The following is a 72,089-nucleotide window of genomic DNA, read 5'->3' on the forward strand; positions in this document are numbered from 1 at the left end:
AGTCATTTCAAAGTGCAAACAACAGTGCTAGATTAACCCTTTGTGAGGCTCTACCTTCAAGTCAAGTTTTTTCTTAAAATCTGCAGAACCACATCTAGAATGACTTAAGAAAATGTTTTGCATTATTCTCAAGAAACTCAGCAGAATAGATCCTGAGAAAGAAGTGGTACATACCACTATCTTTAAAGCCGGGCATGAAAAGTGGTACGCATCTGTATTGCTGTTTTCGGGCAGAGTCAAAATAAAAAATTAATGGCCACGAAAATTATTTTTTAATTCAAGGAGGCTGTTTACTTTTAGATTGTTTCAAGCATTCAATGCAAAGGTGAACTTGGTATTTACCACACAGCTAGCTGCTGTGCAATTATGCCTAGCCCACGTGAAGGGGACCTGCGACAGTTATACATTGGCTAAGGTGACCTCGTAATGGGAGTAATTAGCTATACCTAAAGCAGACAGCAATTAATGCTGCTTTTGGAATTGGAGTGTGTGCTACAATAAAAATCACTACACATACACAATTGATGTGTGTGTAGTCAGTCCTGAAAATTGTTGCAACCAGTCAAATAGAAGCTGGTATACACTTTTAGAGGAGAGTGACAAGCCGGTTGCACTCAGTTAACATAGGTGGGACACTAATGGCTCAACTAAGTGCAGGAATTGGGAGAGTGCCCAATTCCTGCACTTAGTTGAGCCATTAGTGTCCCACCTATGATTTTGCAGAGCCTCGTGGCTGTAGTGGGAACCACTACAGCCACGAGGCTCTGCAAAAAAAAAGATGGTATGCACACACTCAGTGTTTCCAATCAAGACACCATGGCACAGAGTCATAGGGTTCGTCGATTGGTTAGTAGCAAGCATTTGATTTGGCCCACAGAGAATCATGACATCGGAAAATAGCATCAATGGACTATTGAAAGTATTCGAAGAGTACCAATGTGTCAGAAGGTAAAGGACATGAGAGGGCACAGAGACTCTCCAGGGCTATCTCATTGTTTTCACTGACAAGGCATATGCTTCAAATTCAGCCAAGCACTATTTATAGAAAAAATTGCGTTGCACCTCCTAAAATTAGTAGAAATGTCTTCGAGATCAAAAGTAGAACCATATTAACACAGTCCAAGTACCATCTAGTCTGCACCACGTACCATTGTGGAAGTAGTGAAATTTTAAAGTACGCCACAAGTGATGCGCTCCTAGATGATGAGATAGCAGCTCCTCCATTGACTATCAGTGGTTAAGTACCAATGACTATTTGAACAAGGATAGCGTAGCACATTGTGCATGGTGGTGAAATTTACTGGTAAGGTCTCATTTTTTGCTTATGTTCACCTTACTTTCTCACTTATCATTGCACTGTTTTCAATGATCTTGATTGTTGAAGCTGCTGAAAATTTGTCTATTGATTTAGCCAAAGTCGTCTCTTAGTTTCTCTTTAAAAATAAATTCCATGTAACTTTACAGTTGCCTTTGCAGAAGGCACAAAGCTAGTCCAGAGGTTTTGACTTCATTTTTTTATATTTATTCATTTTTTGAATATTTTACAATATTAGAAACCTCTTTGGCTGGCCTCCCTCAAATGTTTTAAATGGCCCTGCATATGGTCAAAAGCTTGTCTTGACCTTGCATGATCTATGATTGCATGATCTATGATAGCTCAATGAAAATGTTTGTATGAACTGTATGCCTATCATGGAGGATAAGAAAAAGGAACTAGGACTGAGTGTCATGTGACAATCTGTGAAGTCCAGCAAAAAGAAAGAAATGGTGTCATGTTGGGAATACTGCCATGAGCACAAGGAGCAAGCTGCTTTAGCGGAACTTGGCTTGTGGGCACTATGCACTCTCTCTTCGCAGTTTTTGTTGTCCTCTATTGCCTTATATCATAATTGTTTATGCTCATATTTGCGATGCACAGCCAAAAGTATATAATTCTTAATTGCAATTTTCAGTTATTAATTTATAGCGAATGTACAATGTGGAAAGAGAAATATTTTATACCAAACACCAGCTCGTCATGTGGTGGCTCAACTTCACTAAACTACTAGTGCACTAATGGCAGGAAAGATCACTACAAGCATTTGCCTGCTTTCAAAATATTCCAACAGACACAGAAAAAAATAATGCCTGAACTTCTTTGAGCTTATGTAAAAAAAAAGTCACTTGCATTTAGGACAATAACGTTCTGTGTCTGTCTGTCTGACTTGCATTTAGGAAAATTTGACCTAGAGGGCAAAAGAAATCACTATAGTTACAACAAAAGTGGCCATTTAGATAGAACAAAGGTTATTGCTCATTTTAATAAAACAAGATTTTACTGCTTTCACATTCAAAATAATCAAAATATCTTAGCATGAATGTTCAAATCTGTATAACAACTTGCTGTTATCTCATGTGCAATAATATGCTTTTTTAAAGCATTTTATAGGTGTAATCATTTTAAATGCCTGGCATGTCTGCTTTCATCATCACTTTCATTTGGCTAATCCATATGGCTAAAGCACCAATGGCTAAATCCAAATAAATTTGAAGCACACATGGTTTCTCATGAGGTTATTCAAACTTTTTTCAAATTCACAGGAAAACTTGGACAAGGAGTGCCCCCCAAAATAATTCTGCAGAAAATCCAGGCGTCCTCATCCACAAACAGTGACCGGATGAATCTAGTCACAAGAGAGGACCTATGGAACATCAGCGAAAAATTTAAGATTACAAAACAAGAACAGCGACATCCGGATGACTTTATAAGTGTTGATATGTGGATAGCTGAAATGACTGAAAATAATGGGGCAGAGGATGCAAATAATGACCTAGTAGACTTAGATGAAGCCAATCAGAAAGATAGACGCTGTCCTCTTCTTTACTACAAGAAGGTGGGAGACCCAAGGGAGAATGACGGAAACTTTGAGCTTGCTTTAATGACCTTCCCACAGATGCAACTCCTGCGCAAGCTACGCACACAAAAACTCTGCATTGATTCCACACATGGAACAAACATATATAATTCCCAATTAACAACCCTGCTCACCATAGCTGAAGATGGATCTGGAATCCCATGTGCTTACCTCATATCTAAGAGGGTGAATACAGAAACTATGGCAACATTTTTTGAAACCATCCAAAAAAAGGGTGGTGTCATGCAGTACCAGGCATTTATGTCAGATGATGCTCCAGTCTATGGGAATGCATGGGAGCAAGTGATGGGGCCTTTGCCGAAGCGGCTGCCATGTGCCTGGGATATGTTGTGTGATTGGAACGCACACATAAATTCAATTACCTACAAATAGTGCAGAAGCACCGTGACAGACATGTTACATACTCTGATGAAATGCACGGATGTGGCAGAGTTTGAGCAGATGCAGAAGGCATTTCTAAACTTTGGATCAAAAGAGCGAGAAACAGATAGCCTCACTCCCAAAGAGCTGGAACAACTTGAGAAGTTCATGAAATTTTTTTGCAAAGACCTGTACTACAAGAGCACACCAATGGGCTTACTGCTACCGGAGCAATGTTGGCCTGACTACGAACAATCACATAGAGTCTATGCAAAGCTCTGAAATATTCTTACTTTGCTGGCAAGGTAAACCAGCGGCTTGACAGGCTACTACTAGTATTATTTAGCTTCACAGCAGACAAATTATTCAGTAGGGCGATCGCACTTGTGAAAGGCAAAGGAGACCATCGAAAGACTGCGATTTTCAAGAAGCACAAAGCAGGACATGAAATTCTGCCATCAAACATAGTAAAACTTGGAGATGGTCAGTGGAAAGTAGAATCGCAAAGCAAGACTGACTCCCACTACACTGTAGAAAGGACACAAGTGATTTACACTGGCTGTGAGCTCCACTGCAAGCAATGCGAAGCTTGCCATCACATGTACGCATGCACACATCTTGATCATGTAATGCATGCACACCTGTGCAAGCACACTCATGGAGTCGCTTCAGTGGAGGTGCAGTCTTGCAAGCCGCAGCAAAATTCAGCCAGCTGTGTAGCGTTCCCTCAGAGCAGTGTGGGTGAAAGCTGCTCAATGATTAATGACCAGTTGCCTTATGGAGAGTGCTCAGATAATAATACAGGGCACAAAGCAGCATTCGAGCGAACAATTAAGAGCCAAAAAACTCAAGTCATTTAAAGTCCAAGCAGAAGCCACTTTTCAAGGGCTATTGAAAAAGCTCCCTTCAGTTACATCAGAAGAGCTAGAAAGCATGCAAGAAGACCTAGATAAATATGCTGCGAAGCATAAGCTTGCAAATCCAGAACAGCCCTGAGAAAGATGACCTGATCTGGTGCCCGCCAACAAAAACGCTGAAAAGCAGCCGAGACATGTAGCACCAAAATGCAGCAAACGTAAACCTGCACTTGGTCATCCTCCCACAATGCTGCAGCAAGACGCCATCAACCGGCGGCTTCTGTCCCAAGATCAAGAAGAAGAAATGTTAATCATACACACAGGGAACGACCATGATTATTGCAGACCACAAACTCATTAAACAACCTTCATGTTAGCCTGTGGTGAAAATTAAGAAGTACCATCAAATCTTATACTCTCTTATATGAAACGTGGAGGCAACTCTGGGTGATTGATAGATTTATATGTGGGGTTTAAGGTCCCAAAACCACCATATGATCATGAGAGACGCCATACAGGAGGGCTCCAGAAATTTTGACCACCTGGGGTTCTTTAACGTGCACCCAAATCTAAGCACGCGGGCCTACAGTATTTTTGCCCTCATTGAAGATTCAGCAGCCACAGCCAGAATTCGATCCCGCGACCTGCGGGTCAGTAGCAGAGTACCTTAGCAACTAGACCACCGCGGCAGGGCACAACTCTGGAAGAATTTTTGCTTGGGAATCTATTGAGACACAGTGCTTCACATGCGTACCCGTCGATTGCACAGTCCAGTGTTGCAAGAACCTACTTGGCACTGATGCATCTCTGCTTTTACGTATGCCCTTTGAGACTGAGAACCTATGCTGGGTGGTGGAATTCTGCATGAAAAAAATTTTATTTTCAACTGACACTTTTACAAGCAGCAGTTCGGAACAGCAATGGAAGCTTTTGTTTCTGTGCTTTCTGGTCTGTGCAAACATCGCCCTTGAACCATGAAACAAAAAATAAAAGAATAATTGCCTTCCTCAATGTTCTTGTAAGACGGTCAGCCAAAGGGCTTATAACCAGTGTGTATCTAAAGTCGACCCACATGGGTAGATACCTAAGGTTAGACACTCAGTTGCCGCAGCTCTTCTTTCTCGCGCAATGTGCATCTGCTCTGAGCCTGGTCTGCGCAAGCGAAAGCTAGCTGTGGTAAGGAAAGACCTCTGCAACAATGGCTACCCCTCACAGGTCCTGAGGACTCAACAATTGCGGTCTTCAGTTGCTTGCCCTGAAGAGGTTCGTGAAGCTGACAGGCGAAAACGTGCTGCTGTACCCTATGCGCAAGGCGTCAGTGAGGCGCTTGAAAGAGTGTATGGCACATATGGTGTAAAAATCACTTATGTGCCGACCACCAAGCTAAAGCAGAAACTCGCACGTGTGAAAGACCGTCTGCGAAACTCAAGATTTCCAGGGGGTTATCTACAAGATACCATGCAAAGATTGTGACGCATCCTACGTAGGTGAAACTGGAAATTTTAAAAGAAGAATCCAGCAGAACCAGAACCATGTCAAGAAAGGCAATGCAAGCTCGAACATCTCGGCGGATTATCATTTGAACAGTAACCACATCATCGGCTGAGATTCTGCGAGCATAATTGCAACAGAGAAGCGCCTGTCAACACAGCTACTTTTAGAATCATTGCACATTCAAACGACGAAAAATACAATTAACCGGACACAGGGTAATGTCCCAGAGATATATATACGCATTCTGCCCCACCCATTCCATAGTCACGCCCTCTTGCATGCTCTTCATTGTGAACAAGGGACCTGTAGTGTCCTTGAAACGTCAATATGTGTGTGTGTGTGTGTTTTTTTCGGACAAGGCGAGTGCCTCTTATTTTTTCCAAAGAACTTCAGAAACATGTATGTACTTACTATGCAAGGCCCCTTTTCAGTTTTTTTTTTTATTCTAACGATTTTTTTTTTGACAATGAAAGTGCAAATGGCTCTCTTGAACAATTTCGTGGCATCCCTCCGCCTCTATAAAAGACCCCTAGCACCCCCAGGCACAGTGCATGAGCTGAGCACATAATTCATCCTTGGATCATTCATGCAAGAAAAAAAAGAACGCGTGTGCGGCCATGTGTCCACTTCTTATTCATGGAATTTGTGCTAGTGAAAAAAAAAGATGTATTTCAAGCATCAGGTTCTCTAATAATTGCAGAGATTTAACATTCCAAAAGCACAATGCAATTATGAAGGACGAAGTAGATAGTAAAGGGCTCCTGAAAATTCAACTAGCTTTAACGTGCAACTAGATCTAGGTACACAGGCCTCAAGCATTTCTGCCTCCATTAAAAATGCAGCCATAACAGTCGAGATTCGATGCTACTACCTTCGGCTTGGCAGACGAGCATTATAACTGCAAGACCACATGCACCAAGTGCTACTGCTACAATGAAGATGCTCTGCCAGTGCTGTCTTGAAACATTTTTCTGTGCGAACGTTACAACTTACAACAAAACACTATGCTTTTATGAATTCCTTGTACAATTCCCAGAGAATATATGGGGTTTTGTGTCCCAAAATCACAATATGAGAGATGCCGTCATGGAGGACTAGGGAAACTTTGATCATCTAGAGTTCATTAACGTGCACTGAGATCCCATATTACACAAGTCTCTACTACTTTGCCTTTACCGAAATGTGACCGCCACAGCCGGAATCGAACTCGTGACCTTCGCATCAGCAGCCGAGTACCTTAGCCACTGATCCACTGTAGCGCACCAATTCCCAAAGAAGACTTCAAATCCATCTACTCCAGGGTCACCCATCTTCACACAGTGCAATGGTTCCAATGTATTTTCAATATTTCTTTCATATTTATTTTCTGTTGTGGCCATGCAAAGTGCATCTACAGGCAACTGTTCTATCTTTAATACATTATACTTGTTTTTTTATTGTTTATAATGAATATGTTTTAATGGTCAATGTTCTAGAGTAATACAGCCGGCCTCAATGAAAGACTATACTTGTGTGGCTTGAGGCATGCTAGGAAAATCTATTGCGTTGTCCATTCTTTCTATTCTTTACTTTTATCATTTATCTGTGCATAATGCAAGTATTTATCAGGCACTTGTTCGTCATCTATACATGATCATCATCACTTGTCGGGACACATCTTGAGATAGTTCTGTGCCTCAAACCTGATTGTTTCACTTCTATGTCACAATATTCTTTTCTGTATGGGTGATGATGAAGTAATCATGCCAGCCTCTAGAAGCATAAGCCAAGGTGAATGTGCACCTAAAAATTCCATTCAAAAAGTCTCAACAAACTAGTAATCAGACGAGTAGACTACATAACCTTAATGACTGGCTGGTGACAGTCACTATAGCAGAGTTGACATTTTTTGAACTTGCAGATAGTGACCCAGTACTTACCTATTAAATATATTAAGATATCAAAGCAGCTCACAAGAGAATGCAATGTATAAAAGAAATGAGGTACACTCACATTTTGTTCACTGCATATTGTCACTGCTTTTTGAAAGGACAACCATGTTAATCTAGCGTGAACAGCTCTAGACTTGCAATGTCCTTTCTATTCAGTTTTACTTGCAAATACCACAATCTGATTATGAGGGATGTTCTAGTGTAGGCCTCCAGATTCACCCAAGAATTTCTAACGTGCAGTGTAACGCAAGAAAAGTGGTAATTTTGGATTTTTATTTTGATTGTACCACGGCTGCCGCTGTGATTTCATTCTGCGGCCTCGACATGAGCATCGAGAAGAAGTGACACTAGAATCCTGTTCACGAATTCATCTTTATTAGACCTCTCAAGAATGACAGCTTGATGGGCGAAAGTTCAAAATCATTTGTGAGTGTTTTCCATGCCCTTTTATTTTGTTGTGCTGTGGAATAAGTCTTGCTGCAAATGTACTTGCACGTAGATACATCTTGTGCGCAAATATCTTGTGCTTGGAATATGTTTATGACGTATGAAATTATTGTATTGTTTTTGTGTGTAAGAAAATGTAACGAATGTGTGACTGCCTCCCCCCCCCCCCCAAAAAATCTTCACAGATTACTGCAGTGAACGTGCTTGTCCTCTCAATTCTTTTGATTAAAATTCACTTACGAAAAAATCAGTGCATGCACACAATCATTTCTAAGGAAACAGGCCTATTATATAGTTCCATCAAGATGCGCTGCATCATGTGTAAGATGTCATGAATAAATCCATGATGAACTATGAACTGAACATTTCATGAGCAGTTTCGCCATAGTTTTTTTTTAATCTTTCTTTCACTGTGTCTGGCATAGCATAGCCTTAGTTATTTCACACCACAAAACCAAACAAAACCAGCATTGTACAAGAAATATAGAGCAAAACAAAATACAAATGAGCACTCAAGTGGCGGCCAAAATAAAATCATTACATGAAAGGTTACCTGCAAGAATCTGTGCAATATATTTGTTAAATAGCTTTTCAAAGGCAAGATAATGTTGCTATGCTTGGCTTGACAGTAAGGATACAAATTATTTTCAGGTCTGTTTTTACAAGAGCACTAACGCAAGACAAAAATCAGCTTAGATAAATAAATCGTGCTCTAAAAACTTTACTATCATTAATTTCACTGCTATAAGCCCATTAACAGAAGAGAAAATCAAGGAAAGTTTCATTTTTAAATGTTGTGCCAAAATCTCAGCATGTGATGTCATGAATTTCGAAATGTTTTTGTATTTTGGCCAGAATGGTTCATTAAAATTTAGCAAAATTGGGTGTGCTAAATGCCTGGCCCCAACAGAGGACAATGTACTTCATATTTACCAATTGGGAACTACGTAGGCGACATCAAAATATACGACATCACGGCACAGGAACTTGAAAGTGGCATTGCCACCCACACTTTTTGTGTGGATTTTCTAGCGTACCAAGAGTCTTCTTCTGGCAAGCTTGGCAATTTATTTATTGTGACAGAGTAGTTTACTAATGTGAGGAAAATTGTCCCTCACAGTGTCCCTTACACAGGCTCCAGAGAATGTCATCTAGGATTTCCCTTAAGTTTTCACGATAGCAGTTTCGGCTCATTCAAATATGTCTCCGCTTAGCGTATTTTGAGAACTGTTAGTGCTATTAGCATTATTTTTTATTGGATGAACAATCTATATTTGCAAAAATGGCCCTGAGCAATGTTATGGAACAGTTCTAGGAGTACAGGACATATTTCATACATATATTTAAAAAAAAAAGCAGAAGATTGGACAGCATCGCAATGGTCATACATAGCAGGTAGGTTCAGCCTTCACTAGCAACACGCAATTTTTTTGTGCTTTTTATGGCACCATGTTGGCCCCATAGCTCTTATGTATTTTTAAGGCTTTTTAGGACCTACTTTCTCAGTAAGTACTCTATGTAAAGAGTTTGGGTTTGTTTCATTTTATTCCACGGTGTCTTCTTGCAATTAAACTACAATTATGACTGTATTTAAACACTTGACATTTTTTTCATCTTTTAGCAAAACAGGTAGTTTTTCTCATTATCTTTAAAAATAAAATAGCCAGAAAAATTAGAATCATTCCACATATGTGCATCATTATAGTTAAACAGCTTCGTATTCATGCTTCATTTATTCTTGTTAAAAAGCAGCTTTCTGCCTACAAAACTTGTTTTAATAATAGCACATATGTAACAAAAAGTTGATTGAAGGATATCGTAAGTTGAAGCTGGAAAACAAGTTTATTTCATGTATTGCTCGAAACGAAGATGTGCTATACAATTTAATTAATGGAAAAGTCTAATATTGTCTTCACACAAATCACCTTTTCGCTTTTTATGTTCTCTTACTTTATTGGCTCGTTTTGTCATATCTTGTGTGTCTCTGTTGGTCAAATGCTGTCGATCTCGCCCAACCATAGCGCAGCGTTGACCCTTAGTGATATGCCTAACGGCATCGAGAAAGTGCACTCAAGCTATGCATGCCTTTTTAAAAGTTAGAACCACTTCAAAGGTGGCAGTTCTGATGGTTTCCATTCCAAGGAACATTATCCATTGTGTTCTTTACAAGTCCCACAGATCCTTCACATACTGTGCAGACCTAATTTCCCATAATCATGGTTTGTAGAAGATCCACACAAATGTGAGCATTTAAATGTCACTACAAGTAACGTTTTGTCCTTGCAACAACACAGAATGAGGGATGACAAACCTTATTTGCTGAAGTACTTACACCAGTGCTCCCTGTCTCATATCTGTTAGTAGCGGAAGCGTATCGATTTCTGATTATACTGCACTTTATAAACAATTTCATTGATTTAGGAACAAAAGAATACCATTTACTGCCACAACCAATTAAAAGAAAGGTGCCACTAAACTCAAAATAAATGCACAGAACCCTGTCCCCATGTGCGTCTCGCACACACAAAGCAATTGGACTCTGTAAAGGCCACATATGTTAAAAAAGACTCCACCATGTGCTTTTAGGTAGCCAGAATACTTTCATATAAACCTGCTAAGCTCAGATAAACTACTGGTTTCCATTTTCAAATGTTTATGTGAGGCAGAAAGCTCTGGTTGCGCATGATCTGAGATAAGGGGGCTTGGCTACCCGTGACTTGGTCTCGAAAACCTGATCCTTATGGCTGAATCAAACTGCACAAATAATTGGGGCACTGAATATTGTTAGAGAATGTCTTATTCCAAACAAACAAAAAAACAAATTTCAATTTTTAACCATTTTACTCCACCATGTCCTTAAATTATTGATCTATGATACTATAATTACCAAATAAAACTAAGAACTTCACTTATCTTGCATACTATGACATTACTGTATGCACTCTTTTACTCAATAAAGTTGCTGGTTCTAAAGAAAAGCACAGGACTGTTTAGTTTAGGCGGTGCGCCTAGGGCTAACAGCACTGCCATGCTTGGCACTGTTGATGGCGACAACATTCTGAAGATGTACAAGTTCACCTAAAATGCTAAAATAAATATCGGTGGTGGTTTAGGGGCCGTTGTATGATGAGCTACCATTATAAACATGATGATAGTTGTTATACAGGGATTGTTTTAAAAGTAATGTCAGTGATTATGTTGTGAAGTATCTGTCTATACCTCACAACACACAGAACTTGTTCACATACATAACTGCAGTTTTATGTTCCTAAATCATGATATGACTAAGAGAGAAGCCGTAGAGGAGGGCTCAGGAAATTTCGACTATCTCGGGTTCTTTAATGTGCACCGACATCGCACAGTACAGAGACCTCTACCATTTTGCTGCCACCGAAGCGCAACCACTGCGGCCAGGATTGAGCACGCAACCTTTGGGTGAACAGTTAGGCATTATAAGCACTGCTCCACCACAGCAGTCATGGTCACACTGTTGTCTGCTACCATATAGAGAATAAGTACAGACTTTTACTTGAAACGCTTCTTCATTTCCCAAGCAAACCACAATGAAGCACTCATTTGGAGAAAAGATGAGCATCAAAAATAGGTAATCCTTTCAGTGGCAAGAAGGATTGACAAAGCAGTGTAAAACTAGGCAAGTCAACAGTGCGAACATGTCCAGCAATAAAGACAGCGTTTAGTGATAATTGTTAGAGCGTCAAATGCACCAGCAGCACAAGGCCTTTTTAAGAACACAAAAAGCTCAGCGATGAGCCCACGATGGACAGCCCTGAACAACTATCGGAAACAAAAATGTTCTGGCCCGCACCACTCATGTCGTCAGCCGCTTCCCGGTCGATTCAAAGGAGCCAAAGGTTCGTCAGTGTGACCACTGAAGGCTCGCCCACCAGCCGAAACGTATGTGAATAATAAAAGTGTTTCCTCGTTAGTCGTGCTTTTTCGCTTCCGTTTTTACTACGGAGCCAGTGCGCTTCCTTCCTCGCAACGTCTATATATATATATATATATATATATATATATATATATATATATATATATATATATATATATATATATATATATATATATATTTATGTGCAAATTTTTTGACAGAGGGAAGGCTACAATCAATGAAAAAGAAGCCAGAGTGCTTTATTTACTAATGGCTGTTGGCATGCAAACACGACACAGTGAAAGAACTACACTACACAAACACCACTTGTGACGTCTCATCCTTTTCTACCCCACCCCTTTCTTTTGTGATAAATACCTACCAATTAGCTCAACTTTCTTTCCTTCTAAACAGGGGCATCTGCAGAGCTTAATTGGGGTGGTGCATCCACAAGGGGAGGGGCATCCAGCACTGCAGCTTTTCTTTCACTGCAGACACATGATAGGCAAAATTAGTCGATAATGCGAAATTCAATAGAAATCATGAAGGCCAGGACCTGAGTGCGCTAATAAAGCTGTGTAGTTTAGCTACTTTATAAAAAATATATATCTAAAATTTTAGAAAGGGTGCATGCACCCTTCTCCCTGGAACCTTTTTCCGGACGCCCATGATCCTAAGCAAGAGTGGCCTTGTTGACTGGAGCCTAACACACATAAGCACTAGTTGGGCTGAGCTTTGAGGTTCATTTCACCACCTATGCAAATAATACACTGCTCAACATGTGCACTTACCAGCACAATATACATCCGTATCTCAGATTGCAACAAAAACAGCAACAGGAGAATACACACACCTTAGGTTTGCAAAAATGAGCTGTGGCTGTATTTAGCACACATGACACTGCTGGCACACATCAATAGAGAGACCAATGAAAATGCCTCAACCTAGCTGTTGCCAGTACCTTTGGTTTATTGGCGCTTCTCAACACAAAAAGGCCAAGATGTGTTGCAAGGCCAACATTGAATATCAAAGAATTCTATGGCACGCTGACCAGCATTAGCTCAAACTCAACCCACTCTTTGCACCATTAGTTTTTCAAATTTTTATAACTCTCAGCATAGAAAAGGCCAATCAGTGTTTCAAAGCCAACATTAATTATGAAAGTTTGGGGAACTTTATGGCACGTCGACCAGCATTAGCCCAAAATCAGCCCATTCTTTGCACCATTAGTTTTTCAAAGCTTTATAATTATCAAGATTTTTTTTCACCCCATGCTCTATTAATTCTTACACTGTTAAAGAGAGTGTGATTGTGAAATTATACTACCGACATTCCACATGAATTGTTTACTGCTTGGAAGCATAGCACTCGCTGATTGTACCAACTCAAGTGACATTTTTACTGTATGTTTTAGATTTGCAGTATCGCTCATTGTAAACATTTAATTAAGTGTCTATATAAAGCTTCTCAGTAAACGACCGGTAAACTGTATCAAGAGCATGGCGTAACGTATGATGTCCTTCAAGGTAAACTGGTCATGAAGCACTATGTCTGTGGATCGTCGGATGCACTACCTTAGACATTTTCTATTGCACAGCGCTACTAGTACACACGTCTGCAAAATACATATATCGCACATGTCCGCATCTGCCAATAACTTAGACCTAGCACAACCAAGCAGAATAGAACATACTGAGACAGCAACGGAGCAAGAAAAACACCACATGCTCTCGTGTCAACTTGCTTACACCGTCCCTGCCTCGGTGTGAGCTATTCCGCTTGCGTTACGTATGCACACGAACAAGCCCAAGCTACTCTTTTCGTGCAAGAGCATTTCTACGGGACACTTAAAATGTGTGCAGCTGCAAGCAACACAAGAAGAAAAAAAACTCAGAACACTTATCAAACCATTCACGGAAACTACGTAGAGTCAGCACACATGACACACATCAATAGAGAGACCAATTAAAATGCCTCAACGCAGCTGTTGCAGGTGCATTTGGCTTATAGGCGCTTTCTCAACAATTAGCACTTTACATTGCGTTCACACCTCACTTGCCTGTATTTTTTTTCCCATGAGTCGGTTTCAGTGCTAATGAGGATGTGTGGTTAAAACAGCCTGCCACGCTTTATGTAGTAACGAATTAACGCAACTTTACTAGCTCGGAAGCTGTGGACACACGTCCACCCCGTTCATGCTTCTCACACACACCCATAACACACCACGCGATAGTACGTGTTTCGCGTGTTCTGTTGTTTACCTAAACCGTCTGTAGACACACTCTCTGCTCCTAGGTGAAGAAGTACCTAGATGAGCTATCGCTTTGATCACATGACTTTATGTCCACGTGACCTGAGGATCATTCTCCTGCATTTACCGCCTCGCTGAGCAGAGTGGTGTCAGCGGCGTCTCTAACACAGCCGCAGCCGCCTCTCTGCCATTGCGCGCGTGCGACAGGCATCGATGGGCTCTCCCAGCCCACTTAGAACTGTAGAACAGAAGTGTGGTAGCTTGGGCTAGTTGGTATGGCATGACGATAGTTATAGCGCGAGAACGAAACGGCGACACAGAGACAAGACACAGGCAGGACACAGAGATAAGTCATCCGTGTCCTTCTTGTCTCTATGTCGTCGTTTTGTTCTCGCGCTATAACTATGTCGTGTAGAATGGAAGTTGGGAGGCGATGCGTAATCAAAGCAATATTCTTTCGTTGCACATTTACAAATATACGTACACCCCGTTATCAATAATGAGGTACACAATATTGACTGTTTGATAAAAATATGTCACTAAATGAATGAATACGCGTGGTTACTGGGGGAAAAAGTCAACTTCAATGAAGGTCCACAAAATTGAACAGTGAAACTTGCGGCATTTTGATTGATTTCATTAAGCCACAACATTTTATATAAGCCAATTCTATTGCTCAAAGGTAGGATGAGTTCTTCGCATGAATTTCAATTCTCCAATGATGAACTCATTAAACGTAAATAGCTTCAATTCAGAACTAGTAAGCGCCGAGTGCTATAGCGAGTATAGATTTTTTTTTTTTCATTTTTGAGAATTTTGGACATATTCATTGAAATACGCGGTACCGATGCGGACATTGTTGAGTGGTGCCAGAAATAATGATTAATAACGCAACAGCATTAAAGAGCTCATTTCGTAGAAATGCCGTTGTCGGCGACGCCAGTCTAAACGAGAAATCATTTAGGCCGTGAAAAAAAAAATTGAGAGTTGCAAATAAAATGAAGGATAAAAATTTTTGGGTTGAGTTTTTCACTGAGAATTCCACTGATGACACCCTCTACTGTAATTTTGAAGGAGCGCTAAATGTATCATTTAATAATGTGTCTCACTAACGACAGCCGCTAGCATTCAATCCTTTTGCTTTATGTTTTTCTTCCACTCGGCTGAGCATTCTAGGTCTGCAGAAGCACTAAATAATAAGATCCGCTCGTTGTTAGAGCAGTATCCACTCACACAATATGAAAAAAAGAAAAAGAGAAACGAACGCTGTCCTTGCGCCTCCTTTTCTGCGACGACATCCCGGTTTCGTGAAGAGACACAAGCGTGAACAACACACACAGAAAAGAAACACAGGGAAGACATGCGGTGTCATGCGCTATGTGCGCAACAGCAGAAATGCCCCTCAACTACACCACAATAGACTGGGTGAACAAACGCGTATCCGAAGTGCATACAAAGCGCAAGCGATGCGCATGAAACGCGCGCGCGACGCGCGCTATCGGAGCGTTCCGCCGGTCGGATAGCCGTCTGGTGGCCTCCGGAGGAAGGCATCATCGGCAGTGCCAGTGTCTCCCATTGGAAATGCTCAGCAGTCGGCACACTAGTAGGTATATTCTAGGCACTATAACTTTAGTATCGGTCGCCACCAACATGAAGTCACTGAGCACATGCGCGGCCTGCACTGCAGTGTCTTTCTCTTTTTTTGCTTTGAGCAAGACGATGGCTTTACACTTTTCGCAGTCGAATATTATGCACCAACTAGACCCTTTAGAAACTCGAATACGATGCCTCATTAAAGGCGACGAGATTCTAAGGCCTGCAGGCCTGCACACCTGCAGCGCATCAACTGTCGTGCAAGAACTCTGCCTGCAGACGTATCATGTCCGCTACTAGCCACACAAAGTGGAGTTCACATAAGGATCGCTAGCTTATTTTTCGTTTTCGCACTAATCGTGCTGGTCCGCAAGACATGCCTTTCATACACTGTTCTTCTGCGACGCAAAGTAACATTACTATTCTTCAGTGCTCTGCTCTGACCCGAACGTCGCCTGTTCGATCCCGGCCGCGGCTACAGTGTTCTAGTACACTCTACTGCAGCGGTCACTTTGCGGTATAGGTGGAATGCTAGAGGCAAAGTACCGTGTAATGTCGGAGCATGTTGCCCTCCACTAATGGCATGTCTCACGATCATTACGTGGTTTGGCATGTGAAACCCAAAATAGTGTTATAACATTCTTTACTTCCTTTCATGCCCCCAGTTTTGAGCCGATTTCGCTAAGTTATCACAATGTCAATAATTTTTACTCACTTTAATCAAACAATACCCATCTGCCACAATACTGGCATTCATTTATTGTCGCTAGTGCAGCTGTTTGTCATTCTATGTGAAGAGTCCGGACAAGAATTTAGTGCTTTGTGGTGTGCTACTTTGGTTTTCAGGGTCACTGTAGCTGCAAAGCAAGCAATTCACAACGCTGAAATAAAATCTTTGCGATGTGCGTGCAACAGTGATTGAAGTGCTCCAAACTGCTCCAAAAGCGAAATGCTGCTCCAAACAGTAATTGCTCCGAAATGACACTGAGAGAATAAGAATGAGGAGTTTTTACTGTTTCACTGACTCATAAGTCCTAAGGAAACTGAAAAAATCTGTGTACTATCATCCCAGTGTGTTACTAGTGTGCAGCATTATTGGCTCTGATGTCATTTTTATGACAAGAACTGGCATACTAAACATATATAGCTCATTTGGCTGTTTCATTTTTTTATTATCTCGACATGCAGGCTAGTGTGGTGGAATGTAAAAATGAGTGTGATTGCTTTTATCACGTAGGGATTATCAACTGCTTATTTGGCAACAGTCACATGGGACTGTTCTTACTTCTAAAATGTGGCACTCAGCTTTTACAGTTTGATTTCTGGCATGAATACTAGTATTTTAAAGAGTAGCTCATTTCACAGCACATTTCTGACAACCTGCCAATGTTTCCTTTATGAAATTTATATTGATTGTTGTCTGTTAAATATACTTCATAATAGATATTAATATCTACTAGATGCTTCAACAGTGTTTGAAATTCTTATTATTTATGAAAAATTCAACATCCGCACCTAAAACACCAATAGCTGCACTAACCTAACATTTTTTTCTGCTCCGAAAACATATATATGGCTGTGCCAAAGCAGTACCTTTCCTGCTCCAAAGTCAGGTCCAAAAAGTGGTGGTAAGTCACTTCCAACACTGTTGCAGCGACTACTCGTAAATGGGCAAGCTCAAAGGCTTTTCAGTATTAATTAAAATAATAATTTTGTAATATATATTATCATTTATTGATTGATGCATGCACTGAAACTGTGCCCATATGCATGCCCAGTTTGCTTAGACCCAAACCAAATGTGCTGCATTTTTCTCAAATCTGAAACCTGGAGCTTCCCCACACCACGCCTCATAAATGTATGGTGGTTTTGCATGTTTCATGCTGTAATCACAGCACACAAGCTTCAAAAATATATTTATTTGGCATGTGCCACTAGATTAACTAAATATTGCGCAGTAATTCCGCTATCATATGCACACATTTTCAAATGATATAAACCGTGAGAATGCATGCCTCACAGGTGCACGAGCACTACGTTCCGCTGAGGCTTGCATTCGTGACAGGTTGTCCATATCATGGTTCTCCGTGACAGGTTCTCCAGACAGCAGAGGCAAACACTGAGAAGGCACAGCTGATGATTTCGGAAGCCTCCTTGCAGGCTTCCATATCTGAGGGTCTGTATACCAAAGCACAAATTACAGCTTTACCAACGAATCTTCCTTCCTGGAATAGCTTTAAAAAAGTCATTATTTTTCACAACACAAGACGCCGAGTACATCTTTCACAAATTGTTACGTCTTTCTAAAGCATATGGCATGGCCTAAGCTGCTCGTTCCCTCTACGCTGACCACAACTGCGCAGCTCGAGCTCGTTCAAGTGATGGCATACAAGGTGCAGCCTATAATGCCAACATATGCATTTTTGATGAGGTGAGATGTAGCGGCAACCATAAACTGGGGCTTAATGCAAGCAAAACCTTAAGAGTCCAATACTGTACCACTGAGCCATGTCAGCGCTTGAAACTCGTTTCTAAACTGGCTCAATGTCAGGAATCGTGTTATGAGTAATAAGCATTTCAGAACATCAAACGAACAGCCAGGCGCCACACAATGTGAATTGCGTAAAAAGGGTCATCCAATGCTCCAACCCACACTTGTTCTTGACTGTGGCACATACCCACTTCAGACATAATATTCTTCATTATCCTCAGCCACTGCATCTAAATATGCACAAAATTCGTAACAAGTGCATAGCGGATACCACGCTTCTCCAATGAATGACTAAGGGTAGCGTAGTGAATGCTGGCCTACTACACAAATTATGATTATTTATGGCGTAGTTGGTACGAAACAGTGTGCTTATAGAAGTTACCCAAAGAGTGTTTAAAAAAGGCTCTCAAAGGCCGCTCTTCTAACTTTTGCTGCGACTGTGCTGTGCGTTCCGGGCTGGCCTGACATTTTTTAGCTTATTTACATTAATAAACTCGTTTCTGCATTCACACTTTTAAAGCCTTAAATAACACTGTGTGCACTGTCTGGAATTACGCATGTGTGTCTGCAGGGACACCACCTACAAAATGGGTTCTAATAGACCTACCTTCAATATGTCTTAATGCACTATTTATTTACTATGCTTGCAAACAACAGATGCACCTTCACTCTTGCCTTCTTGCTCAATGAGCTCATAGAAACAATAATTTTTGTATTTCATTCATAGTATTCACTAAAAAGGTTTGTATCCTCCATCTCATATGTGTCAGCTGCAAAATAGGATGCGGCAGTCTTGTGTGCCTCAAAACAAAGCGATGCTCTAGTTTCCTGTTCAACCATGTATGAAACTCTGCAAAGAAAAACACTTTCATCTCAAAAGGTGAAAATCTTCGACAGACACTTGTCCGGCTGGGTGAGCTTTAATACTATAATAACATAAATTCTCCAGCCAAGTTATAGTCCAAACATAAAAGGTAAGGACTGTGAACCCTGACATTTCGGGACCAATTTGGTTCCTTCTTTAGAGGCGACTGCTCGGTCGGCTCTGAAGCTCATGATTTTTCTTAGCGGTGTCGCCCTCTCTATCATCCTACTTTCCACCGTTGTTGTTGCTGCGGTGTTTTCTCAACTGGCTCTGTAGACAGTGCATGTACATACTGGGTAAGGTTCCAGTTGAGTGGTTAAGATTTTCAGGACTTGTTTGTATGTGCCAGGACTCTAAAAACTGTCCTTTTGTGTGGCTACCGTCCGTGTCGATAACCCGGGCATCGTCGAAATTGATGCAACGGTCCATCTTTTAGCTGCAGTGTGTTCAGCGAGAGCGCTTCGTGCGGCGTTGAGGTTACGCACATTATTTCGATGTTGTCGTATCCTTTCGGGGAAGTTTTTTGTCTCACCAATGTAGGTGGCAGACAGTCTGTACACAGAATTTCGTAGACTAGCCTGGGGAACCTCTCTTTCGGCAGACAGTCTTTTGGTCGCAGCAAGACCAAAAGACAGTCTGCTCCTGCCTCTCTACATTAGAAAGGCGGGAGCAGAGATTAGGTGGCAAATTAATAATGGGTTTCTTTATGTGAAGCCACATGGCTGAGATGTGGCCCCATATATCCAGCCTCGGCAAATTTTGAACCACAATGAAGACTCAAGAATGAAAAGAGTTATGTGTTTGAATCAACAAAAAAGCAATGTTGCATCTATGCCATCCTCAATGTAATTATTTCTTTTTGTTATGACTAATTTATCCAGTTGTTCTTTAGCATGGCAATCGTGCGATGCACAATAGTGCCAAAATATTCTGCATCAAGTTAAGGGCTGTGCTTGGTGGTCACATACTTAACAGGTGTGTAGGCTGCATTTGCATGCAATAGCGTAAGTTGTGCATTTCTTAATGAGGGAGAAAGTGCATAGCACCACAAAGAAAAGGTGAGGTAAAAATGACTCACACAAGATATGTGTCAATTACATCAACTGCACTGTTTCATATACTCATAAAAAAGATGCATGTTCAGTAATACACTTGCAGTCATAGAGTTCTGAACAAGTGCTCCATAAAAACTGTGGGAGTCATTAATTTTAAAGTGAAAATAAATAGGAGAAGCTCGATAAATGGCCATGCTCGCGTCTCCTCTCTCAAGTCTACATAAACGTCCAGACATAAGTTTATTTTCAACACCAGTTACAGTAAAACCTCATTATTTCGAACTCGGGTATTTCGAAATCCAGTCTAAATAGAATTATTTCAGCGGTTCCGTATTTTGAAATGGAAGTTTGAGCAGATAATTTGAAGCGGCGGTCAGCGCCAGTCCGGTTAATTCGAAAACTTTGGCTGCAGTGAAACAATTCCCCGTTTCGCCGCAAAACTGACAGAACTTAAGAGCGACTAGGGAATGTATTGTAGGGATACTACTGAGTGGTAGCTGAAGTACGGCAGCCTCGATACTTAAGGCACAAAAAATAAAACTGTAAAAAAAAGGGTCTTCTGATTAACTGAAATGTGCGCCTGTGGAAAACAAGACGTGCTTCACTGCAATACAGTTGTGACGCACAGGCAGCATGTCGCATGTTTCTCGCAACGTGATGATGATTATGCGTGGGGTTTAACGTCCTGGAACCACCATATGATTATGAGAGACGCCGTAGTGGAGGGCTCCGGAAATTTCGTCCACCTGAGGTTCTTTAATGTGCACTCAAATCTGAGCACACGGGCCTACAACATTTCCGCCTCCATCGGAAATGCAGCCGGGATCCGAACCCATTTTCTCGCAACGTCAGCACATCCATATTTACCCATATTTTTTGTGATTATAAAGAAATTAATAAAGGACAGTCTCACGGAACTTGCGATGTATGTGAATCTCCGAGTGCCGGTTGCTCCAGCAATTGGCGCACTTGCACTGCTGGCGGAGTTCTTGCCTGCTACGCCTACTTCAGAAACTCCGTTCGAAAGCTTCAATGATAATGTTTTCCAGCCAAAACGTTGTGAATATCGTCACACTGTCTATTATTAAATTATTTGTTTGACTTGAAAGAATGGGCGAATGATCGCATCATGACGTGTTGATGCAGCAAAAAGCAGGTGACACGCTGCCCGCGTGCCACTACTGTGTTGCAGCGAAGATGTCTTCTTTTTCGCAGGTCCGCATTTCAGTTACGATTTTTTTTTTCTTTGCGATTGCAGCAGTCAGGCTCAGCATTCCCCTTGTTTGTGGCAAAACTGTGACCTTGTATTGCTGGAAAACATAACCCTTGGAGCCACAAACCAGCAAAGCAAACGACCAGCCCTGATTATGACTTGATTATATTGAAGTTTTTTGCATCCGAATTTTAGCATGTCCTGCTGATTCGAGAACCCGCTTAATTCGAACATTTCTTGCGGTCCCAGCAACTTCAAATTAACGAAGGTATAATTCTCATAGCCACATGCAATAAATGTCACGCGATTCACTGTCGGGCCATATTGTGGTGCCTAAGCCAATATCACATCATTACATTTTATTTTTGTTCATTATCACCTTGATATGTGGTCTACGAAATAAAGTAATATCACAAAGTACTTAAAATCATGAAATGCAATTAGACTACTACTTCTTATGCAGCCAATGCTGTTGGTTGCTACTGCACTCATAATAAAAATGACCCCGATTTACCTTCTTGTGAATGTCTCTCTCATAATCATATGGTGGCTTTGGGACATTAGACACCACATATAAATCGACTAATCTTCAGTTAACTTCTTGTGAAAAAAGTAACTATGATTCTCAATCATATGAGCGTTTCAGCAGATTTTTTCTTGGACTACCTTAGGGTGCTACTGAGATCTCAGCATCAGCCAAAGTGACATGTTTGCTAACTTTAGGATTTTTATTTTGGAGCCTACAAAATTAAGAAACAAGAATATTAAGAAATAGTATGTTTTATGAAGAGTTTGATAAAAATAAGGAATGAATTTTATCAATAATCGTCCTTTGTAAAAAGAATCCCGAAAATGCTAAATTTTATGCAATTTTACCTAAGTGCTAAGGGGTGAAAAACGGAAAGCTAGCGTAACGAACGCTCCTATAATGAAACCCAATGCTCGGAAAAAGAATTTTCCTTCGCAGCTCGTTTCCCACAATTTCATCAATTTAAGTTGGTGGTCACGTGCGCAAATTTTTACCGCTATTGTGAGAAAATACTCTAAAACTAATGCCTATACAAAGGTAATTTTCTGAGATTTCGTTATAGAAAGTGAATTTTTACGAGTACCCTGGTTGCAACAGTTGCTTTGAAATGACCCATTCTTTGTTATCACCGTGGTCCAGGTAATTCACTGTCACTAACGATGTATGTATACTATAAGCGTGACAAAGCACTCAGCAAAGCAGAGCGAGCCATTTTTCTTTTAAGAAAGTAGATGCGAGAAAGCGAGTTAATGATGAGAGCACGATTATAGTGGTCAGTAATAAATAGACGAACTATCTGTGCCATGCTTCAGATCCACATTGTAACAAGAGAAAACTACCTTGCAATATTTGCATGTCGGCTTTATCTCTCTCTATTACAAAAGCCGCAAAAGCCAGCGGACACCTGAAGCGAGCAAACTGTGTTATAGCATGAAAAAAATGCCGGTCTACAGTATGAGCTGCAAACAGCCTTAATTAGCTACACTTTAAAAGTACTTGAAGTCGTTGGTTCATTCAGAGCGAATGACACTGGACCTCTTATCAGTATCTTATGCTGGTAGGGAATATATGTGCTCGAACTTTCTTAAAAATTAACTGAAGAATACTAATTGTTTCTGCTACCTCAAAAAACAAAACGAAAAAAGACACGCCTTTTATTCACTTTTTTTTTACTTCTTTTCTTTGGAGCCGTACAGGACACATTAGGGAGATACACCACTTACTTGAATGATAGTGTGATAGCACTTTCCAGCACTTTACATAGACATTGGTTTCTCATTTTTCACCGGTATATATCGTACCAAGGAGCCCACAATGCTCGGTTGACGGATCTCTGCGTAGTCAATGTGGACAAACTGGCTTTCGACTTCCTATGGAGATTGCTGGCTTTTTCCATGCTGAGGTTTAGGTTTTCCATGCTGAGGTTTAGATTCTTCACGCACAACATCGCCCTTCGACATGGGAGCTAGGAGCTCCGTTTTGTGTGTTCCGATTCTGCACAACTGGAACGCGTTATTTGCATGTGCATTAAGCAGATACAAAATGAACAATACCACTTCTTTTTTCTAATATCTGAGCGATATTTTATCACCTCTATTAACTCTTTCCATGCTGCAATAGTCCCTGGAAATTATAAGAGATCTCAAACGCATTCTTCTTTCAAAATGTTTCTATAATTTCGAATGGTTCAACCTTGAGGGCATTTGAGACTACCGTAACTGTCCTGTATTCTTTCCAGCCTATTTACTGAAACTAATATGTCTCCCTTCTTCTCTCTTTCAAATGAGTACAACCACACATTTTTAACATGGAGCACATCACCAATCTGCATGTGCCTGAGAATGAGGCCATTTAACACATCTTGCCGTTAGTAATCCTGCCATCCCACTTCGAAACTACCAGCTAGTCGACCTTTTCTGACTAGCTTACTCCCAAGTGTCAAACCATGGGGCATAGGTGCGTTGTGACCCTTGTAGAGTATTTAAAACAATCAGAATAAGTGCAGAATTTCCTTATTGCTTCACCACAATGCACACTACAAGACAAAGCCGCCAAAGAGACACAGTGAGAAAGCACCATACAGCAACCTGCGGAGACTTAAGGCGCTCCATGTCGAGCATAGTGCTGAGTATGCTTCCTTGCAAGCTAGTTTTCACACATTACAACAGTACAAATCGCTGTACGAGACAGAAAAATCTTTTTTTTTTCTTGCAAAAATACTGCACGATAAGAAATAATGCACTAAAATGATGGGAAACAACTTTTTGGAACAGAATCAGCAAGCGTAGAGTGTAATGTCTTGGGCGTTTGGCGTGGAATGACCCTCCGAACTCCACGACTTAGACCCAAAGAGTGCTTCCAGGGATATCATCCATGCTGGTGCCCTTATTCCACCTGTCACCACTGCCACATGATCCCTGGGCGAAAGAACGGCCACAGAAGCCAGCATCAATGGGACTCAGAATGTGGTTGAGAATTTGTGGGTCTCTTCTCGAATAACATGGACTGCGCTGCACTGCATGAAAAGCAAGATTGTACTACGTGTCTGATTATATGTTACTTTATCGCTAAATGTGCAACGCAGCGCATGTACCAAAATGACGACACATCGATTGGCCGACACACGCAGGACAACACTGTTCAACACACTGCAATCTATCTCTGTCATATTCCTGTGCTGCCCTCTGCGTTAGTAGGGCTTTACTGGGCACCTGCAACTCCAGTATTGCCAGAAGCAAAGCCTTCGAGATGAGACATTCCGCGACTTTACATCTAGGGCAAATGCGCATGCGCAGAGGCATCATGAAAGAGGCGGATTACAAGCTTGTGTGAATACCATGAAAATAAGTGTTTTCTGCACACGTTCATATACTCACAAACTGACAAAAATATTGCAGCATCAAGAACTTGAAAGCTTCTTTTTGAATAAATGTAACTTACGTTTTCATCATAGCATAGCAGTCGACTTCATTGACGTGGAACTATTTCCTGGCTGCATGCACATGTGCCTCTACACTAACGAGAACATGAGAAAAATAGCGCCTAATACACTCACCCTATAGGTGTTGCTAGATTTTATGCAAAAAGAATATTTCAATTACTCTTTCAGCATGTGGCATAAGTGGGGTTAACATGAATTCTACAGCACTCCTTGTGTTTGCCTTATATTGTAACCTCAGCTACTTATACTATACACAGCAATGTGCCTAAGTGTAGGTACTGATAGACAATAAAACTCAGAAATGCACTAGGCTTAGATCTGTCAAGTGAGATAGCTAAAGAATATTATAACCTGACATCACATTTTCAATAAGTTCAGGTTCTTCTTAGCTTCTGACACCACCACCGACCTTCCAACAAAACTGGGAAACACGCAACATTCCCAACCATGTACCAAACACGATCGGCACCTAGGCAGGCGGCGGCGACCTGGTGTATGAAATGCGTGAACCAAGGCAGACGCAAAGGTTGTGGTACCTTTTCCTTTGCCTTCTTTTGCTATGGTGGTGAGTGTGTCTTGAGGGCACCGACCTTTACCCAGATGTGTGGTACATGGTTAGAAGTACTCTACATTGAACTAGATGTGTACTGGCGAGTCTTCTTCTGCGGCACCCCATTTTATGCAGCAGAAAAGACTGACATACGCGTGCTGCTAAAAAAAAATGCCTCTGCTGTAGCGGCCACTTTTCGGGAGATTCCTGATGGCATTTGTACAATCGGGAGATTAGGTAAAACTTGAGAGTTTCCCGAACCATTTGGGAGAGTTGGCAGGTATGCTATAATGTCCCTACACAGCTTTCGCATCACTTTGTGATGCTAAGCAATTGGTGATCACCCATACAAGAAATGCTTTTTACTTCAGCACACAGTTCACAACACCAGCTTGTCTTCAGATTGCACGCACTTGGAACGACTGTGCCAAAGCTAACCAGTTCACTGCAAGACACAGCCCACATAGAGGAAAATATGGAAACAATAAATTTGTCCGTCCTCACTTACATCACACCAGCTACCTTGGCCGTAGCATTATGCTGAGTATCACTCTTCTGTCACTTGGACATCCCAGCTGCTTGTCCTTTCCTCACTAGTCTTCACTTGGATTCCAACATACATACTGCTGCCAGTGTTCGTATACAGGCCACTTGGTGACTGCAGGTGACTAGATGGTCTAGAGTTACTGTATATGCTACCTTTAGGTAGCAGAGTTGTGCATAGGTCTGCCATCTTGCCCGCTGAGACATTCATGTCACATAGAAAAGTCGCCCCTTCTAAATGTAGGAGCCAACGCAGCCCAGTGGCTCCGTACGTTTTCTTGCTCCTTCAAAACTCGTCGCTGCCTTGCTGCTGTGGTCTAGTGGCTAAGGTATTCGGCTACTGACCCACAGGTCGCAGGATCGAATCCCGGCTGTGGCGGCTGTGTTTTCGATGGAGGCGAAAATGCTGTAGGTCCGTGTGCTCAGTTTGGGTGCATGTTCAAGAAACCCAGGTGGTCAAAATTTCCTGGGCCCTCCACTATGGCATATCTCATAATTATATGGTGGTTTCGGGACGTTAAACCCCCGAATCAATCAATACTTCGTTTCTGGCGCAATGACTTTCACTTTGAAAAAAAAAAAAAAAAAGAACACCTAAATAAATAATGTCACCATAGGACGATATTTTTGTTTTAAATAGCAAACAAGAACACTTTGACTTTGTTGAGATTCGTGTACACGATTCGTGACAACTTAAGATCTGCAAATCCCTCGTCTCGCATAGTTTTTGACCCCTTGGAACGATTAAGCAGTTGGCTTGATAAAACAATCACTGGAACTATATCCCTCCGTGTTTTACAAATAACGCAAGCAAACGAAAATTTTCTGCATATGTACACGTAGCTGTGGAATCCGGTCTTGTGGCAACTATGCAGCACTGTCACGGCACTGCGCCCCACACACACCACTAACACTGACGTCCACTAAAAACGGACAAGACGAGACCCAATTACAACGCCAACACAAGTACTTCCGCACTCAGCAGGATTGCCTCACCAGCCTGGCAGCAGCGGTGGTGACACCAGTGGTGCGGTGTCGCAAGCACCCGCGCGGGCGTAAAGTTAGCTTCTCCTAATATGAACGATTTTTCGCGCACGTGAGCACGCTTCACGAATGGGGGGCGCGCGCGGTGAGTTCTATCAGTGGCGCAACTCTGCTACCTAAAGGTAGCATATACAGTAACTCCAAGATGGTCTGTTGCTGAACTTGACAGGCACATGCTTCAATCCCGCTGAAGGAAGAGGAGGTAATCCCACATCAGCGAGCTTGGGATGCCCGTCTCAAAGATGGCCTCGGGTGACGTGATAGATTGCCTTATTTGTTGAAAACAGATTTCCTTCAGAGAGCACACTGCATCCAGAAAGGAAGAACAACGTGATCAAAAAACATTCTATAATGTCACTGCACATTTTTTTTAACGTAATAATTCAAACCCAAGGAGACCCAAGAATTTGGTTTTAATTAGCAGATGCAAGCAAAAAATATGACTCTCAAAAACTTATCAAGAAAAGTAGAAATGGTATATTATCATAAGCATTCCCGCTGTTTCAATTTTTTTTACCTGCTTTTGGCATTGACCGCTTTAAGTTCAGGTAGGCAATTTCCTTTATTTTTTATTTTTACTTTTGATGCTAAAGGCCAACTTGGGCGATTTTTCGACCATGTCAAGGTAATGGTGTTTCTATCTTACTGAGATACTGTTGTTACGACCCCAATAGCTGAAATACGTACTCAGGAAATTCGAAAATAATTTTTAATAAGCAAAAAGGTCTAATACCGAAACCGAAACCCAACCGGGCACCCTGTCTGCGTTTGACGTACCATTTGGTAAGAACCAGGGGCCGCATACTGGTCCCGCCGGTGCAGAGTATGAAAAGTGTGAAGGCCAAACCAGCGAAGTGCCGGCCAAACACCACAGAGGAAGGAAGAAAGCTTTCCCGTGCTATACCAGTGCCAAACACTGCCACTGTCACCTTGCACAATAAACGCTGTAGCGGCCAAAGTAGCGATGCCATTGGCTGCATCACTTCTGTTTACATGCAAAATGTGACGTCACACAGACAGTGTTGCCAATAATTCTGGAAAGCGAGATGAGATTTTCGAGGCACTCTTTAAATTCAATTTCAAACAATCAACGCATCTCTCAAGCCTGTAATTTGGCTTAAATGACAAAAATGTGCAAAGGAACGTACCCAGCGATATTTATTGAGATCCATTAAGCTCGAAAAATCGCCAGAGTTGGCCTTTAAATATATATAAATGGAGACGTTCACCTAGAAGGAACAAAGGCAGTCAATATTAAGGATTCCCTGAATGATGCAGTTTCAATTAAGAACTTTTAATATGCAACAGAAACTTAGCGGGCCAAACGAAAATTCAAATCAAGTTCAACTTGACCAAGAGTATGAGATATTGAATTATTATGAGCTTGCTTTACAAGTAAAGGCTGTCTTATGTCAATGTTGTGACAAAAAAAAGCAATGTTTTTTTTGTGCATGAGAGTGACAAAGAGCTTCTGCCCAAGATGAAAAAGAGTCGCAAAAAAAAACATTTCAAGCTGGTGGCAGGCACAAGCAGCCTGGCAACTGTGCAAAGGAGAAAAAAGACAAACACGTTCGTCAGGGACCTTACAAACTTCTCTTTCTGTGACATGAAACTGGCAAAAATCCTAGGGAGCCAGAACCGTCACTTAAAAGAGTCCTCCAACACTATTCAACCCCTAAGTTTCTATTCCAGGCTTACGTATACTGAAGATCAGAGAGGTTAGTGCAGCAAGAATCGCACCAATAATATCACACATTTCAAAGTTATTTCATGGAGAAAATTTAAAATACAAAAAGAAAAATGCCTACCCTCAACTCAATTTTCGCGAGTTCACCTGACCGCATTTCACTGGCCCTGTTTAGCCCTGCGACAGTGGAGGGCTCCCCCAAATGAAATCAGCTAGAAACTCCTACTCAGGGGAAGCTCGCACGCCATAGTTGCTTGTTCTTTCTAATGTATTGTAGACAACATTGCCATGGTAACAAACGTGGTGCCTGACACCTGACTCGTTGAAATGTGAGTGGGCACTGCTGTTTCGAAGCAACATATTTTCTGCTGTTCTTTACAACTTCCATGTCACTCTCTCACTCTCATTTTGATAAAAAATTTACAAAAGGACCACGGCGATTGAATGCTGTTGACCCTTCACGCATCGTTCGGTCAGCCACCTGACGAACTACGATGGTGCAGTGACATCAGTTCAACGAAGGAGACTGCTTGCACCCTTTCAGCAACAATCTAGAGCTTACCACACACATGGAAAGAGGCCGCTCGCGAATGCACAGAAGCAAGGGGGAAGAGCGAGAAAAGCGTTAAGAGGACCTGGTGAGCAGCCAATAGCTGCCGACCGGGCTGCCAGCATCATGGAGACATAGACCACCATAAAATGAACACTTCAGCGCAGTTTGGGGGCCTGAGAGCCTGCATACTCCAAACTCCTCTGTTTCAATAAAGTTTTTCGCCTACCCCTTTCGTATGGATGCGCCCCTCTGTCGTGCCTCTGTAGTGCTTTGTAGTTGTTGCGACGTTTTTTTGGTTGATACTACATCTCTTTGGAGATCAATAAAAAAGCACAAAAAAGAAAAATGTTACACGTTAGTAGTCTCACTTTTGATGCCAAGCTATGATCGGTTTTAACATTAAATTATTCCAATCATAAGCTTGCCCACATCCGCCATAAGTTCTGCTCACATGATTTCTAGCAAGTGCAACTACATCCTGATGCGGTTGGCAGAGATTTCGCAACCTTATTGCGTGTTTAAAATACTGAGTCATTTAATATCAGTGCTTAGACATATGCTAAAATTATCCCCAGCCATCACTCTATGCAAAACACAAATTAAAAATAGGTGCTTCAAGAGTGTTGGAGGGCCCATTTAAAGGGGTGCCTGCACAAAAATTTCAGCCTCGCGTTCTTTTGGTTAAATGTGTCGCTGCAGATCTGTTAGTCATAACAAAGCACATTGTTTGCTGCAGTGAACAATGAATAATTAATCACAGACTCCTCGTTACCAATCAGTCTCAGTTTCGGCATAAAACAGCTTCACAAATGGGGTGCCGCTATCACCAGCAAGCATGTGCGATATTCGACTGTGTCAGCTTGCCACACTGTGATGCACTTCCACACGGCACACATCAAGAAGTCCATTAAAACAGGAAACGAGACAGCAGTGTCGCCAAACACAAAACTTCAACACATGCGCCACGGCCACAGACTCGGGAGCAACCATTGAGCAGCAGTGAACAGCTGTCTCGTGAGCATCCGTCTGCTAGAGCAAAAGGGCAAAAAGAAAATTGCCAGTTATGACATCATCATAACTTGCTGTATTGACTGCATCGTGGTGACGTGAGAAAAGTACTGTGATCACCGTGGGTCACTGTGCTTAATCGAGCATGCAAACTACAAAAGCCCTGCAAAATACCTTCCAAGCCATGTCTGCTATTGATATTTTGCAGACGATATACGCATTTTCACGGGAATTGATCACACAAACTATCTTGGCCACATAATTTTGTGTGAGTACCACTATATTGCATCACATTAAAGATCGAATCACCAGGTGCTGCAGAGTTAGACGAGCACGCAAGCCCAACCTTACTGAAATCTATTCGAGGCTAAATTTGCCAAAAAAATTTCCATGACAGGTGCCTATCCGTGCAGGGGAATGAAACAACATAAACGACTCGAGCTTAAAATGTTTTATGTCAAAGGTCGTACAAACAAAACTTCAAGGACATAAATTTAGAAACTAAAATGTGTTGATACTGCTAGCTGTTGCAGCCACTTTACAGTGCAGTTCACTTATAATGATATCACACATAATTCTGCATCAGTCATAACAATGAGTTCACTTGACAGTATGAACTTGCACATTAAGGCTACGACAAGGAAAAGCATGAATAATAATATGTTTTCGATTGCATGTCAAATGCAACGTACTGCTTCTTGGACAGAGTTTCCCAAGCTGAGCATGACACTCACTGTACTTTTGCACAGTGCAAAGATGGGGGCTTGATTTATACGAGTTCATCCTAGCCCCCAATTTTTCAAGCGTGTTGGTTGCAAAAACCGCTGAGAACAAAATATTCCCACTTAGCACTTAAAAATGACTGCTTCCAGTCAGTCAACCCAATGTTGGCTGCATCACCTGGTTACAGAGCATTGCATGAACACAACAGTGCAGGGATAGCACTGCTTGTGCCCTCATATGACAACATGCATGGAGTCAGAGGCAGTTGAAAAGGTCAGCTTGTTGAAGATGGCACTGACCGAGTGCAATGCTGTGTCCCTGGAAATGAAGCAACAAAGTTCACAATACTCTCTGCATGTCCACAGAATGAGCGATCCCTTCAAGCATGGTCTTGAACAGTTGATGATATCGATGATGGTGAAAAAAACACCAAGCCTCTGCGTAAGACACAGCACAGTCACAGCTAAAGCTAGATGAGTAGCCGGTCAGAGCCTTGTCTAAACACTCATTGCATAACTGCTGCAAGGACACTTGCTTGGTACCCACTACGGCATTATTAATAAAATTTTTTTGGTAGTAGGCCGGCATTCACTATGCTATTTTTCGTCATTCTTCTGAAAAATGTGGTATCCGCTAAACGCAACAAATTTTGTGCCAATTGTTCATGCAGTGCCTGACGACGATGAGGAATTATTCCTGAACTGGGTATGCACCACAGTTAATAGGTGATTAAGAATAAGCTTTTGTAATGGTTTGGAGCATTGGACGACCCACTCATTACGCTATTCGCATTGTGCGACGACTGGTTGTTCTTTCGCTGTTTTAAAACGGTTTATAAGTCGTATTAACGCAATTTCTTTCTCGACATCAAGCCTGCCTAATGCCAGTTTGCCAACAAGTCCCAAGCATCGGCGTTTGCTCAGTGGTAGAATACTGGGCTGGCACCTAGCGGACCCGGGTTCGAGCCCTACTGTGTCATTGGCGCTAGATTTTTTTTCTAATTTCGTGTGATGTGGTTATGGACACCTGCGGCGGCGGTGGACAACTACAGTGGCATGTGACCCGACTTGTAATCTCATAACAGCTTTCCCTGTATAAGGGTTGGCGACGCTTTGTATGCCAACATTGAGGACGCACAACACAGACGGTTTATGTAAACAGAATGCGCCCATCAGTGGGCCCATACTAGTCACAAAGAAAAAGAGATTCACTTTTATTCCTGGAAAAAAGAACTTAAGGCCTGCTTCAGGCTGGAATTCAATGATGAGCTCAGCTATTTTCGATGGAGCAGGCAGCATTGTTGCATGCGGACACGAGGCAAGAACTGCTGCAAATGAATGTGCGCACCATGTTGAAACAATATGCCGAAACACACAACTGCGATGAAACTGCCTGCCTGCTTTTTTTTTTTTTTTCTAGATGCTAGTGTTTAACACCGACACACTTAAAGGCAATCCATGCACTGGCAGGAAGTGCTCCAAAGCAAGTGTTCCTGTGTTGCGCACAGCGATGGGAGATATTGCTTCAAGGCCTTTGTGCTGAAACAAGCCTCAAGAATAAGCACTTTTCAGCAAAAAAGAACTACTATTCGTGCATCCTGTGCACCTTGCCTTTGAAATGACCAACGACGATGTCGCTATAACAAAGCCGAACTGCAAAATTTTCTGTTTTTTTTTCTTTCATGACGAGCACATGAATTTGGTGTTAATTATTTCTCTGGGCTCTGAAGCTTGGAGCACAATGAAAGTCCTCAGACACCTGAAATGAAAACTGGGGTAGCGTGTAAGGAGATTGCGCTTCTCCGAAATTTTCCCGATGTTGTTTATGCCTTAGGTTGCTATGATTGTGACAACCAGTAAAACGGTGATTTCAAAAAAACACTTGACCAATACGAATATGATGTCACGAAACAACATGCAGTCACGAATGCCCTTGCTGAACATGTGGAATTTATAGGCCACCAAATTGACTGCCTCTGACAAAAAAAGGACAGAAGTGATAGGACACTTCTAGCAGTGCTCATGTCATGTACTTAGGCCCACTTACAGGGACACTACAGAGAAACAATAACTTGATTTAGATTGATGAACTGAACTTCGAGAACTCTAATGCCTGCTGTTTGACTGTCGTAAGGAGAAAGATTGAAGTTTCATTTTTGAATTTTGCGCTGAAATCTCTGCGCGTGACTTTAGAAATTTTCAAAATGCAGTTTTTGTATTTCCACGACACCGGCTCGAGGAAATTTTTAGAAACTTCGCATGCTAGGACCTATGGCAGCTACAGATTACAATGTAGATGACCTCTGCCCAAAAACAGCAATGTAGAACCCACCTGACGGCTTCAAAATTTATGACGTCATGGTGCTTGGTGCGGGGATCTGAATGTGGCATATCCACCCCCATTTTCTCTTCGCATGCTTTCTCGCTTACCAAAAGTTGTGTCACGCTAAAAGTGGTGTTTTCAGGATTGTGAAATTGTACTTAGTCAATGCCCGAAAAATCGTTTTGCTCCTCAGTGCCCCTTAAGTACGCTGTGCCTTTCTTACAGCCTTAATTGTGAACAAGGCTATCGCATAGGGTGCTGAAACGTTAGTAAACTTTGTGTTCTTTTGGTCAGGGTATCCCTTTGCGTTTGCACTAATAAGCAATAGTTATGCACTGATATCTATATATATATATATATATATATATATATATATATATATATATATATATATATATATTTTTTTTTCACACCTTGTCTAGCTGTTCACTGTAGTCAGCCGAAGGAGTGACTTTTTAAGCTTTGAGTTTCACAGAGTGCCTCAGTTTCCATGAACTGGCCAGGTTTCGAGCGTGGTGCCTGTCCAAAACAAGGTCGAGATCATAGCCGAGGCCGAATTTGAGAGCTAATAGAAAGGGCGGCGGCGGCAGCAGTCGTATGAGTTTTGCTAGCGCGGTCTCTAGCACTGCTTCCCCGACTCATGTTATGGGGGTTTGCTTTAGTACAAGAAATGTCGCAGAATAGAAACATGATAGAATAGATCACACGAGAAAAAGTTATGCTTACAGAGAGAATTAAACAACTCAAAGAAGAACATAGGAAGCATCAGCAGCACAGGACCATGGGGACGACCGCTAACACGCTCTGTTGGCGAAATGCCAATGCCTAATCGAGCTCTGGCATCTGTTCCCACACAAATGAGCGGGAAGTAACCGCCACTTAAAATCAGGCCGCAAGAAAAAGTGGAGAAAACCAGCAACTTCTCAATCAGCAAGGTTAAGGGATTGTTTAAGGAAATGTTCAATGGACTAAAACAGCAAATTACTAACATGTACGCAGAGGTGAAAAAACAACTTGACGAACTCGAGCTAAATGTAACAGCAATTGTAACAGCGCGCGAAGGGCTAGTGCAGGGCCGATTAAATGCAAACCGTATAGCAGACCATTCACAGTAGAAAAGTTCAAAGTGACAGGGGAGAAAGAATCCTATTAACCAACATGGCACCACATAATAAGTAAAGGATTTGGCAGTGTAATAGCCGCAGCTGTCGTAGAAAACTGAAAAATCTGCAGCGATGCGCTAGTGACGGGGGGGGGGGGGGGGGAAGGACCGGCACAAATCGTGTACTGCTTCTGGCAAGAAAGGGGCTGTCATGACTATAACACACATGAACCTCATGGATGTGGAGCTTGATACCAGTAATGCACTGCACAGACCACATCCTGATAGAAACAATCCCTTCTTCTAAGACAGGGCAGCCTATTTGTGCTTAACATTTACAGCCCACCCCGACACTGGCCGAAGCTTGGTCCACTTTTCCGCAAAGTGTTGAGAATAGCGGACAGACAGGCTCTTGTTGTTGTCAAACTAACCGCATGCGGCTTCGATACACTACCGAGAATATGAAGGGTCACAACCTATGAACAGACGTTTAAAACGAGGGTTTTACACTCATAACGATTCTGAGGCACCTACTAAAATAGGTAACAGCGCACGTAAGTAACGGCACAACTCGGGACTTGACATTTACAAAGACGTTATTAAGATATTTATAAGTTTGGAGTGTTATTGTGTTACTAGAGTAATTTTGTGTACTCATGAGTGTTTCGCTTTCACTTTAGATGTTCTTCTTCTGTTGTCATTGTTTTTCTTTGGTGGGGTAAAGAGCGCTTGTCTTGCCACAAGCCCGTCTCTCCCACGTCTCTCTCTCAAATCCATCTTTTGCAAGCACTCCTGTGATAGAATTGGTGACATTAGTTGGCGAGCCTGCCGGGATCATATACTGTGGGCTTGTGACAGAGCGAAAGGGCAAAATTATATGTATTAATGGAGAACAGTGGGAGACCGCATTGCTAAGCCCAGACTCTGAAGTGCAACTCCCAAGTCCTTCGGCAAGCCAAGGATGCCCCTAGACCACAAGGACTGATGGCTGCCATCTAAGGCAGGCATTTCCTCTTCCACACTGAAAACCTGGGAAAATGTTAGGGTTGCGCAAATTATGTGAGTAAATGTAGCACACATAGTTCTCTGTACCAAGAACCCACTAGTACACTCAAAATGCCAAGGACCTCGTCACTGACCTGGCAGGGTGATGAGAACCACTTTGCGAATGTACTGGGGTTGCCCATCAGGGCCACAACGGGACGTTTCGGGAGGCTGGAAGACCTCCTTGTGACGAACAACCAGACGGTCTTTGGTGAACGAATCCCGAAAGATCCATGGGTGGTTGACAAAAGTGTCCACATCAACCATCTGCAAGTACACACAACAATTCTGCTATGGTAACTCCCCTTTCCTATCAATAAATGGTACATTTTCAACACAAGAGCTGTTTAAAGAGACACTAAAGGGCAATATTGAAGATGTTTGAAGAGATAAATTATTCTTTAAAAACTCTATTGCCATTCCCTTTGTCATCATTGATTGATTATTTATTATAAAAGTAAAGGTCCAAATTATCGTTTGAATTTTACACTAACAGTTAGGCCCATGAAGTTTTTTTTTTTAGTATGTTAGCTAGTATTTGTGTTCGACATCCATCATGTACAAACACGGAATGAAAAAAGCATGTGAATTGTGGAAGCTGTGCACATCTCCCAACTGCCGTAAGGATGTACCAGTCAGGTGCCGCCTATACTCAATTATTACAAAATTTCGGATCTTGGGACGAGTTGAAGTATGCGCGCCATGAGTGTGCTTTGGTTTATGAGCGAAAAAAGGGACTGAAATTTTTCTTTGCGCATGCACCGCACTGCTACGTGCTATATGTAAGCTTTTTTTTTTTTTCTGATTAAAAAGATTATTTAAAAAAAGGCCTTGTTCTTGGCATACCCTCCTATGTGCACTGTCTTCTTTTTCGCTCTCATTACCATGGATCCATACCAAATGGCCCAGCTCACTACATGTGCGATGTAAAATTTCTTGGTGAAGTGGGACTCGAGCCCTCATAGTCCGAAAGCGAGCATCGTAACCGCTTGGTTATCTAGTTCACACTAGGAGAACGAGCATTGAAAGGAACCATATGACTGCGCTCCTATGGGCGGGAGACTGATGAAAAGATAGAAAAAAATGGGTCAAAGAACAAAGAGGAAGAAATGAATAAAGAGCCTCAATTTGGCTTACATTGATGATTTTGATTTATATGTGGGGTTTAATGTCCCAAAACCACCATATAATTATGAGACGCCATAGTGGAGGGCTCCGGAAATTTCAACCACCTGAGGTTCTTTCACGTGCATCCAAATCTGAGCACACGGGCCTACAGCGTTTTCACCTCGATCAGCTGCCGCAGCTGGGATTTGATCCCACAACCTGCAGGTGAGCAGCCGAGTATCTTAGCCACTAAACCACCATATTTGCAGTGGAAGGTATTGTGTTCAGACAAAGGTTTGAAACTCTGAAAGTGCTTGTTAGAGCAGGTTCGAACCACACAAAATACACTTTGGGAGAAAAAGAAAGCCACTATGAACGACAACTTTTCGTGTGATTGCACAAATGCATTCAAGCATTGCCGTAATTTGATGCGGCTCATGAGTATTCAGAAAATAATAACTATGAAGTGCCCAAATAATTGCACCATGAGCCGTTCTTATGCAAGCGCAACTGTTCACACAGCACTGAACACTGATCATGCATGACAACGGCATATACGCCATCGAAATGCTTTGCCACAATACATACAGGCACACTTTGGCTTAATGCGGTAGTTGGCATACCAAGGAAAATTTGTGCAGTGCAATTGAAATGTGCATTAAAAGAATTTTTTTTGAGTATCAAAGAAGCTCTTGTACGCCAAAATGTCATCTACAGCATGTGGTGCTTCAAGCAGCAGCCAGCCATATGGTCAGTGCAACTGGCTTATGATACACAGTGGTTAGCAAAAACATTTGGCTACATGTTATTACCACTTTCTCACAAAATACCGAACAGTCAAGAGTGAAAGTCAAATGCACACACAGCGACACCGATAATTAAGTTAGGCTGAACATAGGAAGAAAAAGTGCATTGGTGAAAGGAACAAGATATGAGGATGTCTCTAATAATGAGGAAAAGTTGTTGGTATCATTGGTGCTAGACCAAGAATACTTTGAGGTTCATAAACGCTTCACTCCTGCGTAAAAAGGGAAATGGTGAAGAACTTGGGCACAGATGATCCAAGCTCCACTTCAATGGCTGCAGCAAGGTGCAGAGAAATAGGAATGTAGTAAAATGGTGTGCGCAAATGGTATAGTTGGCCACCACAGCCTGCAGCTCAGCTATTCGCAATGATTGCTTGCCAGCCTCGTATTTAGCAGATCTTCATCTAATTTTGTGCTCCTATCTTTGTTTTGTATCTTCAAAATGATTTACGGCATAGTGATGACCTCGACATATGTTCAACGTGTTTACCCAGGAAATTCATTTGGTCTTGCAAGCGACTGACCTGTGCGCTTACTAAAGAAAGTGAATACCCTTGTCTCCCTCTCCACTTATCAACCTTATTGCCCACTTTAGCCTCGTCTGTGCATGAGCTTATAGCAGTTAAATTCTTCTGCCCACTTTTTTCTTCCAGCTTGCTGGCCCGTTTCCCTGCCTTGGGGTATTATCAGTTTAAAAGTGATTCAGATTTTCCAAAGTGGGGCATTTCAGAGCTGTCCCACTCTTTGTTCTGCTTTTTACAGCGTTACAGCACTCGCTACACCAAAGGACACGACATTTCTATGCCACACAACTTAAGTGAGAACTAGATTTCAAAGTGGCATCAGTTATGAAAGTGGTAAAATTCTGAATAGTAGAATAAACTCCCTGGGAAGACGTCAGTGCACGAAATACTACTAAGGCTTTGGAACTTCTCCCAATCTGCTACGTCAACCTTCCACTGTTGAGCGTGTGGTAGAGATTTATTTTCCTTTTATGTGCTTTCAGTAGCATGAAAAAATTATTGCTTCCACAAGGGATTCTAATAAAATCCCTGTTCAAAGCAGGGAAATAGGTGGCAGAGACATTGCTAAGATATCTGGAGGAATAAGTTTTTTTGACAAGACTATTAAGCAAACTTATTCCTTTTCAACTGACATGCACTAGCCAAAAAAGAGACAGTTCTCAAACAGCCGAGTGCATTGCATCACTATAAAAGTTGCTTTAATAGGCTGTTGTGTGCACTGAAATAGTGAAGTAAAGAGATATGGTCTTGGCAATCCATATGTTATGAACTGAAATTCGTGCTTGTGTAGGCAGTAATGTCAAGAGATACGTAAAGCGAGCGAATCGTAATGATGTCAAGTCCACTGCCTGGGCATGATGTGAAGTCCACTGCCTAAGCAGAGGCACTGGATGTGCGCATATTGGTTACACGCACAGGTGCTGGAATTTTAGGGCTCTATGCTACAACGGAAGGACTTCGGCCTACAGACCCAGAGACTCTTATGCCCTATGGTGGTGAAGAAGCACAGGCTGCTTCCACAGAGCAAGCGAATGGCACTGCTGCCTGTACCCCTTGTGTTGTACATGAGGCTGCTGGAAACCTTTGAGGCATTACCCACTCGTGTGCCACGTGCAGTGGCGTACCAACTCTTTCGCGAGTGGGGAGGCTAACCTACCCCGCACTCGTCAGCCGGTATGTGTGTGTATATATATATATATATACGCACACCTATTCCTTCCCACGGCAAGTTATCTTTTCACCCTTTTTTCTTTCTTCACATTTACCTTACAATACGGTCTAATAACCTCCCCTATACTTTCCTTGGCATTACTGTCTGTTAGATTTCATATATATATATATATATATATAAAGGAAAGAAGTGTATACCTAAGAGCTCGTTTTTCCGTGTTTTGACACAATATTAATGAGATTTAACAGACAATAATGCCAAGGAATATAGGGGAAGTCATTAGTACCAATGTAATGTAAATAAGAAGAAAGAAAAATGGGTGAAAAAGTAACTTGCCGTGCGCAGGAATCCAACCTACGACCTTCGAATAACACATTCGATGCTCTAACCACTGAGCTATCACGGCGGCTATCACCCAAGCCATTTTATTGGGTTTATATGTAAACTTAAATGTGGGAGTGTCAGTCAGTGCCACTTGTAGCCATGGCAGCGAGTGTGGAACAACCTTTTATGAGCCTGTGTGGTGTCACGTAGCATGTGAAGTTATTATATATATATATATATATATATATATATATATATATATATATATATATATATATATATATATATATATATATATATATATATATATATATATATAGATAAAATTCGATGCGCCAACATGTACGTGTTATGCATTAACTCACAACTTTCCGCATGAATACAAATGTGTTGATGGCGGCCTCCTCAACAGTAAATATTTTATTATTGAAGGAAATTTTCAATGACTGAAAACAGCTCATGAAAAATTCAGTGTTTAACTGTGAAGCACACTTTGAGGAACCAAATGCATTTTGAGAATTTCTCTCGACATATTTCAGCTTCCCACAGAGCTCGAGTCCACTGCTTTATTCGTCGCCGCTTTGCAAGCTGCCTCCATCACTCCAAGTTGCAATAAGCAAGGCTGATCATAACCGAGATTAAAGTGAAAACCTTTCTTGGCGCTTCCCGTATGGCAAAACTAAAATATTTAGAAAGATTAGTCGCAATCATGTGCTCACAGCAGCTTCGACAGAGGAGCGGTGATGGCAACCCTTTTTGATGAAAGAAAATTATTTTCCTGAAGCAGCAAATGCTTTGACGAGTCCATAAAAAGCTTGTTCGGTCCCATTTATAACTGCATCGGCCAGTCGCAGCAGAATAAAAACATGAACAAGTGATGCAATAGGACCCCTGTTCAGTACTAGCCTGCTCTGCAGTGCCACTGCACAGGGCGGAAAGCGTCGCAAAGAGCCTTCAAGGAAAATTGTCACTGCTGAAATGTTGGAAAATCATCACTACATTGTACCTTTGCCTCGTAATAGTTTTTTTCTCATAACAATATAATTGAGTGATTGCAGTGGTGAACGAAAATTTTGCATTAGTTGTTGGTTTCCCCAGTGTGCAGCCGACAGTGACCATTGTCGGAAATAGGGGGGGGGGGGGGCTTGCCCCCTTGCCTCCCCCCCCCCCCCCCCGGCTGATATGCCTATGGCCACGTGCACAAACTGAAAACCTTATAGAAAAAAAAGGCCATACATCCGATACATGCTCTTCGATCCAGTTTGCACAGCGAGAAGTTTCCACACAGTTCTCTTCAGGGCTATAGTGCAAAGTACACTTGGCACAGCTTTGATGGCCACGACAGCTCCAAGTGCTGTGACCGAAACATGTTAACGCAATTCTGCGAGTAGGAGATATAGGATATGACCTTTAACTTCAAGAAGCTTGCTTCAACATATTCTGGTGGAATGCTTGAGCAAAATGTAATCCCATCTGATCACGAATTTTTGTATGTTCGCTATTCTGTTCATACCAGGCATCGAGGAGCTCACTTCAACTCAAGTCAAACAGACCTTGATTACATACACTTCTCAAGCTGCTAAGAGAATGATGCACTGTGACAGAGATAGGGGTGTTACTAAAAACGACAATTTGTGGCTGCTTTCTGCATTGGCCCTCTGCTTCAAGAAAAAGGTCCCCACTAGCCATTTCTCAAGACTGATAACCATGACTGATACCCCTGTTGCACTGCACCTGTAATGTTCTTCGCAGCGAGCGAATGACATTCAAAATGAATGTCATTGCGATCTTGCATTCTGGGTCTACACAGCTGTGTGAAATGACATTCGTAATTGATGTCATCGTTTATGAGCACACTGCTATAATACAAAAAGTTACAAATTGCACAATAAATTTACGGAACATTGTCCGGCTGGTTCAAGATATATTGCGATGTGATAATACAGCATCAGCAGAAAAAAGTGCTCGTACATATTCAAAACAAAAGTAGGTGCTCACAACTTGCAGACAGCAATATAACCGTCACAGCATTGACATTCATGAATTTACGACCGTGATGAATGATGATTAGTGTAAACAAACGTTGATTGCTCTTCAGCTGCTATGAATGAAGCATCAAAATCGAGTGAAGCCCCTGAAGCTTGCTATTGGAAAAAAAAATATCACAGACGACAAGGGATTCGGAGCTGCACCTACACGTCTGTTCATTTACTTTGGCTGCTCTTGGGGCTTCGACTTCGTCAGCGATCATCAGAGAACTGTGGTGCTTCCTAACAAAAGAAAACTGGCTTGAAAACACTCTCCCTAAACTGGTGTGCAGCACATGTGCGCGAATTCTTCCACTAGCGAGTCTAACATGGCGATGCTACACCAAAATGACAGCGCGCACATGTAAACATGGTTGACAGGAAGCCCTATAGCATTAAGTCAGAGTCTGGGAAGGAGAATATAGCTGCACAAATCGATTCCACTATTGCGTACCACTATGAGAAGTTGCTGAAAAGTTAAAAACAACCTTTAATAAACATCTGAACATCATTTACAATTGCTTTGAAATGTCGATTTTGTGATCTCTTGTAAAGCAACTGTTGACGAGAGTACACATGTTGCGCTTCCATGAGTTTGGAGAACACATTTAATCAGCAAATGTCATTAGGTGTAAATGTCATTCACTATGCTCATGTGGCAGACACAAAAATGACATTAATGCCTAATGTCATTGACATCTCTGTAACAGGGGTATAAGTGTAAGCGAACAAATGTGGCATTTTGACGCAAGGAGAGATTGTTCTTGCTTTCTTCTCAAGTGTTTCTCGGTGAATAATGCAAAATTGTGCAAAATATCTTTTAGGTTTGAGGGAGGCATTTAAGATGTGTTGGGTGCAGCCTCTCTTTGCGAGAGGATCGTCATGCAATAAAGGAAATGAGGTGTAAACCTTAAATTATGTATCCTTTCAGCAGCCATGCCAGCTGTCCACTATGGAGCCAAACATGGAGATGTGACAGCCCTCGTGTAAACACAAGGCATAAAAATGCCAGCTGTACACAGACAATATAACAAAATATAATGCACCTAAGGAGTAGCATGCATACAGTAAAGCCTCATTATTTCAAACTCGGTTATTTCAAAGAACTGCTTAATTTGAAGTATTTTATCAGTTCTGCATTTTGCAATGTATAGGGGTGCAGTAGCTGAAGTACAATTTGGAGCAATTTTTAGAGCAGCAAAATGTTACTGTTGGAGCACTAAATTCTAGATTTGGAGCAAGTTACAGGAAAACAACATGCATTTTTTATCAAGAAAGCCCAAATTTGGAGCAGTACAAAAAAAAGAAGGCTTACATTTGGGAAAAAATATGTATCAACTATTTAACATGACCTAAACCGTGCAGTGTGAACATGAGCACTGCTATTTCAATGAAAGTAGTATTTGGAACCACCCCTCTGAGCAAACAATGATAAGGGCCATATTAGCATTTACTGCACCTGTCAAATATTTTAACAGACTCAGCGAATTTAAATACTAATGTGCCAAGATCGCAACATTGAAACTTGGGAGATTCGTAAAACTGAGGAGTAGGAGTGAAAAAGTAACAAAAAAAAGCTGGCACACAATTTAGTTCGTTTTCTTCATATCATACACTGTTCCATAAAATTGTCAGTACCTTATTTACACGTCATTTACTATACTCTGTTCCAGAAGTTTCGTGCAGCACCGTGGAAGCTACCGGCCTTCTCAACCAATCAGGAGGGCGAGCACATCTAAGTGTATCCTTCGGCGCCCTGTCGTCTGCTAGCGGCGAGCGCTGCAGCAAAAGCGGCAAGGGCGTCTCGGGGTACTGTGCAACTGCACATTGATATGAGCTGTAATTGTGAAAGCGGTTAAATATTCTTCTCAGCACCATAAAAGTGCATGTCTTCGAGATGCTTGCACGTAGACATATGAGGAATAGGTTTCAGTGGCTCATGTTTCAGTAGAAAATGCCGCACTAGCCAAATTGAATATGAAAGCGCCACGCTTCATCAGATTTCGTATATGCATGCCTAAGGGCATGCGAAGTGTCGCTCGCATTCAATAAGAAATGATGCCTCTATTCCCAGGGCTTTACTTGTCTCTCTCTGCGCGGTGTAACCGTAAGCCAGCTGTACTTGTGCACACATTGCATTCTAATACGCAGCGGATTTGTCGCTAGGTGAGCAGGATTCGTTCCGAGGAACTCAAGCTGAACGGTTTTGTGTCAGCCCGGATCTTCTGCCCGTGAAGATCTCACCAACCAGATTGTCGTCTGTGAACTCTTGGTGCCGTGAGTCGTCTTGATTGACTGTGCCTCGTAGCCTTCTCCGATCGGTGTGTCATCCATAATCTCCGGTGCTGTGTAGCTCTCACCAGACCAGTGCACCCCGTCCTCGATCTCTTCTGACCGTTTCCATCTTTCCTATATCTTCTCTACTTTGCGGGTTCTCTTCTAACTATCATCCTCCATTTTCTTCCTATCTCTTTCACTCCCCTTGTCCCACCCCATCTCTCTGCCGACCTGTTGAGGTGCCCTCGTAAGGAGAAATAATTACGGGTTGACACTTTTCTCTCATTTCCTTTTGATAACCACTTAGAGAGAGGAGTGCAGAATCGCGCATATGTAAGTAGGTCTGATGCGTTCGCTACGCTACGAATAACGGACGGGTAGCATGTGTGGTGCCACTACCTGTGACGTTAACAGGGGCGTGGTGCATTTGTGATTGATCCTGAGTAATTAGGCTAGACAGCTATAAAATGAAAGTGACCTGCTCGAAACGCGGTGCAACACTGATTGTGCCGTGCTGTGTGCAGTCACGACTGCACTTGTCACTTAAAATACTTGTCTGACAATAGATGTTCTGAGTGTTATAATATACGCATAAAGTGTGTACTGCGATACTAAATAGTGCAGATTTATGTGATGCAATGAGACAGCTGGCTTCATTTAAATATTATGAGCAGTCACTTGCACGTGGGCAGTGCCATAAAGCTTGACCCTCATATTCACAAACGCTCCTCGACTCAACTTTCACACTTCACTTGACAGAGTTGAGCACTGCGCCCCTGCTCAGCTGAAAAAAGGCACTGCACTGCTCAAAAATCGCAGCAGATTATTGCTGATATGCAGTGACTTTCCCTACCTAGAGACGACGCTCCCATCGGCTTTCTCGAGTGAAGGTGAAGCTTTGAGTGAAGGGACATTCTAGAATACGGGGGTAAGTGGTGAGGCTTGGTAGAGATGTGTTCGTTAAATAAATAAGGTTTGCGAGTTGCTCTGCACAACCTGTAGGAAATAAGTATTTTTAATGCAGCAATTCTTCGAGGAAATGATGTCCACTTGCCACCTTAGGCCCACATTATCACCTATGGTGGACTACTTGCGATCCTAGTACTACAAAAGCTTCTTTATTCTCGTAAGCTGTGCAAGTCCACTGTAATAAGAACTTTAGCTCTTGGAATTGGACGAGTTGTTTTCTACTTATACAGAAACAGCACGACTGAGATGAATACAGCAGTCACATAGATAAAAATAAGCCCCGGTCGACAACTGTTCTTGTTTATAACTACAATCAATACATCACACAATATGAAAGCTCAATTAAAAATGAATTTTTTTTGTATTAAGGCTCATTTGCCACCTGCCACATCAATCGGCTATTGAGTATAACGTAGTCTTCACTGTTGTGTATTTCCCGATATATTATACGATTGTCTGCGAAGAGTTTAACTTTACAATCAATGCATGTTATGTAATTGATGAAAATAAAGAATAACAGTGGGCACATTACTGGGCCCTGTGGGATGCCTGAAGTCACCAGCACAGGAGAAGATAACATGTTTTCGATAATGACAAATTGGGATCGATCAGATAAAAAGCTCTTCATTTATGCAGTGATGAGACCGTCACCAATCACAGCAGTAATTTTGGCAATTAGTTTGGTATGACACACACAGTCAAATACTTTACTGAAGTCTAATAGAGGTGCGTCTGTTTGATTATGGTCGTTAATACCTAATGCGAGATCATGAAACACCTCTGTAAGCTCAGTGACTGTCGATAAGCCTCTTCTAAAACTATGTCAAACATCAACCAGAATGTTTTCTTCGAAATATGTGGCTAAGTTCTTCAGTACAATGTGCTCCAAAATTTTACATGCTCTGCTGGTAAGAGAAATTGGTCTGTCGTTGGATGGTACATTAGAGTCTCCTGACTTAAGGATCCGTACAATTTTTGCGATCTTCCAATATGCAGGTAGGTCGGACGTCGAAAGTGACTGATTTCCTTCAAGTCACTTTTTGCAAGTCAAAAGTGACTTGCAGAAAATAAATCACTCTCGACGTCAGCCCTACCTGCAGATTGCAAGATCGCAATTGTACCTATCCATAACAAATTTTAAGTTTACTGTGAAGTCACTCATGTCCTACTTTTTCATAAAAAGATTCAAAAGTAAAATGAAGTATGTGTGCGATTTGTGACTGGTTGTATTCACTAAGAGCCAACGAGGATTGTATTTTTTGCGTCGTTTCCAGAATGTAACACGTAAAGTAACTTGCCATAATGCCTTTGAAAAACTAAATTAATCACGTCTCAGTGTTTCTTTTTTCACGGCAACTTTTTGAGTGAACATGCACAAAGAAGTAGTGTTCACATATGTGGACAATGTGCCTGAATGGGCTACATCACTCGACTATTAGGTAGAACAAGAATGTTCTTTCATTAACGTAATATAAACTTCTCAACAATCAAGCATTCAGAGGAATGCTTGATTCCCAGAACACTGACCGTCGGACCAAACACAATTCAAGGTTTTCTGATGCATGCGAGCCATTTGCTGTACATCCTAGTGTGAAACACCATAAAAAAAATAGGACAGCAAAGTAGAACACAGATGCAGCTCCAAATAACAAGTGATTCTTCATTATCGCTTAGCCAGCAATAAATAGAAAATAACAAAGATGCAACATCACTGAAATGGCACTGCTTATTTAAACTGTGCCAGCGCTATATCTGTGTGTCGTACATCATTGTCCCACTTTTGCTCGCTGTTTCACACTCAAGGTTCACTCATGCCCTGTGGTAGTGGCACTGCGCATGAAGTTCCGCTTAGTTGTGGGGAAGTGTGCATAGCCTACATCAGGCGGTGTATCAATGTATGCCTCAAGGAAAGCCACAAATCACTGAAATCTCCCCCACCCAATTACCTAGCCACTATCACACCTGTGTTTGCATACATGCAGTTTTTCAATGGTACCACTGTTATGATACACAAAGGGCACAGGATGCATTAAATAGCTGAGGCTTCTTTATACATCAGATGTAAAGCTCAACAAAAGCACATTCTGTCCTTCAATTGAATGAGATGTTGATGGAAGATTGAATGCACATATTTAGTGCCCCCCAAGTGTACCAGTACATACATGTTTGCACCTTCAGGCTTTTTGTTTATTTGTGCCAACATTGTAAGGTAATTACTTCAGTTATTCTTCCAGCTCAGAAAAACATGAGCATTCAGAGGCCATCCTACTTATTCTCAACTAAAAATTACTCCAGTCACACCATCTGCATCGTCTACAAAGTTTTCACCTCTAAAAGTCTCTATCAAACAACAAAAAAATGAGCCTTTAAATTCACACTTCTTTTCTCATTCATAGCAAGGGTCTCATTCTGGCAGACTTGGTACTTTCAGGTAGTATGCAAAGGATAATTGGTCAGCTGCGAGCTTGTAATAGGATCACGTGCTGCGTGAACCAAACAGGCAGAAAAAAAAAAGTGTTCCACACTTGTCCTCTTGGCAACAAGTGGCGCTGACAGACGCTCCCGCGTTTAATGCACATATATAAACCCTAAAAAAGTGGACAGAAAGATGAACCCCACCATAGCTTAGTGGTAGAGCATCAAATGCATTATTCGAAGATCACAGGTTCGGTCACTACTGGTGGCAAGTTATCTTTTCGCCCACTGTTCTTTCTTTTTATACAACTCCTGCTATCAACTTGGGTCACCTAACATCAGCATGTGGTCATGTCAATATGAATCGATGTGATGCCAACATGTTGTTATCACTATTATTTATGTATGCTTTAAGGCCCCAGCTACAATACTGCATGAAGATGGCCTACATTAGAAGAAATGAAGTTCAGACTAAATTAAGTAAAAGCAACAACATTCAGAGGGATACACAAGGTGGAACACGGCAACTTTAACATTGACAAGGCATGTATTTACAAGCAATGAACACAATGCAATGGAAGGTATGGATCATTAAAAACAGACCAAAATCCTTTTAAATATTGCCTGAATAGAAAAATGATGTAAGTACGCAGTCATGATCCAAAAGCAACTCGATTGAGCTTGCACACTTGTACACTAAGGTCGCTTCTTCATAAGTATGGTAAAAATACAAGTAATGAAGCTACAATCTTGTTTTCTTGTAGGTTGTGCCCAAGAGGCACCCTCCATATGAAAGCACAACTTGTTCATTCTGGTAATAGTGCTCAGCAAGCATGCAGCCATAAAAAAAAAGTTGCGTAGATGACCATATACATGAAGAAAGGTCACCAATTAAAAAATACAAACAAGCGGGTGTTTGAGGACTGAACCTTGCAACACTCCACAGTACTGTCCAGGGACAGCGCCCAGTGAAATGAGCTATTACGAAGTACAAGATGCAAGATGCAACGAGTGGATGGACACATAAGCTGTTGACTGATTATTCTTGAATCACGAGGCACGTGATGGAAGGGAACTTGAAGCTGCATGCAGTCAAGAAGGGCTCTGCTATACTAATTATGCAGTTTTCTTGGGTGGAAGAATAGGACAAATAAACGTTCATGACATTAGTTCAGTGCTCAGTAGTACAGGTGACCCATCTTAACACCCCAAAGTTATATTGTGATAAACGCTATTAATCGTAGACGTGCTGCAGAAATGCTATGGGGGTAAAACACGCCAGGAGCACGAATACTTTCGAAACCCATTCCTATTCATTGATCAGGCGATGCAAGAGCTCTCTTATAACACTGTGACAATGCACTCCTCCGCATCTAAAACATGGGAGTTTCTTGGTGTGATAAGGTCGCCTTCTCATCCAAGCCCTGGGACATCATTGTTAAGGAATTACCTCAGCATGTTGCAGTTCACTACCATCATACATGGATCCCGTATGTCGAGAGCATTAACAATAAAGTCATCGCTGCTCATTGTTTGTCTCCTGACAGCCTAAGCAAGCTCCTTTCAGTCAAACTGGAAAGTCCTGAGAAGAGTGATTGTAAGGACAACAGCAGGCAAAACAGCAGTGGTCAGCTTGCTTGAAACCAGCCATCCCACAGTTCTAATATTAAGCAGGCTAAATCATATTGTGTGCATTTCTCATAAACTGTGCTCTAGCTTTTCAACTCTGGAGAATGCATGTGTAGCACGCATAAAGACAGCATTCGAAGTTTCCACTACGGCATTGATGGCATTACAACACACAACACTGGGAGCTGTAGCTGGTGAAGAGCACGGCAGTCATGAGTGAGAGCAGACAAAGTCCTCAAAATATTTCCGCGAAGGCAACAATGGCATGGTGTCGGTGGGAAAACGGTGCATATGGGCACAGATGAGTGATGTATTTGAAGTGCTATGCTACACACGAAAAATGCAGTGGTGACAAGAATGGGCTTCAAAGTAGGGAGGACCACATTGCCTGACACATGGGCGAGTAAGTTTTCAAGAGTTGCTGTTTTGGCATTCAATGGCAGTAAAACACCGTGATGGCTTTTGCACGGTTATGTGCAAGGCTCCACGGTGACAGTTGCCAAAGCTATTGCAAGCGACATGTCTGATAAGCAGGTGACCACGATATCACAATATTTTTGGAACTGTCCTCAAGAACCATTCAATCGAGAGGCTGATCATCATCTTCATTTATGTTGCTTTTATCGCTGCTCGTCACGTCAGCATCCAAGGTCACTACGACTCGTTGGTTGACATCAACAACATCATCAATGATGTGATCAATCTTCATCATGTTCTTCATCAATCTTATTCACTTCTATTACATGGCTCACGTAATTTTCGCATTTTTGTGCAGTGACTTGCTCTATGCCTTTCCAAACAAGAACATTGAAGCCTTCCATTTTTAAGTGTGTATTGGCTTTTGCAACATAAACTTTAACATCACTCCACTCAAGCTCCATCGGGTTGAGCTCACAGTGGTATGGAGGCAAGCGTATGACAGTGTGATCAGCATCAGCAGCAATGCAATAAGATACGCTCCGTACTAACATTTGGAACCAACTTTATCAGTTCTGCCTTAACCATGTAACTGCTCCAGGTCACACTCTTCAAAGAGAGCCAGGCCTGAATGTCTTTTTTCAACGTGCCCATATGGGGCACCTTTTCAAGCTTCACAGAATGATAAGGTGTGTTATCAAGCACAATAGCATTTTGCGGTGGCAAATTCGGCAGTAGTTTTTCTTTAAACCACTTTTCGTAGTGGGCGCCATCCATTTCATCATGATAGTCGCCTGTTCTCTTCCTGGCTCGAAATACTTCACCGGCAGCTGTGATGAAACCGTTCTCGTTGCCACAGTGAGTAATAATGAGGCGACCTCTCTTACCACTGGGGTTTGGCGGGCCCGTCGTCAGGTTGCCTTTCTTTGCATGCTCAGCGGACTTAAATGGTCTCGTCGACCAACCCACGGCTCACAGTGTGCCCTGCGTTCACCGAAGTTTCATCAGTGTAGAAGATGTGTCGCTCTGGCGTCGAACCTCCTTAATTTGACGCAATTACTTGCGTCCCCACTAGACCACCATGGCGAGGCAACAATAAAACAGGTGCTCACTACAGCTGCCCACCCTGCATTTCTCATTACACTGCTTTACGTTTATGACCACCAACTCTTTATTAATCAGCTTAAATTACATGATGAGTATGTTAGTAGGTCTTTCTAAGGTTGTGATTGGCCTGCACGTTTGCCTGTGTCACACCTTTGTCAGTAGACAACTATTTGGAGTGCCTTTAGCTGTTGGGGCATAGTAAAGATATGTATCAATGTATTGCACATTCGCATACAAGCGAAGTTTGGTGTATAAACCGAATATTCTGTCACGTGTGCGTGTGTGTGTTTAGATGTTAGCAGAACTTGCGATGGTTCAATAGAAATGTTGTTCTCTGGCTTAAGTATATCTTTGCACACGTACGAATAGTCACACTCTAATATGCTTGAACGTGGCCTATCAGACCTTGGAACTGTGTGATTTTTTACCATTAAACGGAATCTCTGCCTCGGGAAAATTGCGGCAGTGATTGACTCCGGCAAGATCTGTTCCGGCGACTACATGTATGACCATCGCTGCAGCATTAATCCCGTCACCGAGCCAACTTACCATGCTCGTTGCCGAGATTCCTGCCAAAATCCGAAAATGCCACAGCCTTGACAAACACAGCGAGAAGTTTTTCCGTGTGCACACATTATTCACTGCAAAAGCGCCCAGGAATGACATTGTGATAGTAGCACGGGGTCAAGTCAGCGCGAAGCAATGCAAATAAAAGGTGGGTAAATGGCGCCGGGAGGGTTGGGGGATTTCGGGGGGGGGGGGGGGGGAAGGGGTTTGAAACTCCCCTACTCCCCTTGGCTACACCACAGTGGACATCTATCGTGAGGACTGCGGCTGGGATGACGCAAATAAAAAAAAGTTTCATGTGCCAACGCCAAGGTAATCAACGTGGTCGCTGGATACGTCGGCGTTGCCAGCGACCAGCATGTCTCAGCATGTTCAGCTTGTTTGTGCAAGGAAAACGCAGCATGCACTTCCAGCTTTAGTAACCAACAAGCCATGGCAGTGTTTTCAGGCTAGAAAATTTACACTTTCCACAAAGCGTTGGTGGCTACAGCAATGCATTTTTGTCTCGAAGCTCCGTCGTCCCGCCGATAGGTATCCACTGCAGTCAACGAACTGATGGGCACGCAGCATTGTTACTTTATCTGGTCATATTTTAAGTACATTCTAGGCACTATAATTGGGGTCTGCGCGCTTTTACAGATGGCACAAAATGCAGGTGGCCAACGTGGCCTGCATTTCTCGATGAAATTAGCACACCAGAGAAAATTTTAAGGCTGGCTCGACATTTTGACGCAGTGTGGTGCCATTTCAGCACATTTCACGGTTTTGGTGCAGCTCGGCACAACAATCTGAAATTGTAACAAATTGGCGCAATTTGCGCAGCTGTTGCATCTTTGCCGATCCCGATTTCGCCGCAAAACCATGAAAACGACAGCCTTTAACGGCCACTAAGCAATGTACTATAGGGATAAAAGTGAGTGGCAGCTGAAGTACCCTAGCCTCGATACATCGAACAAGAAAAATAACACTGTGAAAAAAAAAAAAAAAAATGGTATCGTGATGAGCTGAAATGTGCACCTGCGGGAAACAAGACATGCTTCACTGCAACACAGCAGTGACGCGCCGGCAGCATGTCACATGCTTCTCGCAACGTCAGCGCGTCATGGTTTACCCATCTTTTTCTGCGAATATAAAGCAATTAATAAAGGACAGTCTCACAGAACTTGCGATGTATGCGAACCTCCAAGTGCAGGTTGCTCCAGAAATTTGCACACTTGCACTGCTGGCAGAATTCTTGCCTGCTACGCCTACTTCAAAAGCTCAGTTCGAAAGCGGCAATGACAATGGTTCCCAGCCAAATCATCATGATTTCGCCGCACTGTCTATAATTAAATTCTTTATTTTACTAGAAAGAATGCGCCAATAGTCTCGTCATGACGTGCTGGTGCACCAAAAAGCAAGTGACAGGCTACCCCCGAGTCACTAATGTGTTGCAGTAAACATGCCTCTTTTTTTTTTTTTTCTTTCGACTGCAGCAGCGAGTGTCGGCGTTCCCCCTTGTTTGCGGCAGAACTATGACTTGGTATTGCTAGAAAACATAACCCTCAGAGCCGAAAACGAGCCAGCAGAGGAAACAACCAGCCCTGGTTATTTTTTGAATAATTTCAAGTTTCTTGAAATTGTGTCAATTGCCTGGCTTTGACTCAATCCATGAGATCCCCCTTTCCCCAAATAGAGCTAAGCCAGGCACGATGAGAAGAGGGAAGGTATCGAAACAGCCTCATTAGCTCAGCTCCGTGGTGATGCTACTCACCATATACCTGCTGACACAGACGCTCCAGCAGGGGTGCTTTGAGATTTATTGACTAGCTCTGTTCCACAATGTCTTGTACATGAGATTGAAAATTTCGAGCTGCATGTAGCGCAATGGTCATTTGGTTCACATGAGCCTCATCCACAAATTAAGATTTTGTTTCCCATGTAACGAGCCTGCCTGCTAAATTCAGCAGATTATTGAGCAATGTTCTGGATACTGGGCATGGGGAGCACCATCTAATGGTGTAAATATGGGCACTATTTATTTACCAATACTGATATGTTTTTTGTCATTCAGTTCTATGAGTTTAGTTCAATTGTAATCAAGTCCTATTGCTGATGCCTGCCTTGTGATGCAACCTGCACAACACTGCATGCTTCATAGCGCATTGAAAAAAAAAAGTTTTCAGGCAATAAAAGTTATCAGCACCACAAATGAAACTAGGTTATAATATGACTTGACATGTACCATGCTTCTTTAACCGAGCTGCCCTGCAAGCACTAAAATTGCCCTCTGAGTGTTACCTTGCGCAAATTAAAATGGGAACAGCTTTTGCAGAGAACAGTTCACGCATCCCAAGAAAATCACTGTAATAAACACAACAATTCACCGTGGATAATTCCAAGCGTTTGTAGCATGAAGTAATCTTTTTTTTTTCTTTCAAATTACTTCATGCTTGAAAGAGGTACACCAGTCCTCACGTGCTGTTAATGTCGTATGCTTTCTGAAGAAAGCTGTGATAAATCTGAAGGACCCCGATTATACCTGACTTGGACTGAGGCTCTTGTACTTGACGCGCCTGCCGTCATAGTTGAGCCAAATGACGTCGACCTGGCGGCTTGTCTTGTTCACAAAACGCACGTACGACGGACGTAGCGAGGGGCCCGACACTAGCTTGGGCTCTGGATCCATCAGTACGAACCACTAGAAGAGGTACACAGTTTGAACACAGAAGTAAGCGAAGCTGTGCTGGCATGGGCTGCAGCAAAGCGCAAGCAGATATTCTAACAAATGTTTGTTCTAATTGGTCAAGGTACCTCTCACCTCTACAGTGCTGCACAGCAGCACTGATACTACAAATACAAAAAATGAGGGTTTCAACACTAAATAAATGTAGCCAGTTTGTGACGGACCGACACCTCCATATTATACAAAGCAGCATACACACGCCGCGAAAACAAGCACCACTCACAGTAACCTTGTCTTTCAGCAAAAACACTGACATCAGTTTCCATACCTTCCAAGTCATTGAGTTCAACTCCTATGATTAATATTTCAAATTATCTGTGCTTTCTGAGACCAAAAAATAATAGGTGTATCCTAACTCACCAGGTCCTTCAATTTTTTTTCATAAAAGATTGCGCTCAAGTTAAAGTTTTCAGGACTTATTTCAGGGTACGCTTAGGTGCAGCACAGTTCTTCTGCCCCCGCATAGAGTTGGTGCAGGAGGACAACAGAGGTCAGAATATTTTAACACATTTACAAAAAATCTGTGCTGTCTAAAAAAAAAAAAAAACACTGTAGTATTGAAAGTAAGCTCACGGGCCTTTAGTTCTTCAAGTCATTTTTGTCCCTTTTCTTGTATTAATAAAATGAGCACCCTTGAAGGTTCAAGGCACTGAGTTTAAAGGGATCCTAAAAGAAAATTTTGCGGCAGAGATAGCCTGCAGGGTTGATTCTCATGAACATGGGTATATGATCTGCAAAATATTAGCAGCAAATTCAGCTTAGAAGGTATTTTAAAATAATTTTCAAGTTCTCGTAAGCGATCAACTCCACAGACACACTCAAAGGTGACTCCTGGTAAACCCCTACTTCCCTCACGTGACCACACTGCAACAAGTTATGATGACGCCATAGCCACCATTTTTTTTTTTGCCCCGTTTGCGCGAGCAGACTAATACTCGGCAGCTGCTCGCAAGTACGTCGTAGTGGCACACAGGTTGAAAGTTTTGTGTTTGGCGACAGTTCTGTCCCATTTCCTGTTCAAAAGGACTTCTTGATGCAAACCGTGCATCACCGTTCTACGTGCCGACGTGGTTGAAAGTTGCACATGCTAGGAGCTGATAGTTGTTCTCTATGGCTGGTCGTTTTTGGAGCTTTCCCAAACCAAAACTGAGACAGGTTGGTAAAGAGAAGGCTGTAATTAAACATGTTGCACACTGCAGCAAACGATGTGCTGTTATGACTAACAGGCCTCCAGTAAGAAATTGCAGCCAGAAATCGCGAGCCAGAAATTTGTGTGTCGGTACTCTTTTAAGGTGTCGGAAGTTTCGTCCACATAAAAGCGTACTTGATCACGTCAGCAGTCCTGCTGTTTCCACCAGCCACCATTTTATGGGGCATATCAGGTATGGCCTTAATAACCTTATGGGTAGTTACACATTGCGCGGTCTTGTTCAACTTTGATTTCACTCGGGGACTATAACCTGTGTGAGAAATGTACGGTTCACAGCATAAGTACTCTGCTCCCTTTACTGCGACATTTAATAGCATCCCCCTGCTTATCTTTTAGTGTGCACATTTTGGTCCTTCCTACAAAAAGCTTTCTTTTAGCTACTTTGATCCTGCTACGTTTAGTTTCAGCTGCTTTCATCTCTAGACCTCATAACCTGTGTGTCACCGACTTCGCTCCCGTTGATCAGCTTTGCCAGCTCAGCAAACTCACTTTTAGATCCCGAGTTGGTGCCTTTCATATGTTGTAATTAATCAAGTTTACTGTGGCTGGGGAGAGCTTCCGTAATAACAGCCTTGGTGCCTTTCCTCAAACTTAAATTTCTGCTTCAGAAATCAGCCTAAGTTACCATTTCATTCGTTCCTCTATGCCATTATTTTTTTGCCTAAATGCATTGTATCTGCTCTAAAGGGAAATCCCAGTCATCTTTTTTTAAATAGCCATACCTAATCAGACTCGGTCTACAGCGCCTCCTTTTAGTGCCTAATTTTGCTCTTGTTCTCCCCAGGTTTGGAGCTGCTGACCAATAATTACTACTTTTTATGTTCTCTATATTTTATGGATACTGCACTAAGCCTGGGATGCCACACAATGGGAAATCCATTTTGTTGATTGATTAATATGTGGGGTTTAACGTCCCAAAACCACCATATGATTAGGAGAGACGCCGTGGTGGAGGGCTGCGGAAACTTCGACCACTTGGGGTTCTTCAACGTGCACCCAAATCTGAGCACACGGGCCTACAACATTTCCGCCTCCATCGGAAATGCAGCCGCCGCAGCCGGGATTCGAACCCGCAAAATCCATTTTGTTGTTCGTTTCTCTATGACGTCTTTTTTATGTGCATTTATTATTGTTCTTCATGACGAAAGTGTTCATTATGCAGAGATGGCTTCATTTGGAAAATGCTACTAGCATCTCTTTCTCTTGTTCCTATATTTGATATTGTAATTATTGATCGCTTATTTTCCTTTCAGCTCAAACTTTCGCACTGAAGCCTCCCATGACTGTGAGCACCTTTTGTATTGCTACTGTCGTTATGGCTGGATGCTGAAGTGTAACCCTGAAGTACGTTTACTATTCCCTATATCTTAACAGCAAAGTGGTTAAATCACAAAAACTGCTTTACAATGTCCAATGGGTGCACCACGGCGCCTGAACGAGTACTGCACTTGTTATGTAGTGCTTAACTCTACGTTCCGTGAATGTAGAGGAATAGCAATCAGTACTACTCGACTGTAAAAAAAAAGAAGAAGCTTAGGTGACATTTTTCATGTTCTTTTTTCGGGATAGTTTTGAATAAAACTCGCTTAGGCTACGAGTTGGGCAAGTTGGAACGACGGTGTAAGAGTTGTAACAAATCATTAATTATGCAGAGCGAACACGGGACAAGAGAACAACGACACAACGCAGCGTGCTTCTCTCGCATTCGCGCTCGGTACCGCATTACTTAACGCATGTAGTTTGGCTACCGCGGCATGTGATGTATCAAATCGATCGCCAGCGCCAAATGAGGTTAAACGAAGCCCGTTGCAAGTGTACTGTGTTGGCCGCCTAGGATTTCGCCTGCTGCAAACCAAAAGCAATAAACACTAAAGTACGCGGCCCTGGTACAAAGCGGAAGTATTAGGTTTAGACGTCGCTGGTAGCCACAGTGAAGAATCTGGGAGACTAGCCTCGCAGTCGTGGCTACAAATCACATTGGTTGCGATATACTCACTACACCCGAAGCAAATTCAGCCCTGTCGGATGTGACAACCACACGTCTTGGCTACGCAAGCACACAGGTAGTACGTACGCGAATCAGATAGGCTATTTTGGCACACCTCCCTTTTTACTGTACCTTCGTACCACTTTGTCGCACTGTCAGCACAGAACACTTTCTCAGTTCATACACAGACAGATCACCTATACAAAATTGTGAGAATGGCAGCGATATAAGCTGTAGTTCACACGATTTACCACACAAAACAAACATTCGATACTGGTGGCGTCAGGAAATGGCCCAGTGGCCCCACTTCAACTTGCAACACAAGCTGGTTAGTATACTCCATAGAGTTTCCAAAAATTAACTAGTGGGGACTCTGTCACTGCGATCGTTCAGCGACCATGGGAATGATGGGTAGTACCATAGCCTCCTAGATTTTTCTTGCCTGCTGTATTTTTGGTGGTCACTCGAAAAGCGGCCGTCTTTGGAACTGTTGTGGTGATGGCGCTACGTAAGTAGGGGTGTTTTCGAAAAGGTTTTCAGTTTTGGAACTTATATGCAACAAAAATAACGATAATTTTTTTTTAAAAATGCGTAAACGTAGTTATGAATACCCTACGTAAGTGACGCCGTCATTCCACAAGGAACTTCTTTATTACAAGGCATAACTCTGAAATTAGGAGCAAACGCCAAAATTGCCGATCTCGAAGGTCAAATGCAAAGCATGGGTGCAAAGACCTTTATTTCTTCGTAGGCAGCGCCGTCATAAATAACGGGTGTTTCACGCTCATCCGGCAGGCAAAAAAAATCGAGGAGGCTATGGTAGTACACACATTTGCTAGTCTTCGTACCTGCGGGCATAGAGTTTCCTAAAATAACTAGAGGGCACTTTGGCGCGGCGATCGTTCAGCGACCATGGGAATGATGGGTAGTACACACATTTAACTAATCTTCGTACTTGCGGGCGGCGAATCGTACTTGCGGCTTCGTTTATTACTGGGTACGGTTTTGTTTTGAAAGAAAGAACAAACTCTTTTGAACTTAAGGACTTGATTCAAAATGGTAAGCTTAAAAGAATAAGGTTGTGAAGTGAACATTTGCTAATTTATGTTTTCGTGAAAAAACAGCTCCAAGCCACACGTACACACACGGAGCCAGAAGCAGGCCAGAAGTACGAAAATTAGACAAATGTGTGTACTACCCATCATTCCCATGCTCGCTGAAGCGCCGTGTTTTGCAACTCCCAAAGACACTAGCGCCAGAGTTCCCTCTAGTAAGTATTGTGGAAAACTCTATACCTGCGGGTGGCGAATCGTACTTGCGGCTTTGTTTATTGTTGTGTTTCAGTTTTGTTTTGAAAGAAATATTCAACCCTTTTGAACTTCATTACCCGATTTGGAAATGTAAGTCTGAAAGAATAAGATGATGAAGCGCAACCACTAAACATTTGCTAATATTTGTTTCGTAAGAATACAACTCCAAGCCACACAAACACACACAGATCCAAAAGCAGGTCAGAAGTACAAATATGATCGAGACAAATATGTGTACTACCATGGCCTCCTAAATTTTTCTCGCCTGCCGGATAAGCGCGAAACGCCGGTCGCCTATGACAGAGCTGCCTACATAAGAATAAAGGTCTTTGTACGTGGTCTTTGAGATCGGCAAATTTAGCATTTGCTACTAATTTTAGAGGATGCCTGGTAGGGAAAAAGTTGCCTGCTGAATGACGGCGTCACTTACGTTGGGTTAATTTTAATTACAATTACGCTTTTTAGAAACTTCTTTACGTTATTTTTGTTGCATATAAGCACCAAAACGTAAAAACCTATTGGAGCGTCTCCTGCGCCGCGCGGCGCAGCAGCCCATAGTTTTCCAATATACACTAAAGGGAACTCTGGCGCTAGTGTCTATGGGAGCTGCAATGCACAACGCTTCAGGGAGCATGTGAATGATGGATAGTACACACATTTGTCTAAACTTCGTACTTCTGGCCTGCTCTTGGCTCCGTGTGTGTTTGTGTGGCTTGAAAATGTTTTCTCACGAAACAAAAACTCAGCAAATGTTCAGCAATTGCGCTTCACCACCCTATTTTTTTCGAATTACCTTTCCAAATTGGGTCACGAAGTTCAAAAGGGTTAAATCTTTCTTTCAAAACAAAATCAAAACATAGTAATAAACGAAGCCGCAAGTACGATTCGCCACCCGCAAGTACGAAGATTAGGCAAATGGGTGAACCACCCATCATTACCATGGTTAGGGTGGCTAGAATGGGGAGGTGTGATGACCGGCCTCCGGAGGCTGGCCCAAAAGCGCGTTCCTGCCGCGAGGTGGCGCTGCCGGTGGGGGCGCTGAAAACCTTTTCAAAAAAAATGGAGAAAATGATGGTTGCCCAGAGTGAACTGCTGAGGAGAATCGCCGGGCTCGAGACTGCGGTGGTGACAGAGCAAGAAAAAACGAGGGCAATGGGAGAAAGACTGAAGTCCGCCGAGGAAGCGCTAGCGAAGCTGAACAAAGAAGCGACCTACCGAGAGAACAGTAAGGAACCGGCAACGAGAACGGTGGAGAAGGAAAAGCAAGCAAGCTTGGAAAAAACAGGTTTAGCCGGTTCAACTGTCCCAAGGCCCAGCTTCAGCGAGGTAGTGGTGGGACAGGAAGGGAACAAAGCAGCCGGCGTCACAGGTGCAAGTAGCCCCCAGGTGCAGAACGCTCCAGCTGAAAAGTCACAGCATGTGATAATAGCCGGGGACTCGAATTTAAATCGATGCATAGAAGCCATCAAAGAGAGGGTAAGAGGTGACAAGAGGGTTGCGGTAGGGGCGTTCCCAGGACGCAAGCTGGAAGCAGTCATGAGGCAAGCGAGCGCAAAGCTCAAAACGACAGCTGATAGGCGAAACCTCGTGATAATTTCAGGTGGTTTAAACGATGTCCTCAATGAAGATGCAGAAGGACTAGCAGCCACACTGGCGAAAGGCGTCGATGACATGCGCGCCACTTCTCCTAAGGTACATGTAGTTATATGCACGATACCGGAGGTACCGGTGCGTGATAGCAACCTGCAAAGAGCCGTGGTCAACGCAAACCAAGAGATACGGCGGATGAGTCGAGAAAAAGGCTTTGAGGTGGTGGAAATAAACAGAGAGGTGCATAGGTGGGGGGGTTTTCAACGAGACAGAATTCACTTCGATGGGCGGCTAGGTCATGAGGTGGGTTGGCGACTTGCAGGACGCGCAGTAGCTTTTTTGGGGGGCAAGCGAGCCATTCGGGGTGCAGGATAGCTAGTAACGAGGAAAACAACCAGGGAGACTCTTCGACAGCTGGTATGGACAGATACGATTCCAAAGTGGCACCAATATCTAAGATAGGTAGAGTCCGGGGCATAAATAGACGTAGCCACGAGCGCCGAGCCAATTCAGACATAGGGTATATTAACATGCAGGGTGGTAGGAACAGGCTGAAGTGGGAAGAGATAGAAGAACAGCTAAGGGAAGAGAGGCCGATGGTATACGGTTTTGTAGAAACACATCTCAGGGACATGCAACAACCTCCGAACAATCCGGACTACGCGTGGGAGTATTGTAATAGAACAGAAGGCAGCAGAAAGGGGGGTGGTATTGGGGCATTCATTCATAAAAGTACAGACTGGCAAAGGGTCAAGCAGGAGTGCAAGGAACATTTATGGCTAAAAGGGAAAGTGGCAGGCCAAATGACACTCCTTGGTTTCGTGTACTTGTGGACGGGAGCAAAGGCCAGAGAGGAAAACCAGGCAATGGTAGAGTGTATATCAAATGACATTCAGGAGTTAGGAAGAGAGTGCGAGATAATTATACTAGGAGACATGAATGCGCACATAGAAGATATAGATGGGTATACCGACCCGACAGGCAAAATGATCATGGATATGTGTGAAAGGCTTGATTTGATCATTTGCAACAGTATCGAGAAGTGTGAAGGGCAAATAACATGGGAGGTAGGAAGGCTTCAGTCGACGATAGATTATGCACTGATGTCACATAGGATGTATGATAAGCTCAGGGGAATGCACATAGATGAAGGTGGCTCCAGAAGTCTGGGTAGCGATCACAAACGTATCAAGCTAAGTTTTTGAAGAGCAGTGAAAGTGGGAAGGAGACAAGATGAGCAACTACAGGAAAATTTTTATCCAGAAAGGCAAATTGAAATAGCCACTACACAAATTGAGAAAGTAATCACGGAGGATAACAAGACAGTGTGGACATACACGAATCTAATTAGACTCTTTGAGCTAGAGCTTGTTAAGACGCGTGACAAATCACCCCGGAAAAGAAGACACAAACCCAAAAGTTGGTGGGATGAGGAAGTTAAGAGAGCCATAGCAAAACGTCAGGAAGCCTCTAGGGAACACAGACATGCTAAGCAGCGGGGTGAACCAACAGATGATGTTGAAAGAAAATGGGCAACCTTTCTAAGCTGTAGAAGGGATGCATCCCTTCTGATCAATGAAAAGATTAGAAGGAAGGGAGCTCAATGGCTGGCAGAAGTACATAAAAAAGATAGAAAGGCAGCTGCGAAATTTTGGAACCATCTAAACTCCCTAAGAAATGAGTCGAGCCTAGAGCAGAGTTTTATAACTACAGCCCAAGGTGCTAGGCTAGAAGGGGACGAAGCTATTGAATATATAAGAACAAGGGTGACAGAAAAATTTCAACAAAGAAGTAATTTATGCACCACAATAGACAAGGACGAATCAAGTGTTGCAATGGCTCCATTTTCACAACAAGAGTGGGAAAGGGCTGAGAAAAGGGTTCCTGGTAGTACATCAACAGGCCCAGATGGCATTCCAATTAGGCTGATAAAGACATTAGGTCCGAAGTCTAAGCAGGCTTTGAGAGAGGCAGTGAGCAAATTAATAACCGATGGTGAAGTTCCCAATGGATGGAAACTTAGCAGGATGAGCATGATCTATAAAGGAAAGGGGGAAAAAGCTGACATAAACAACTACCGTCCTATAACAGTGACATCAGCGGTCTACAGGCTGGCGATGCAAATTATAAAGGAAAGACTGCAGGCGTGGATAGAGGATGAGGGGGTGCTGGGAGAACTGCAGAATGGGTTTCGGAAACACAGGAGGTTCGAAGACAATCTGTTCTCACTGACGCAGTGCATCGAAATAGCAGAAAAGGAACACAGACCCCTGTGGCTAGCATTTTTGGATATCAAGGGAGCGTACGATAGCGTGGTTCAAGAGGAATTGTGGGGGAGACTGGACACACTAGGCGTGAAACATGTAGTCACTAATCTTTTAAAGGGTATCTATAAAGGTAACAAGGTAGTTATAAAGTGGGAAAAACAGGTATCCAAGCCTGCAGAGGTAAAACGGGGGCTTAGGCAGGGGTGCCCCCTGTCACCCTTATTATTCATGATGTACCTACAAGGATTAGAGGCAAAATTAGAGGGAAGTGGACTGGGCTTCAACCTCTCTTTAGTCAAACAAGGAAAACTTATTGATCAGGCACTACCAGCATTAATTTACGCAGATGATATAGTGCTAATGGCCAACAACAAGGAAGATTTGCAGAGATTGATGGACATCTGCGGTAATGAGGGAGATAGGTTGGATTTTAGATTCTGTAAGGAAAAATCAGCAGTCATGATTTTTAATGACAACGAAGGTAGTGAGCTTAGAATACAGGAGGTCACGCTAGAGATAACAGATAAATACAAATATCTGGGCGTATGGATAAGCAATGGGACCGAGTATCTGAGGGAACACGAAATATACGTGACGACTAAAGGTAACAGGAATGCAGCAGTCATGAAAAATAGGGCAATGTGGAATTACAATAGGTATGATGTTGTGAGAGGAATATGGAGAGGGGTCATGGTTCCTGGGCTGACGTTCGGCAATGCGGTCTTGTGCATGAGATCAGACGTTCAAGCAAGATTAGAAATTAAGCAACGTGGAATAGGTAGGCTTGCTTTAGGAGCTCACGGGAATACAGCAAATCAGGGAGTGCAAGGTGATATGGGATGGACATCATTTGAGGGCAGGGAAGCTAGCAGCAAGATAAAATTTGAGAAACGATTGAGAGAAATGGGGGAAGAGCGTTGGGCTAGGAAGGTTTTCAGCTACTTGTACATGAAGAATGTCGATACAAAATGGAGGAAGCGAACCAGGAAGTTGACTGGTAAATACTTAGAAAACAGCAGGTGGCCAAACCAAAAAGAACTATCGGTTAAGAAGAAAGTGAATGAAACGGAGACTGACATGTGGAGAATGGGCATGATTAAGAAGTCCGCACTAGAGATCTATCGAACTTTTAAGCAGGAAATTGCCAAGAAAAGGATCTATGATAATACTCGGGGTAGTTCTCTACTGTTTGAGGCCAGGACGGGAGTACTGCGAACCAAGACATATCGGGCCAAATACGAAGGGGTAGACACAGTATGCAGTGCGTGTGGAGAGGAAGAAGAAACTGCCGAACACTTGATAATGTTCTGTAAAGGGCTTCACCCTATAGTTCAGGATGATGGCGCAGAGTTTTTCAAAGCACTGGGGTTTAGGGACCGGGAGGGCACAATAAACTTTAAGCGGGTAGACTTAACCAGAAGGAGGTTATCTGATTGGTGGCTAAAGTCAAGACACGAGTGAAAATTAAACTCTTCAGTGCAAAGTACGAATCCTCAAACTCATTTTTTAAGGAAAAAAAAAATAAATATAGTTTTTGGTTCATTAGGTGTTACGGCTTGGTGGCGCTAGCCACCGCCCGATCTAAAGGGTACAGCCATATCCATCCATCCATCCATCCATCCTGTGCTTTTCTCGCGTCGTCTACTTGCCTCTGGGCGGGTAAATGATTCGACCGCGCTCAGTTTTACCGCTGTAGTCTTTTCAATTATGTTGTTGACGTCGAGAAACTTGCACGTGTAATCTACAAGCGCAAACCACGCAGCCGATACAGAGCGTGGGTTTCGCGGCCACTTCTTGCGAGGTGGGCGCGCTTGTCACGCGAAAAATAGTTCAGAGGAATCTCTCCCGCAGACCAGCAGGTGGCAACAACCCTGCGTGTGTCGCTCGCATATTTGTTATACATTTTCGATTGCAATAGTACTTTAAAGAGTGGAAGTCAATGCAGTTTTTATGCAGTGCGGCAGAAGAATGCAATAAAGTACAAGACTACAAGACTGGTGGCTTGATACAAGTTTATTGGAAACAGTACATTAAAACATTACATAACACAGGGCTTCACCTTCTTGGCTTTATTCTGCACAGCATGCTGGTTTAGCCCTTTCAGCAGAAAATGGACACGCGTAATGCTGTAGAACCTGACAACCGATGTTGTTAAAGAAGCTGAATGCTCACTGCAGCCAATTTGTGGCACATTGGCTGCTAGGCGCAAAAAATCCTTCACTATTTATTTATTTATTTATTTATTTATGGTACCCTCAGGGCCCGAAGGCATTACAGAGGGGAGTGGCAATACAAAATAATACAGCAAACGGCAAAACGTAAAGGAAAAGAAGGGAAAATACAAAGCGATTGGCAAAAACACACAGTAACAAAGAATTAAATGTAGTAGCGGTAATACATTACAACGATTTTGTTAAAAAAAAACGGCAAAACGGCAAAACGTAAAGGAAAAGAAGGGAAAATACAAAGCGGTTGGCAAAAACACACAGTAACAAAGAATTAAATGTAGCAGCGGGAATACATGACAACGATTTTGAAAAAAAAAAAGCACGACATATATAACACGAAGCAAAATCAAACATCACAAAACATGTTTTGCAAAAAGGCCCTAAAACGTGATGTATCGGTAATAGCCGTAGCTGATTGTGGTAGTAGATTCCATTCGGATGTGGTTCTTGGAATGAAGGCATGCGAATAGGTTACGGTTCTGCAGCGGGGAACATGAACTTTTTGCAGATGGTCCAATCTGGGTGATATGAATGAGGGGGGTTTAATAAACTGTTCACGAAGATTTTTGCTATGATAAAGTTTATGAAGGAGACTGAGTCGGGCTATTTTACGCCGAATGGCGAGTTCAGGAAGGTTGAGCTGGGACTTCATTAAGGTAACACTGGCCGTGCGGTTATAATTGGCTAAAATGAAGCGAACTGAACGATTCTGGACTGCTTCTAATTCATGTGTAAGTGTAGTGCCACCAGGATCCCAGACGGATGATGCGTATTCAAGTGATGGACGAATATAAGTAGTGTAAAGAAGTTTCTTAAGGGATGAGGGCGCCATGTAGAAGTTCCCGCGAAAATACCCGAGAGAACGGTTAGCCTTGGCGATGATGTGCTCCACATGGTGGTTCCATGACAGGTTACTGGAAATATGAACACCTAGGTATTTGTAAAATGAAACAGACTCGAGGTGGGTATCATTGAGATGATAATCTGGATACGCAAGTGAGGTGCGGCACACACGCATTGCTTTGCATTTTGAAATGTTTAGTTCCATGTTACATAATTGACACCAGGTAAATATGTTATTTAAATCCGTCTGGAGCGAGGTAACATCATTTTGGTTAGTTATTTTCCGATAAATTACACAGTCATCTGCGAATAGGCATACCTTTGATGAGACATTAGTTGGCAGGTCGTTCATGAAAATTAAGAACAGTAAGGGTCCCAACACAGAGCCTTGGGGAACACCCGAGAGCACCGGCTGGACGGGGGAATCAATATTGTTAGCAGAAACAAACTGTGTTCGGTTGGAAAGAAAGGCTCGAATCCAGTTAAACACGTTAGGGTCTAGGTTTAAGTGTTTCATCTTAAGAAGTAGTAACTGATGACTGACCTTATCGAATGCCTTAGAATAATCTAAAAAAATACAGTCAATGGTGAATCCAGAATCGAGTAGGACATGCAGGTCGTTTGTAAAGACTAAGAGCTGCGTTTCGCAAGAAAAATTCTTGCGGAAACCGTGTTGCGAGGGTGTGAAAAACTGGTTAGACTCGAGAAAGTTAACAAGGTGGGTGAAAATGATATGCTCAAGTATTTTGCACGGGACAGATGTCAGTGAAATTGGACGGAAGTTTGATGGATTGTGTGTTAGCCCTGATTTGTGAACTGGCACTATCTTACCGACCAGCCAGTCTTCCGGAAGGCTAGAATGCTGCAGGGACTGTGAAAAAATGCATGACAGGATAATAGAGGAGTATTCAACAGTGTTCTTCAGGAATTTAGCATTGATACCATCAACTCCACATGATGATGAGTTTTTAAGTTTCTTAATGACCGCACGAATACCTTCCGAGGTAACGAAGATAGCGTCCATAGGTAGGTAATGGGGTGAGGCAAGGAGATTTGGTTGTTGATGGTCGCCTGGTGAGAGAAAGCTTTTATGAATGTGTCATTTAGTACAGATGCGCATTCTACGTCGGGCACGGGATGCCCTTCAGCTGTCAGCAAGGCTATAGCGCGGCGCTCGCTGCCACGCATGAAATTCCAAAACTGTCTAGGGTTATTTTTCAGCATAACCGGTAGAGTGTGACTAAAAAAGGAAGACTTAGCTCGTTTCACTTCAGATAAATAGGTTGTGGCAGCAGATTTGTAAGTAGACCAACGTTTATCAGACGGGGATTTGACAGCATCACGATAAAACCTTTTCTTACGGTTTGAAAGGCGGTTTATGTATCTGTTGTACCATGGAGCACGTGTATTGGAAAGAACTTGTTTTATAGGGATATGTTTAACGGTTAGCTCTGAAACTTTAGCTTTAAATAAGTCCCAGTTGCTCTGCACCGATCTTTCAGGGTAGTTGGGTAAGAACTCATCTAGGAATGTGCCCAAATCCTTGTTAATTGAGTCAAAGTCAGCCTTTCTGTAATCCCGTATAGTTTTAAGCTGCTTACGCATGCGTGAGAATGGCAGCAATATATTTGCTTGAATAATATCGTGATCACTGATACCAGGTACATTGGACACTGAAGATACAATATCTGGTTCTGATGTCAATATAAGATCAAGAATGGATGACGTAGTATCGGTAACGCGCGTAGGAAAATTAACAAGCTGCGTCAAACCAAAATCTGAACAGATGCGAATAAAATGCTCCGCTTCCGCTGAGTTAGGCAAGGAATATGAATAAGAATTTGACCACACAATGTTAGGGAAATTGAAATCGCCTAGTAGAATCACAGCTGCGCGAGGAAACAAAACCTTCAAATGGCTCAGACAATCATGTAGGTCATTGCAAAAGTTTGCACTTCCTGAAGGTGGGCGGTAACATACGCCAATGACAACTTTTCTAAAAGCCACGTTGAGGCAACACCATGTTGCCTCCAAAACCGAGTCTATCGCAACAGCGTAGTTTTCAATGCTCTCATTCACCGCAAGAAGAACACCACCGCCACATCTATTAGGTCTGTCGCAGCGATATATTTTGTATTTTTTATCACAGCACAGCAGCTCTTCGTTTCGTATTTTGTCGCAAAGCCACGTTTCAGTTACCGCAATAATATCGGCGTGTGAATCATTAACTGCTGCACTCATTTCATCTTTCTTGGACAGGAGGCTGCGAACATTAGTAGACAGCACGATCAATTTTCTGTGGTCAACGCAAGTGCCACCACCCCTTGCTTCATCCTAGCTTCCCGAGGAAGCATTAAATTGTCGACCAGAACGAAGTTGCCGAGAAGAGGAGTTGGCGACACTAGCGTTATTAGTTACGCGTCTGGATGGCCCGATTTCATGCACTGTATCAGTAACGTAGTCGTAGCCATAACATTTCTCATTTGCAAAAAGTTTGTTATAGCGCACACTGAAAGGGCAATGAAGCTCTTTGGCGAAGTTGGTCAGCATTGCTCTAGTACGGCGAGTGTTAGCAGAAAAATCCTCCCGCATAACCACTTTGCTTCCTTTGAGCATGTGACGTTTTGAAAGAACCATTTCTTTCGTTTTGTAGGTGGAAAATTTTACTATAATCGCACGAACTTTATTAGTGGAAAAGCGGCCGATTCTATGTGCGCGTGCAACGTTATCACCAGATAAAGTTAGATCAAGGGACTGGCGAAATAAGCTCAAGATAGTTTCCTCAGTCTGCTGCGTAGTTTCAGAGGCATTGTCTGCGATACCAAAGAATACTAGATTATCCCTCCGAGAGCGATCCTCAGCCTCATCGAGACGCGCACGTAGACCAAGCATGTCGCCCTGCACTTGCCTTGTAAGTTGACTCATTGCCGTCAGTTCGCGCTGAATGTTGTCTATAATGGATGTCCGCTTTTCAACCGTTTCCAGGCGCGTCAATATGTTGGAAATGTCTTTAGTAAGCGAAAGCTGATGTTGCTTAAGCTCCTGGATGTCACCTGACATTACCGCTTGCGTGGTTTCAATGCGAATCGAACGTTCTTGCATATCTTTCACCATTTTATGTATTTCAGTAATTTGATCATCCTTGGGTCCCGGGTTCTGCTCGACATCACCACATATTAACAACAAAAGGTCACAAAAAGGCTGTAACAGGGCTTCTGGGCATGGAAGCACCATAATAAAAGGGTTGTCAGATCGAAAACTCCTACACGGTAGTCTGTTAAAATAACTGACCTGCAAAACGTAGGGAAGCATGAATGAGTACATGCCTCTGCCGATGCTTCCATGCCCACTGCCGGTGGCATGCGTGCAACACGGTTTTAAAGGGGCCAGTGGTGTCGCTGTCGTCGTGGCCGATGACGATTTTGCTGCGGCACGTGCGAGATCCCTCCCCTCGAAGAACCAGCTCTGATGAGATAAAGTGCAGAGCACCGGACCCTGGGTTGTATCCAGGTAGGTGCTGTTAGCAGTCGAAGGGAAAGTCACGCTGGAATGTACGCTGAGCGGTAGCAATGCTCCGGCGTTGGCTGTACTCAGGCACTCGACGAGAAACTGCAAAACGTAGGGAAGCATGAATGAGTACATGCCTCTGCCGATGCTTCCATGCCCACTGCCGGTGGCATGCGTGCAACACGGTTTTAAAGGGGCCAGTGGTGTCGCTGTCGTCGTGGCCGATGACGATTTTGCTGCGGCACGTGCGAGATCCCTCCCCTCGAAGAACCAGCTCTGATGAGATAAAGTGCAGAGCACCGGACCCTGGGTTGTATCCAGGTAGGTGCTGTTAGCAGTCGAAGGGAAAGTCACGCTGGAATGTACGCTGAGCGGTAGCAATGCTCCGGCGTTGGCTGTACTCAGGCACTCGACGAGAAACTGCAAAACGTAGGGAAGCATGAATGAGTACATGCCTCTGCCGATGCTTCCATGCCCACTACTTTGGTGTGCAAGCGCGTGGTGCTAAATGCACGAGTTAGTCTATCCTCAAGGGTTTTGATTAGACTATATAGACGAACAGAGGGGTAAAGAAGGCCCCCCATGTCCCACTTTTTACACGCTTCTGCTGGCAATTGATCCGTCACACTATCACGTGTGACGAGGCAGGCATCCTTGCAAGCTTCGCATTGGGTTGAGAAGATTTGCTTCCTGGCTACATATCCTGCAATATAATAGGTGAGGCGGTCATCACTGCGTTCTTCAACGTAGTCAGCGTGGTCAATCGCAACCTCTGCTGCTTCGACAGGTAGTGTAACGTCGTCACAAGCTGGTGCTTCATTTTCAGACAGCTGATGGTCCTCGGACAGCAGGGCCTCCAAAAGTCCAGGAGATACGTTTGCTCCCTTGGGACTTTTCGCCAAGCTATAAAAGCTTATGCACCTGCATATATACATGTAAATTATAAAAATTGATACTTTGGATTATATGCTTTGTATTTCAATGTACAGGACTAAAAATGCACAAGCATACTTGATTATGATAATGAACTGCGCAGGAGTTGGGTGATCGTTAGCTCCACTGGCCTGTCTGACGATACCAAAGGAACGCTCCAAACAGTCTTGACTGAGACGGGAGGTCATCAAAAACCTAAACCCAACCATTTCAGTGAGGTACTTCAGTAGGTCCTTCGCAGAGTGGATCGTCACACGTAGACCTTCTGCCGTGCTCTTGCTTAAGAAGCCGAGCTCTCCTGCATGGGCCTCCCACTGGTCGAGAAATTCCAGCATGTTGTCAAGTGCAGTTTCTTTAGTGCTGCCACGTCTGAAACATGAAAAGTATTTACGTCTTCACATGAAAATGAGCCCAGTTGGTGTACATACCTCAGAGCTTCTGCTGGAAACCGCGACGTCATGGCGTCAATTGTTTGAGCCATCATGTTGATAAATACTTTTGTTGGCTCCAGATTTGGGTACTGTTGCTCAATTTTTTCTTTGTGAAAATCCATCGCGTGCTCAACTGCGCTACTGAAAATATAAAAAGCCAGATTGACCCTCATCTTTTCGAACCCACTAGGATATATGTGAGAACGTGTTAACTTGGGTTGCAACTTTCAATGTGAAGGGACTGCTGTCGACCTTCCAAGTCATTGCCACATGTTCCCAAAGAACCTGCAAGAGTTCATAATGGTTAGTAAACCAGCTTTACCAGGTACCCAACATTTCAAAATATTATGAGAATAAAATAACACACTTACTCGGCCCTTGTGTGTGTTGAAGCCATGCTTAATCATGATGTCTCGCACACATTTCACAAGATGAGGGAAGTCCGAAATAAAATGGAGGAAGCGCTTGTCGTCGCATGGATGTGTAACCTTACATCGTACATGTTTAGCATTTCCATGAACACCCATGTTGTGCCACATGGCACGGTTCCATGAAGCGCCGTCCGTGCAGATGTAGTCCACATAAAGATTAGCTTTCTCGCACAGAAGAACTGCTTCTAAAATTATCTTTGTCAGCGTTGGCGCCTTCACATTTCCATTCGAAGCAAAGGCCCCTGTAGAAAAAAAAATATTGCAGGCATGAGTGCAATTACATAAAATAACAGTACTTTGATAAATGCTATTTACCAATTATCTGCGTCCATTTGCCCACAAAAGGCTGAAACATGACGACTAAGCCATGATCAGCCTTTGTGTGCTTGTCCTGAGCTCCAGTAAATTGTCCAAGGTTTACGAAGCCTTCAATATCCGTGGATGACTTGAGGTCCAGGTGTGTAGAAAGTTTCATCTCGTCTATAACGAGGCCGCCATGTCTGTTCATTTCATTCATTTCACTAGCCTTCTCCTTCACGCACTCAAGAAGCTTGCGACTAAAGCCATAAGATGCCTTGAAGGCCTGCGAATGCAAGATGAGGATGATTAAATTATGCTGAATAAGAGAGAAATTGTAATCGTATAACTTGATGTGCTTTTGGAGGCAGAAACGGCTTGGAAGTATAAGGATCTTATGGGCCCTGAGATGCTCGTATAAGCTCGGGCTCTTGATCCTTAAAACAATGCACTCTAAGAGCCACGCTTTGTCGTATCGATATCCTCGCATGGATTTTCGTTTCGATGCCTCAAAACATGCTCGGACTGCATACTGCTGCTTTTTCGGAAGCTGCTTGATCTGAAACAAATGCACGAAACAGGAAGCTTTATTTATGACGCTAAATATGTAAAAATACAGCACCTTACCTTTGCCTCAAAGCTGTTTTCCTTGATAGAGGAATTCCTTTGTCGTAACGTTCGTACGACCTCATGAAGGGTGTGCACTTTCTTACTCCGCCGCCTCAAAGTGCGAACGGCACATTTCAATCTCCTTCCCGCTGTCTTTACCAATGGGCGTCGCACCTTATTTTTTAAGCGCAGCAAACGAGCCATGAGGATTCGCCTCACTTTTCTGCACTTCAGACACCGCTGAGGCATATGGGCCGGCATACCTGGAAGAAACAACAAAATGGGCGACATGTGAAGTATATGAAATAATTTTTCACAGTTGTGATATGTCCAAGACGTATGTACCAAAACACAACATACCTTGTGACACAGATCCATCACACACAGCGGCGAACAGGCCATTTGCTGACAATGTTGTGCAGTCAGACACATCTAATCACTTAAACTCGCTGGTATTTCCCACTCCACAACACACAGAGAGTTTTTCTGCATACACCAGAAGCTCTTGGGCCTCTTCCTCAGACTCAACGGTGCGCTGACAGTGAAGGTGGCCAGCCAGGAAAATGGTGCAGGAGGGTGAATTTCGCTCTCCAATTTCGAACACAGCTATTTTGTTGAAGGCAACAGGAGGTACTTTGTTTTTATGATGTTCAGCTGTTTGGTAACTCGCTATGTTTTTGTTTTGGAATGTCTGACGTGACCAATGGTAGTCGAAGACCAAAAATGAAGTGTTTCCGAGGTACTTCATCGTTGACTATGTCCAGTTCGTCATGAGGAATGAGCTGAACCGATTCGCGTTCTGAATCGTCAATGTCTTCGCGGCTCTTCTTTGCAGGCACGGAAGAGCCCTGTCCCATTCTCCTCTTCCTCTCTTTTGGCAGAGTTTTCGTCATATACTTTGGAAGGTTCGGGAAAATTGTTGGAATAGCACTCTCCTTAAGGGCAGGCACATCGCGTGGTATATGGACCTCCTT

General features: G+C 42.7%; 1 protein-coding gene and 1 pseudogene across 1 annotated transcript; one reads left to right on the forward strand and one right to left on the reverse strand.

Moving 5' to 3' along the window:
• The window catches only part of LOC119160856 (uncharacterized), a 14,644-nt pseudogene extending 6,277 nt beyond the window's left edge, over positions 1-8,367 (forward strand).
• A 17,361-nt stretch (positions 8,368-25,728) lies between these two features.
• Positions 25,729-57,078, reverse strand: Vhl (von Hippel-Lindau protein). Its single transcript, XM_037413116.2, has 4 exons — positions 56,802-57,078; positions 53,269-53,427; positions 35,503-35,674; positions 25,729-27,274 (listed from the first exon to the last, which is right to left on the reverse strand). The coding sequence occupies exons 1-4, from the start codon at positions 56,934-56,936 to the stop codon at positions 27,147-27,149; spliced, it is 594 nt and encodes a 197-aa protein (XP_037269013.1). The 5' UTR covers positions 56,937-57,078; the 3' UTR covers positions 25,729-27,146.
• Between the last annotated feature and the right edge of the window lie 15,011 nt (positions 57,079-72,089).

This window comes from Rhipicephalus microplus, chromosome X (genome assembly GCF_043290135.1).
Source record: "Rhipicephalus microplus isolate Deutch F79 chromosome X, USDA_Rmic, whole genome shotgun sequence".
NCBI lineage: Eukaryota > Metazoa > Arthropoda > Arachnida > Ixodida > Ixodidae > Rhipicephalus > Rhipicephalus microplus.

What these genes read in the sequence shown, in the direction of transcription:
- Vhl (XM_037413116.2), bottom strand. Translation starts at nt 56,936, where the DNA reads ATGTTTGTTTTGTGTGGTAAATCGTGTGAACTACAGCTTATATCGCTG. An exon ending in TGCGACAAAGTGGTACGAAG is followed by an intron (nt 53,428 to 56,801) that starts GTACAGTAAAAA and finishes TACCTCTTCTAG; the next exon opens with TGGTTCGTACTGATGGATCC. An exon ending in AGAGCCTCAGTCCAAGTCAG is followed by an intron (nt 35,675 to 53,268) that starts GTATAATCGGGG and finishes GTGTACTTGCAG; the next exon opens with ATGGTTGATGTGGACACTTT.